At 50.6% G+C, this 60,948-nt stretch overlaps 1 protein-coding gene across 2 annotated transcripts; it reads left to right on the top strand.

The window, feature by feature from the left end:
* The first annotated feature begins 7,388 nt into the window (after positions 1–7,388).
* On the top strand, positions 7,389–50,162 carry CACNG5 (calcium voltage-gated channel auxiliary subunit gamma 5). Of its 2 annotated transcripts, none has more exons than XM_045888016.2 (7): positions 7,389–7,542; positions 34,042–34,127; positions 37,924–38,163; positions 39,647–39,733; positions 41,475–41,615; positions 44,749–44,894; positions 45,131–50,162. In XM_045888016.2, the coding sequence occupies exons 3-7, from the start codon at positions 37,968–37,970 to the stop codon at positions 45,386–45,388; spliced, it is 828 nt and encodes a 275-aa protein (XP_045743972.1). In that variant the 5' UTR covers positions 7,389–7,542; positions 34,042–34,127; positions 37,924–37,967; the 3' UTR covers positions 45,389–50,162. The 2 variants fall into 2 exon arrangements, with proteins under 2 accessions (XP_045743972.1, XP_064439927.1); XM_064583857.1 differs by having other exon boundaries at positions 33,991–34,127.
* The last annotated feature ends 10,786 nt before the right edge of the window (positions 50,163–60,948 follow it).

The following is a 60,948-nucleotide window of genomic DNA, read 5'->3' as shown; positions in this document are numbered from 1 at the left end:
TGCTCAGCTGCCATGGAAAACTGTCAGTTCCTTAAAAAGTTAAATATAGAATTACCATATGATCTAGCAATTCCACTCCGAGATATGTACCCAATAGAACTGAAAATGAGTGTTCAAAAAAATACAAGTACACACATGTTCATAATAAGCACTATTCCCAGTAACTAAAAGGTGGAACAACTCAAATGTCCATCAGTGGATGAATGAATAAATAAATTGCAGGATATACATACAATGGAATATTAATCATAAAAAGTAATGAAGTACTGATGTGTGCTACTATGTAGATGAGCCTTGAAAACATCATGCTAAGTGTAAGAAGCCAGACACAAAAGGCTATATATTGGATGGTTCCACTGGTATGAAATATATAGAATAAGTAACTCCTTTGACACAGAAAGCAAATTGGTATTAGCCAGGGGTCGGAGAGAGAGCGAATGGGAAGCAGTTGCTTATGGGTACAGGGTTTTCTTTTAGGGAAATGAAAGTATTTTGGAACCAGATAGAGGTGGTAGTTGTACAATATTGTGAATGTACTAAATGCTACTTTAAAATGCTTAATTTCATCTTGTGTGAATTTCACTTCAATAAAAAGAATTCTTAATTAAAAAAAACTAGTGTCATAGTTATACCAGCCTGGGCAGGGAACCAGGCTGACGCATTATAAGAGTATTCTTCCTTAACCTCTTTGTGGCGAGGCGTCTGATGATTTGGCAAACGATATCCGTCCCTTCTTCCAGTATCTGTGCTAGTTTTAACTCTGAGCACCTGTTTCTACCACACTCTCTTCCACCACCGGATGCTAGTTACGTGAGTCAATTAATTCCCTCTCCTGGTTTTCTCTCATTTGTAACCAAAACAATCCTGAATGATACAGTCAGTTTCAAGGTTTCTGTGGATCTGCTCCAAACTGTACTCCTGCCCGCCCCGCCCCCACACTGGCTGCCTGGCTCCTCGGTGACATATACTGCTTCCTTCCCAGATGCTGCCCGCTTAGAAAACCACCCTCACTCATATCTTTCAAAGCTTTTTCTGTTGTTGTTGACTTCAAAGCTAGGAAGTGGTTACTAAAGATGCTATTCTCTGTCCTCTCAGGAGCCAGGTAATTGAGGAGGTGGCTGGAGCCTGGCCCTGTTTTCTTTGTTCTGAAATACAGTGTTCTCACTTCCTGGCCTCCCTTTCTCCTCTCCCGCACCCCACCCTCCAGGGGTTTGGGCCCTTTGTTCCGGGTGCCCACCCCTACCAGGCCACCGCTTTCTACCCAGCCGTTTGTTTGCCCCAGGGAGGCGGCCAGTCACCTGAGCTGAGCTGCTTCCCTCCCACACACACACATACACACCACTTTGTCAACAAGCTTGCTGGGATTACAACCACCGCAGTCTCTCTTCTTCTCAGGGACCCAGCCTCTGGAGGTTCTCCAACTGTGCATATGTCACCTAAGTAACACCTTAGCCCATGAGAATGCATGCTGTCGGAGACATGGATTAGCTTATCAGATGAAATTAGTGTCTCCCTGAGGCCTGACGGCATGAGTCAGGGCAGAGAGCTTTTATAGAGCTCAGCAGAGAACCAGAAAAAGTCTAGGACTCTAGGACTGTGAGGCTGCAAACCAGCTTGTTTCTCAGCCCTGCTGGGAGCTGTCCAGGTGCTGACCTGTTTGAGCGCCATCTTCGGCCGCCACCTACAGACCTCCCCTGCCCTCCTGGGTCTTTCTCTTCCCTGCCCTGCTGCATTCAGCCCCATCTATGGTCTCCATTCCAGTGTCACTTCCTTTAACACCCTGCAACTTTCTCAGTGGTCAAAATGGAGAGGAGTCTTCGTTCTGCTGATGGGCTCCCCTTCCCTTGGAACTGTTTTATAAGCAACAATCTAGTTGCCAAGGGGACAAGTTATGAGAGCAGAGGCTGAACAACTGGTCTTAGGGGACAGGGAGAACAGCTTGGAGGAGGGCCAGAGGGAATACGAGCGAGCGGCTGCTCGGTCACCCGGCAGAGACATGAACGGCTGTGTGAACACTCCCAGGCTTCACACTCTGCTGCCTCAAGAGGGGGAGAGAGCACATTCTAATGGAAGAAAAGAGATCCGTTTTCAGCAGGCCACATTTGGAGGCCTGACCAGGCACTTTAGTGGGCTATGGAGAGGAGAAGGGGCGTTCGCTGGGGGCATGGAAAACGGCTCAGGCAGAACTCAGAGACAACAGAAGAAGGAGGGGTGTGGTGAGGTTTGACTGGGGGAAGTGTGGGGTAGAGGCAATGTCCCCGTAGACACCTCTTTTGCCAGCAAAGTCAAGTCCAGGAGGAAAAGAGGGAAACTTAAGAATGAATCTATGAACAAGGAAGAGACTGTGAGGAAGGAATCTCACCTGGAGGTTTAGCACAGACCTGCCTTCTAGGTTCCCCACCCAACCAGCTAGACAGAAAGCATCATTTCCTGACCCAGCTTCCCCCTTGAGGAAGAACAGGGAACCAGTCTTTTTTTTTTTTTTTTTAAAGATTTTATTTATTTATTTGACAGAGAGAGACACAGTGAGAGTGAACACAAGCAGGGGGAGTGGGAGAGGGAGAAGCAGGCTTCCCACGGAGCAGGGAGCCCGATGTGGGGCTCGATCCCAGGACCCTGGGATCATGACCTGAGCCGAAGGCAGATGCTTAACATCTGAGCCACCCAGGCGCCCCTGGGAACCAGTCTTTTGCTTCTTGAAGTCTAGTGTTCCTTGGGCCCTGAAAATTCTCAGGGCCAGTGGTCCTGTCATCCCAGCCTTCCCCGTTTGCCCAGGCATCCAGAATGTGTGGCCCCCAAACAGCTCCCGGGTTCCCCTACTGAGACCAGATCCTGCATGCCTGGGCCCTGACAGCTGTTCTCAAGATTATGGCCGCCGTGCCCACTCACGGCATGGGTGATGCTGACATGGACAGAGCCTGAACATGCCATTCTCCCTTGGCACTATAATTTGGCCATTTCCAGGGCAAATTACTTCTTTAAACCTCTACTTCTTCATCTGGAAATAAGGGATAGTAATGTCCTAGCTCATCGGATTGTTCTAAGAACCAAATGTGTTAACACATAGAAAGCACTTAGCAGAGTGTGGCATGTAATTGATATTAGTTGTAATCGGTACTAATATTATTAGCCAGCCCTCCATAGGGGCAACTCTACATCAGCCTCGGTTCTTGCCCTGGCTTTACCCAGTTCTGCCCCCTGCAACCCTGACTTCTTCACTGGGCCCTTTTCCCCCACTTCCAACTCCCTTGACAAACACAAATACACTTCCCACGTGTCTTGAGGTCATGCCCATTTTAAACTCCATCTGGCTCTGCTGAGAAACTCAGATCTCCTCCCTCCCAACCCTATTGAAAGTGCCTTCATCTCTCTTACTGCTCAGCCCCCATCCTTACTGATGAGCACTTAGACCTGGAGTTTAGGGCTCCCCAGCGCATCTCCCCACTATACCAATTGTATAGCCCATATGCTTCTGCATGAATGAGTCAGGTGTAGGTACTAGAAGGTGTAAGAAAGGGAAGGAGGGAAGGAGAGATGAATCAGGTTAGGTTACATTCTGCAGTAGTAATAAATAACTCTCCAAATCCAGTGTCTTCAAACAACAACTCTTTTTTCCCCTTGCTTATGCGGTGTCTATCCGAGGTCAGCAAGGAAGTTCTACTCCTTGTAATCACTTCAGAGTGACATTCAGAGTGACAGAAGCTTCATCTTGACTAGTGTCTCCACAATCCCAAAGGCAGGGAAAATAGGATGGCAAAACACTCAGGGGCCCCTAAAGCTTCCACCTGAAATGACACATGTCATTTCTGCTCATATTTCATTGGCCAAAGCAGGTCCTCCATCCAAGCATAAATTAAAAAGGGCAACGAAGGAAACTCTTTCCATGGGGAGGGACAGGGGGATAGAGCACTGAGCACAAAAATATATAGCCCCCTACTGGGGAGTGCACACCATGTGGGCCTCTTCCCAACCAGTCCATCCCTCCCAGAGCACCCAGCTCCCACCTCTACCTCCAAGGGACCTGGCTGGACCTTTTCTCTTCTGAGACATAATTGGGCATTTTCCCTGACATGAATACAAGGCACATTTTACAAAACTGAATGTGCTCATGTGTATGTATATTTCTAATTAAGACCTAATGCATGAAGCCATCAGATTTGCTCAGATTGACCCAGGATTCAGAAAAAGCTGAGGTTTTATGAAACTCCTCAACCAATGGAGAATGCATGAATTATTGAAAGGATGGAAAAAGAGACCCAAGGAGGAAGGGCTGCTCCATTATTCATCAGGCCCAGAGTCCCCAGGTCCCCGAGCACTGCTGCTGGCTTTGACACCTACAGCATTTTCCCATTATGTCAACAGTGAGTGTTTCAAACACGCCGAATTGGCAGCCTCCGAGCAGGGCTCCCACCCACGCCATCCACTGCCTACCTCATGATCTGAACCAGTCCGCAGCTGAACTGTGGGCTAAGAATGTTGATATGTAGAACCCACCTACCCTCCCTTCCCAGGGCTTTCTGCTCACAGGTCTCCAGGCCTGAGATCTAAAATCCTTAAAAGAAGCAGGTCTTTCACTTGGACCCCAACATGTCTCTCCAGTTTTCTCTCCCTCCATTTGCTCCCCCTACCCAACCATTCGCCTTGCCCTGAATGTAATTTCATATTCTCATACCTTTGCCTATGCTGACCCCGCTGCCTGAAACTGCCTTCCGGTGCCTTTGCCTCCCCAGTGAACTCCTATCCATCTTTAAGACAAATCAGAGAAAGGGCAACTAAATTCTGTTGGGAGCCCATGTGTTAGACCTTGGTGCCAACACTATCTCAGTGAGGTGTCACAACAACCCAGGAAGGTGGGTGTTAACACCAGCGCCAGCTCCGTAATTTGTGGGGTCCAGTACAAAATGGAAATGCTGCCCCTTGTTCCCAACTGAATTCTGAGGTGATAAAAGCAGATCACGAAACCAGGCACAGAGCATTTCAAAGAGTGAGCAGGTCTTTGTGACTGCATACATTACAAGCCCATGAAGTCAACCCTGGTTACTGAGGAGTAAACCAAAACTCAGAGTAGTCAAGTAACACGTACAAGGTCACACAGCTAGCTAGGGGCAGGAGGCTGAAGACCTCGTTCCATCTAATGCAAATCCCTTTTCGCTCAACCACCCACCTCCCAAGGTATCCTCACTTGCCTCAGGCAGAATGGTGAGGGAGGAGACTGGGAGCACCCCGGAAATTGATTTTCGTTTTAAAGGGTGCCTTCTGCAAACAATGGGTCTGTTCCTTCATCATGGGCATTGCAAGATGACCTAGAGAACAGCATTGCACAGATTAAAGAGGGAACTGATCTAGGAAGCAGGTGGCATTCCAGCATCCCTCAACTGACCCACAGGGGAGTCCATTCCCCCTGCCATACCCACCGTCACACTCTCATACCTTCCCTCTTCGGTTGCCTGATGACTTGGCTGCTGCCCAGCTGAGGTGACCCTATAAAACACAGATGCCAGGGCAGCGTCTCTGGCCTTTGCTGGGAATATTAAGTGCAGACCTTAAGAAAGGCATATCTTCTGGCTGCTATGTCCATTTTTCACCTTTTCACAGCACTGATCCAGCTCCACCAGTGTTTTTGTTTGGTGACTTTCCTCTTAACAGCTTGAGCCCTGGGGAAATGCATCTTACCGATATTCATTCATTCAGCGAATATTAACTATGCACCTACTGTATGCCGGGCCTTCTGCCTTCAAGGAGCTCACAAGCACAGCTGTGGAGACTGTCAGTAAACTCACCATTGCTAAAGTGGTGAGAGCTAGACGAGAGGCTCCCGGACCCACGTAGGGGAGAGAGAAATTAATTATTGGGTCAGAAAGAGCAAGCTGAGTAAGGTCTTAGAGGATTTATAGGAGTTTTCCAAGTGGAGGAGAGGGCAAGTCAGGCAGAAGGGACTAGCACATCTGAAAGAGTTTGGGGCTGATGGGTATTGAGGGTTTGAGAGACGTGAGCACTTGTCCAAGGGGTGAGAGGCCTCTCCTCCTTAGGGAATTCTAGAGGGTGGGAAGGAGCACTCTTGGGGAAGTAGGAGAAGAGAGAAAAAGCTGGGCATTTTTTAGGCCAAAAATGCCTCAAATAGAAACTTGGGGCATCCTTCCCCAAAACTTCCAGTTGTCCCAATTCCACAGGGCCCCACTCACATGTGACAATGTTCTCCCATGATGCCCAGGTCAGATCTCAGCAGCAAAAGGGCTCCCGTTGGGGCTCCTGCCTTATAGTCTTCCACAAATATGTTCATTGCCGATGTCTTGTTATTGGCAACCTACTTTTGCCCCCAAACATATATATACTCCATGCCTTCTGCCATTTCATGGTCTATAGGGATTTTACTGACCCTCTGGCAGAACCTCCCTATGGCCTGGCTGGCCAACCTTACATCCTGGAGACCCCTTCTTGCAGGGAGGCGCCTCCTGCTTAGAGCAGAGGGCAGAAGCCGTTGCTCTGTGACCAAGCCACACACGTTGGACAAGGCTATTGGTCAGGCCGGGTTGCCATTACAGAGAAATGGGCAAGCATTCAGGCCAGAAAGGGTAACCCTTGGGTGCCAACATCCAATCTGACTGAACAGGGCCACCCTGGCTCCAGCTGCAGCTTTCAAATTAGTCATCGATGAACAAATATTTTTTGAGCACCTACTGAGCGTCCAGGCCCCAGAGGATAAAGGAGACATATAGACTGAAGAAAGAAGAAATTTAAAAATGCTGGTTGCTACCATTTATTGTACATATATTTCCACTGAGTAGTTCGAAGAGGCAAACAATTTGCTTACTGCTACAGAAAGCAAGCATAGCGAAGCTTTAAAAGCACAGATCCTGGAGCCAGACTGAGCCGGGCTGCAATCCTGGCTCTGTCAAATTCCAGCTGTGCGTCCTGTCTCTGTGCCTCAGTTTTCTCCGCGGTAGAATGGGATTGTTGGGAAGGCTTTAAATGACTTCATACAGACAAAGCGCTCCGAACAGTCTACCGCGCACAGGAAGCGATCAATACACACTCTGGCCTTGTTGCCGTGGTTGTTATTGTTAGTAACTGCCAAGCGGGCGCCTCTGGAATTTGAAAGGAAGTCTGACCAAAGTCAGGGGGTCTCAGGCAACCCCTAGCGGCCCCGAAAGCCTCTCCTCCCCTACCCCAGGCCCCTACTTTCCACCTGCAGACCTCACGAAGGTGCTTCCCGCCGACGTGCTCCCCTGCCGCGGTGGAGCCCAGCGTCCGCAGCCCGCCGCACCCGGGGGAGCGGGAGGGGGGGAACAGGGGGCGGGGGCGGGGGCGGGGCGGGGAGGCCCCGCCCCCGGCCCCGCCCCCGGCCTGCCCCTCCCTCTCCGAGTTCGCGGCTCCCGCGGCGGCGGCGGCGGCGGCGGCGGCTGCTCGGTCTCCGGCGCGGAGCGGTTCGGCCGGACGCGACGGGGCGGGCGCCCGGGAACCTGGCGCCGAACCTCCCGCCCGGCGCGCCGAGCAGGCGAGGGACCTCCGACCAGGGTCAGGGGCCGCGGCGGCTCGGGTGAGGTAGGAGCCGGGAAGCCGGCGGGGAGACGCGCTCTCCCATGCCGGGGGGTGGGGGGTGGGGTGGAGGGGGGTGGGGGGGGCGGGAGGACCATCTCCCGCCGGCGCCTCGGCCGCGGGGCGGGGCCGCCCCCCGTTACCTCGTCGCCAGGGGCAGGGGCCACCTTGTACCCCCGCGGGCGCGCGTCCGGGTCCGGCGCTGAGAAGGAAGGGGCAGCGTGGCGGCGAGTGCGCGTGTACACGCCCGTGTGTGCGCGTGTGTCCGTGTGTGTGCGCGCGTGTGCGTGTCGGGAATGTGCGGGGGAGGAGATGCCGCCCCCTCTTGGCCGGCGCTGCTGGGCAGTCTGGTTGCCCACTCCAAAGCTGAGGGCACGCTCCCACGACGGGCTTGAGTGGGGCTGGCAGAAATTATCCGGATAATGCGGGAGCGAAAGCCCACCACCACCTGTTGAGCGGGGCTGTCCATCCATGCCTCGAATTCCCCGCTTCTCCCTCCTGACCACGGGGGCAGCGAGGATGCCCAGGTCCGGCTGGGTGCAGGAAGGGTCGCGGCCAGATGCCGGGGAGCGGAGATGGACAGGCAGGGGAGAAGAAGCTGGCGGGGAGGGCCCCCCCCCGCGGTGGGCTGAGGCTGAGGGTGAGATTCCTACCCACCAGGCACACACCAGCACATTTCCCCCATCACTCCAAAGCCTCCCTCCTCCCCATTTTAATTACTTGAGCTGTCTCTGCCCTCATCCTAATCTGGCAACCCGTGAAGATGCAGTTCGTTAAAATTTTCAAAGTGAAGTCAAATTATCACTTCTTGGGACTGAAAGGGCTTTAAGAGGTAATTCCTGGAACCTGGCTGGGGAGGAAAGAGGATCCTATTCTGAGCCCCTCCAGGGCTGGCCTGGGTGTCGGTTCCCCAGGGCCCTGATGCAGCCTTGGGCTCTCATCTGCCCCCCCCCCCAGAACTTGCCAGCCACCTCCATGCCCCTTTTAGGGTTGAGGAAGCTCTTGTTCGGGGATGGGAACGGATTCACCTGATTTGTGGGATTATCAGTGACTGGACAAGAGCAGGACCCAGAACTGGGTCCCCAAGTGGGAGACAGACGTCAACCTCCAGCTGTCACGTGTGCTGGCTCCTACTCCGCACCATCCTAGGGAACAAAAGATGGGACTTCCTTCCTGGCCACCTCATGCCACTCCCTCATCTCTCTAAACCCCAAGGCTTGATGAATTCACAGCCCAGGTTGGGCAGGGAGGGTGCGGAGATTTTGGCTTCGATCTGATGTTCTGACTTCAGGACATCTCAGGACCACAGGCATCTTGGTGACATCTGCTGACTCCCCAGCCAGCCCCCCTCCCAGAGTCTCCTGCTTGCCTGAGAAGCCCTCGCTCTGCCCCAATTCTCTGCTAACTTAGCAGCTGAGATGGCTGGGGCATCCCGTCACGGGGCCAGGTCCCCAGGGCAGCTAGAAAAGATGCAGTTTGTCACCGTGTCTCAGATGTCCCTGTCCCAGACTTCTGCCTCCATCTTACATGTGGAAGGCCGTGGACACCCTGAGGGGTGGGGTGGAGCCAGGACTGCCCTGTCCACACACATCCAGTTGGTGAGACGCCTGGCGTCCTGGCAGCAAGCCTGTGAGAGCTCAGCCATTCTCAGGCTGTGGGGTTCCAGGACTTGGGGCGGAGGAGGGGAATGCAGGGGGGAGGTTGACTGAATGGTTCCCACTTGGCTGGAGGAGGCAGGCCCTATGTCGTCGTCATGGAAAACATGGGCTCCGGTCCCAGCTGGGTCACTGACTGTGTGACCTTGGCCGAGTGACAGAACCATCTGGACTCAGTTTTCTCGTCTGTGGAATGGGGCCAGGGCTGTTGTGTAAAGCAAGGACATAGATATCAGCGTCAGGCTCAGTGGAGGTGTTCAGGGCTGCTTGTCTCTGCTTCCTCCAGCCCCCATATGACTCTCAGCCCTCGGCTTTGAGTTGCTAGGGTCCCTCATACCATCCTCGGCACTGGGGCGAGTTGTGTGTTTTTCTATCAGGGTAGCTCAGAGATTGAACTCGGAGTCCCAGAAAGTGAGGATGCAAGGGTTGGAAGCCAGTCTCCACCAAGCCCTGCCTCTGGGGGAAGTCAGTGCTTTTGCCTCAGGCTTCCAGCCGTGGGTGTCCTGGGCCTGCCCCATGTAGCCTGCTGGCTCATTCCTAGGTGGTCACTGGGCATGTGCCTCTCTTTCATTCCATTCTGCATTGGTGTCAGCCTTCCTCCCTGGCAGAATTGGGGCCAGCTACATGTGACTTCAGCGGCACCAGGAAAACCCCTGCCTGCCAAATACCCTGTTTCCCCAGACCTAGCTGCCTGCCGTCTAATATTTCACCATTAGAGACTAGTTCCTTTGACTCCTGCCTTGTACCCATTTGTCAGCTATGAAACTTTATGACTCATTTAAAAGCGTTCATGGGGCACCTGGGTGGCTCCGTCATTAAGGGTCTGCCTTCAGCTCAGATCATGAACCCCAGGTCCTGGGATTGAGCCCCACGTCAGGCTCCCTGCTCCCTCCCCCTGCTTGTGCTCTCGAGCACTCACACGCGTGCTCTCTCTCAAATAAATAAATACAATCTTTAAAAAAAGAAAAAAGCTTTCAGGACCTTTGTGCAAGGGGAGAGGGAGAGAGCAGAGGAAGAGAGAGAAGAAAAGAGAAGGTGGGGAGAGCAGGGGAGGGAAAAAGGTACTAACTTTAACTGGCCCCAAAGTCTGCAGAGAAAGGGCCAGTTGTGAGCCCAAGGAGGCCCCAGAGAGAGAGGAAAACTAGGGGATATGGGGCAGGGCAGGCAGCGGGCAGGGGAAGTTGTGAACCTCCAGTGGGAATTCTCAGTGGGAAGGGGGGAGGGTGGCCCACCGAGGGAGCTGGCACAGGGTCTTGGCAGCCTGTTCCCGGGGTGAACTAGGCCCAAGGCAAAAGCATCCTTCCTTTTCTGCTGCTCCACCTTCCCGTTAACGCATGGCCACGTGGCAGTTAATGTATTCTAGGGTGGTGTTCTCTGCGTTTGGAGAGCCTGGGCTCATCATGCTGGCTGTTTAAAGCTGTCAGTGGTGATTTGTTAGGTGAGCAAAAGGCCTGGGCTGAGCAGGGCCAGGGGAGCTTTCTACTCCTGTGATTCCCTGAACATCCCACGTCCTTCCTCAGAAGGAGCAAAAAGCACCTAATTCACTCAGACCCGCAAGTCTCCTGGGCTGTGAGAAGCCTGGGGGCGCAGGCTCATCTGGGATCACCCTACAAGGCTTGTGGAGGTGGTTCCTTGCCCAGGTGGACATGTGGTCCTGAGTGTGGGGGCAGGGCTGAGAACTGAGTGTTCTGCTGAGGGGGGCCCATGAGCAGGCTGGATTCGGGGAGAGGCCGGCCAGCATCACTCAGGCCCTCACAGAGCCTGAAATATGTTCTGGTCTTGGCTCATGACGGTGTGGCAGCGAGCCGTTGGCAGCCCATCTGGGCGCTGCTGAGAGCAGGGCTCAGACTAGAGAGAAGTTACTGGTCACCAGTATGAGCTTCTGGCCATGAACTCCCAAATAACAACCATTTTTTAAAAACTGAGATGTAGTTGACATTTAACATTATATTAGGGCGATGAGCATTCTTGAAGATTATTTACAATGATACCTGTTCTTAGATAATGATGATGATACAGCAGTTCTTCGTTCTTCTACATAATCGTTTATTGAGCACCTACTGTGTACGTGCTGGCGACTGTTCTGCGATGGGAATACAGCTGTGGTACTGTGGATGTTTGGGGCCAGATTATTCTTCTTGGGCCATCCTGTGTGTTGCCTGATGTTTAGCAGCATCCCTGGCCTCTACCCACTAAGCGCCAGGAGCTCCCCTCCTCCCACCGTGACCACCACAAATGTCTCCAGACATTGCCAGATGTCCCCTGCGGGGCAGGCTCGCCCACTGTTGAGAACCACTGGGGATGCAGCTATGAACAGAACAGACAAAATTCAATCCCGTTCCCTTAGGGGCAAGCATTCTACAGAGGGAGACGAACAACAAATATGCTCACGAGGGAAAACAGAGAGTAGGCTGTCTGTGAAAATGCTCGAGAGAAAGACAAGGCAAGGGCTGGAGGTTTGGGGGGTGTGTGTGGGGGTGCCATTTTCAAAGGGGGCACCCACCACGTGACCAGGGGCCAGAAGGAGGGGAGGGAGCGAGTGAAGCAGAGATCTGGGCAAAGAGCCTTCCAAGCGGCAGGAAGAGCAAGTCAGGGAGCAAGGACACGGGTGGCTGGGCGGGCAGCAGTGGGCCAGCTTCCGATGGGCCCTGATCCCGTTAGGGTCATGAGGGGGCTGTGAGGCTTTCTGCTTTCTCCCCAGAGTAAAGGAGAGCCGCGTGCTCGCTACCCGCTGGGTGCAAACACCATCCCAGGTGTTCTCCCACACCTATTCATACTGGTCCCACAAGGTGCCTATGATTTCCTTGCCTCATGTTGCAAGGCCCAGAAGGGCCAAGTGACGTGGGTGGTACAGTTTGGGACACGAACTTGGGCTGTCCGTGCTCTACTGTCTGACACTGACTTTGGAGCCAAGCAGGGGTGAGTTCAGATCCCACCCAGCTCAGTCGCTTAGTAGCTGTGTGTGGCCTTGGACGAGTCCCAGAAGCTCTGTCAGCCTCGGCTTTTTCAGGGACTGGTGCATTGTCCCACGTCCCCGGTGGTGCGGCCCGTGCCAGCTCCCAGGGTCCCCCACTCTCCGTGCGCGCGCGCCGGCGGGAAGCCAGAGGGCAGGCAGCACCCTCCCCTGTCTCCCGGCTCCGGCTCCGGGCCCTTGTTCCGGACACGTGCATCTATTCACTGAGCTGCAGCGAGGCCATCTGGTGAGGTCAAGGCCGGTATCTCCCGAGGTCAAGGGAAATTAAACCCTCCCGCTCCCTGTCCCCCTCCCTCTCCGAGGGCTGAGGAGGAGGAACCAGAGATGTAGTCACTGGCTGCTAAGTGGCAAAGCCCCGATGGGACATAGGTCTCTCGGGTGCTCGGGGGGCAAGCGTTCACGGTGCCGCACGCTCAGCCAGCGGCCACGGAGGTGCAGGCGTGACCAGGGGGGAGAGAAGCCTCGGAAGGGAAGGACGGACAGGACTTTTCAAGAACTGCATTTTGGGAGGAGGTCTTGAAGTTTGGATGACCCTCCTTTATTTTTTTTCCTGTTATGGCAGAACAATTGGGAAATGAGACTCATTGTGTGTAATTCCAGACAATAGAATCTGAATCTGCGAGAAAAAGAAGTTACTAGGAGTCTCCCTGGTGAAGCCTCGGGCAAACTTCTGTGCACTTGGCGTTGCTGCCCAGCGTGGGGTTCCCCACCTCCCCAGAGTTCAAGGCCAGGCTGCCTGGATCACTGCCCAGCAAGGAGGCTGCAGGAAGCGTTCCTGCTCCAGGAGTCTGGATGTGCATGAGCCCTTCATGGAGGGAGACAGCGTGCATCGACTCAGACACCTGCCCAAGGGCAGAAACTGAGGCAGCTGACATGGGTTGGGGGTGGGGTTGGGTAGAGGGGGCTGATCTTGCCTGGAAGCCTGGAAAGAAGCCAGCTGGCCCTGGGTGAGGGAGGCAAGAACCCCTGGAATAAGCCAGTATTCCAGGTGCCCTCCCAGTGGGGATCCTTGAGCAAAAGGCGGCAGCTGCACTAGCAGCTCGGCATGGGGGGCGTGCCTGGGCGGGAAGGAAGATCCTGGCTCGAGCACGAGAGCCTGGGTCGGGGAGGAGGACATCCACACACTCTGGGGACCTGAGATGATGAGCCTCAGCAGATCTGTGCTGTCCGTCCCTTGGGAGCATGGGTCCCTGGGGAGTTCTCCCATTAAGAGGAGACAGCAGGGATGACAGAGTAATAGAAACTAGCATCTCCTGGGGGCTTACCATGTGCGAAGTCTTGTGTAAGCTTCTTGCTGTCCAGTCCTTACGAGATACACCTTCCTGTCATGGCCGTTTTGCAGACCAGGAATCAGGCCTGGCTGGTAAGCATTGGCATGGGGACGGAAAGCTAGGCTCCCAGTCAGGAGTATACTGGGCAGTGGGTGGATGGAGCTCCACCGCTCTGTGTGACCTTGGGCAAGTTCTTGTCTCTTTGAGCTTGAGTTTTCCTGAGTTGTAAAGTGCAGGGGAGAGGAGTTACACCCAGGGTTGGTGTGACGATCAAATCAAAAGGGAGACAACAGACATCATACATCAAACAACAAAATATGCTGGATATGTGGGGGCCGCTTGCTTTGTCTTCCTGGCTCCGTGGACATGGACCCTGTCCCCCTCTCCGTGATGTCCGAAAGAGGTTCTACTGAATTCTGAGGCCAGTGGATCTTATAGGCACCTTGTCAGTGACCCTGGCCCCAAAGCCATGGTCAAGTGCAAAGGCAGTGGGTATAATGACGATTGCTCCCATACATATCCCCTACTCTGGGTCTCCCCAGCTTATCTAACTGTCAGGCAACTCTTTGAGGTCATTATCATTAACCATATGTTATAGGTGAAGAAACTAAAGGACAGAGAGGTCAGTTAACTTGCCCAAAGTCAGCCGGATCATAAGTGGTAGAGCCAGGATTTAAACTCAGGGAGCCCAATGGCCTTTCTGAGACCCTTGGAATTTGTAAAAAGGAAAATGTAACCAAGTCGCCAGGCACAGGGTCTGACTCTTCCAGAATTCTCTTCTCCTTCCCTCATTTAAAGCATAAACTCCTCACCAGACAGGAACAAAGGACTCAGCTTAGATATCACCTCTTCCAGGAAGCCTTCCCAGATGTTCCTTAGGGGCTCTTGTTTGTGCTTCTGCAGCATCCCCGGCACACCTCCATCAGCCAGCTTGCCCCCAGCACTGCCAGCATCCGTTCTTCTCCTCCCTCCCCACCAGGCCAGGGGCTTGCCCAGGGTGCCTGCCACCTGCTTGCTTAATAATGACATTTGCTCTCGCTGGTTACAGAAATCAGTCCCCAGTGTTTCCTTTGCACTTTACAGATCTGCCTTCCCCCATGAAGCTCGTGTTCACCAGTAGCAATCATGATACCTCCCAGAGGTCAGTTACTTCTGTCCCTAGACTCCAGGGCATGAGGTCTCTGCCTGCTCCTGGAGCCAGTGGAGCTCCTGGTTCTTGATGTGCAGCAACAAGATCTTAAAAACATGTCAGGTGGCCCAGTGGATTGGGTGTCTGCCTTCGGCTCAGGTCATGATCTCGGGGTCCTGGGATCGAGCCCTTCGTCGGGTTCCCTGCTCAACAGGGAGTCTCCTTCTCCCTCTACCTTTCCTCCTACCCTGGCTTGTGCCCTCTCTCTCTCTTGCTCACGCTCTTGCTCTCCCTCTCTCTCAATAAATAAAATCTTAAAAAAACAAACAAAAACATGTCCCATCTGCCCCTCAGGTGCAGGGCCATGTGGTATGTGAAAGGTGTGGCCCACAGAGGCGGAGTTCTCTGACATGGGAGGGAAAACTGGGAGGGAGGCTGGGGTTTCCTGAGCCATTACGTCATGCCGGCTCCGTGCCCAGTGTTTTGTGTCTAGTCCTCCTCTAACCACTTGGCAATCCCCCTACCCCCCCCCCAAAAAATTGCTTGAATAGACACGTTTCAGTATGCACTCCTTCAATTCTGATGAATCGTGTGCTTTGATATAAATAGATTCAATCTTTAGGGGGTTTGATTGTGGTAAAATACACATAACATAAAATCTACCCTTTTAACCATCTTCAAATGTACAATTTGGTGGCCCTTAGCATATTCAAGCATTGTGTAACCATCACCACCTTCTAATTCCAGAACATTTCCGTCACCTTCAAGGGAAACCCACCCACTAAACAGTCACTCCCCGTTCCTGCCTCTGCCAAGTCCCTGGCAACCACTCATCTGCTTTCTGTCCCCATGCATTTACCTATTTTGGACATTTCATATAAATGGAATCATACAACATGTGGCCTTTTGTGTCTGGCTTCTTTCACTTACTACCATGTTTCCCAGGTTCATCCATGCTGTATCAACGCTTCATTCCTTTTTATGACTGAATAATATTCCATTGTGTGGATATACTACATTTTGTGCATCCTTTCATTCACTGATGGGCATTTGTCTACCCTTTGGCTCTTATGAATAATGCTGCTATGAATATTCATGTACAAATATTTGTTTGAACACCTGTTTTCAACTCTTTTACATATATCCCTAGGAATGTAATTGCTGGGCCGGATGGTAAGTCTATGTTCAACTTTTTGAGGCCCCACCAAACTCTTTTCCATGTGATTGCACCATTTTATGTTTCTTTTCCTTTTTTCTTTTTTCTTTTCTTTTTTTGTTTGTTTGTTTAAGAGAGGGAACATGCATGTGGCCAGGGGGAGGGGCAGAAGGAGAGGGAGAGAATCTTAAGCAGACTCCACACCCAGCGCAGAGCCCAATGTGGGGCTCCATCTCATGACCCTGAGATCATGACCTCAGCCAAAATCAAGAGTGGGACGCTTAACCAACTGAGCCACCCAGGTGCCCCTCACCATTTTATGTTTCCACCAACAAGTGTATGAGGGTTCCAGTTCCCCCACATCCTCACTGAAACTTGTCATTTTCCTGAAAATCTTTTTTAAGTATGGTTACCCATATTTTATAAGCATGTGGGAGCTCAGAACAGTTAAGTAAGTTGTCCAAGGCCACACAGCTGTTTGCTGGCCGAGCCAGAGCTTGAGCTTGAGCTCAGGTACTCTGCACTCTTGACGGTCAACCTCTTCTCTTCCAGTGCTCATATGAGGCCGGGGTCCTAGGTTTAAGGTCCATAGGAATTTCACTCTGTTCCTGGCTCCGGCCTCTGCAGCTGGCATTCCCCCGCCTAGCACAGCTTGCCCTCCAGATAGAGGTCCCCCTGAGTACGGTGCTGGGAGCACGGTGCTGCCAGCCAAGAGAAGGAAGCGTTGGCATGCAGGAAGCAGTGCCTACCCCCACGGGATAATACATTCAGACACCACCCACCCCCAGCCATTGCCTTAGGAGGCTGGCGACTCCTTGCATAAATCTCACTTGGGCTCAAAATAGGTGACTGTTCCCTGGCGGGTGACCTTGGCTTGCACCTCTTCATCCTGGAGACCCAAGATACCTTGGTCAGCCTCTCCTTGCTCTTCCGAAGGAGCTCGGGGGCTGGCAAATGCATAGCGCCAAGACCACCCTTCCAGGGCACGAGGCACCCCTGTGATGGGGCGCAGGGGGTGGGATGTGAGTGATATGGTCAGGAGGGCCCCCACTATTTCCTGGAGAGGATGTTGTTTTCTGGAGAAGGTAGGCAGGATTCGCTCTGTGCATAGAAAATGCTTTTATTTTTTTTTTATCTCGGCATCAGGATAGTCTGATCACTCTCCGCACCCACCTTCAACTCCAGCCCTACTGTGAGACCACCTCTGGCCTTGCCCCTGCCCCATAGCAGTCATCTGGACCTTACTCCTAGATCTTAACCCTGATAACCTGGGCCCCGCAGCCTGACCCTCCGGAATACGACTCCTGTTTGGTACTGTGGAGCCACTGGGGCTTTATGGTCTCAGAAGCCAGGCGCAGAGCCCACACCTATGTCTCAGTGTCTGGGTGACCTCAGGCCAGTGGAGTGTCATCTCTGAGCCTCGGTTCCCACATGAATGCGCAGCGTCCGCGTGGCACTCCCAGAGTCATCACGAGGACTGAGTTCTGAGATCGTTGCATAGAGAAATAGCTGGAATGCTGCCCGATCGAGGCAAGAATTCACAAACGCTAGCCTCCTGAGGCCCTAGTTCCCAGGAGAGCCCTGGTCAGCTGTAGAAGGGATGGGTGGGGTGGCCAGAGCCCTTTTGGACTTCAACAGTCCAGAGCATTTGTAGCCGGAATCCCTATGCACCTTCAGACGCAGACGTTGGCACAGGGAGCACTGCTCCCCGCCCTAGCCATGGTAATGGTGCACGTCGGGAGAACCGCGATGTAATTATCACCGGAGCAAACCCGAATGGAGGGACTCCTGTGTGCCAGGCACGATGCTGGCTGAGTGACCACACGTGACTCAGTCCTCATGCAGCTGCACGAAGGGGGTTCTGTTTTCATCCTCCCTATGTAGATGCAGAAGCAGAGGCACAGAGCGGTGAGGCCACCTGCCCAAGGTCACAGAGCTGCTAAGTGACGTAGCAGGGATTTGAACCCAGAGCAAATTTGAATGAAGGACCCTTGACTTTTGTAACTTCTTGGGATACAGCCCCAGGTATGAACTTGCAGTGGGTATGTCCTTCCATGTCTCATGCTTCCTTTGCTCTGGGGGGTGTTGATTGCCCCCTGAGGACACAACGAAAAGGGCCCCAAGGTGGGGGCCCCCACTCAGCCATCATGTGCTGCCCCTTTCTGGAACCTTCTGTGGGACGTTGCTCCAGATTTCAAGGCAGCCCCCCCCCCGTGCCTTTCCCTCATCCCACTCCCACAGGAAACTTCCAGAAGCTTGAGGGGGGGAGCAGCGGCCAAGTGCTAGGAGCTATGCCCAGCCCCACATACCCTCTGTATTTCATCCCCTTAGCACTTGTGTGAGGACGTATTATCTTACCTTCCTAGTTAAGAAGATGGAGGGCCTAAGAGGTTAACCGAAATGTCCAGATGAGAGCGCACAGTATGCCACACAAGTTGGGGGGCTGGAGGCTCACGGCCGGAGCTTGGCTGATGACTGCCAGGTGTGGGCTGGGCCCTGGGTGTGAGTCACTTCATGCACTCCTTGCTCTGTCCCTAAGATAGGTGCTGTGACTGCCTCCATTAAGAACAAGGCTCTGCAAATTCAGACTAAAGGATTACTGGCTGAAAATGCTATTTGCACAGTTGGATTTCAGCTCAGCTTTGAAGGTATTTGAGCCCAAGGCAGGTAGGAATTTTTCTCTGCAAGAGAGATGGGTTTGGGACTGTGGTAGAGGCCCCGCTTCCCTCCTTTAGCCTTCTCTCTCACCACCCCACCCAGCTGGTGACCAATTTCAGTCCCTGCTGACAGTCCCCAGTGCTGGGAGCAGAGAAGAGCCAGGACATCCAAATCAGATAAGTAGGTGGCCCTTGTGCATTGATTGAGAACGGGTTGTCAACCGAAGTGCCAGCAGGCGACGGCTGCCATTAAGGGAGCACGGCTGGGTTCACCCGGCTTCGAGATCAATTCATATCAAAACCACAGCCAACATTTGTTTTCCGTTGTGCTTCTGTGGAGGGAAATAAAAAATGGGAGGCACAATATAGAGACATCATTCTGCACTATTGATTTCTTCCACTCCCTCCTCCTTCCCTCTGGATCGGAACATCTGTCTCCCTCCTGATGAATGTGTTGTTGTGGGAAGGATGAGGAACACTCATCATGTGAGGGGCCCCGGAGTCACCACACTGGGCAGGAGGGGCTGTGGAGGGGAGAGAAGTCAGCCAAGGGAGGGAGGCAGAAACAGCCCGCTGTGTCTGGTTACTACCCCAGGGAGGGGCAGATCCAGCACGGGTCAGCTCGGGGGCGGGGAGGGGGGCCTGATGCCAGAGTCCTGGAGGTTGCACTTCCTGGGGTCTACCTGGGAAAGCACCCTGCCCCTTTGGGGGGAGAATGGGATGAACACAGGCAGAGGACTGTACCCCAGAGGATGCAACTTCACATCCTCCCTGGGCAGGACACCTGTCTCAACCTTGGTCTTCTTGCCTGCAGAATGAATCATGCCGTTCATAACTCCGTGTTCCTAGACTTGATAAGAGGATCCAGGGAGGTCACAAACCCGTATGAAAGTATTTCATAATATATCATTGATGCCGAGGGTCAAGGTCAATGCAGCAGATCAACAAACCCTTCTGTGCCGTGTTGTTTCTCCCTGTTTGCCTGATGACTGACCCCAGGTCCCTGAGTGTATAATCTTTGTGGGATCAGAGAGTCAGATGACAAGGTTTAGAGCACTGTGAAGGTGTAGAATTCAATAACCGAGAAAGAAGATGAGGTAGAGGAATTAAAACCCCTTCTTCCTCTAGGAGGCAGGTCCCAGGATAGCTCCCTGCTGGTCTGGCCAGGAGCTGAGCTCAGTCGATCATCAACAAGCCAGTGGAGGTGAGAAAGCAAGTCAGTAGTCATCCTGCCTCCGGCCCCGTGAGCTGCTCAGCTCCTGAGAGCAGGCTGCAAGGGAACACCATCCACAGGTCTGCGCGACTCCCCAGTACTCCCTTGCTGGTGTGGGCTGCTTGCTTCATTCCCTCCTTGTATGCCCCCCTCCTCCTCCGTGGTAGCCCCATTCCTGCGCTCTCAGCCATGGACTGAAATTGACAAGGGGAGGGGGCCTGAGGACCCCCATTAACGGCTTGCAGAGTTCCACGTGACTTGGGCATTGCAGACGGAGGTCAGCTATCCATTAAGCTATGGAACTGAGCACTCCACTTAGCGGTGTATATGGGACACAGTTAAATAATGAAAATAAAAATAGAACATTGCAAGAGCCTGGGGCAGGCTGGCTTATGCCCCAGGAAGAAGCAGAGAAGGCCATTCCAGGGAGAAGGGAGGGAATTCGCTGTCAGCCGCCCCCTGCCATGATGCTGCTCTGGTTTAAAATACGTGTTTTTCTTTATATATAGGTCATCTTTTGTTAATTTTTAACTTAAAGTTCATATATACGTATACACGCATGCGCCCCAAGTGGAGAAAATCTGTGCTTCTTCGATAGCACGTTGGGAAATTCAGAAAAGTAGAGAGAGGCAGTCTTCCCTCCTCTCCCCCACTCCACATTTCTGGGTGAGGGTGTTCGAGATCTCTGGTACCACGCCAGGAACGAAAGGGAATGAAAAGGGCACCCGTGAGCTCCAGGCTGCACCACCACAATCAGCCAGCAGGGGGCAAGTCAGCCGCCTGCCTTCTTACCCAGTCTGGCATTGCCCCTTAGTTTCAGGAAGACAACTAATTAAAAAAAGGGAAAAAAAGATCATTATGTCACTTTAAAAACGTGCTGCATATTTGTTAAACAAAATTGGGGAAAATAAATAGTAAAGTAGGAAGAATAAACAAATTTATCCATCCTCCTACTATCAGAGCTGCACTCTTAATATTTTTCTATTCGTCATCCCAGATTCTTGATTTACAAATTAGCAAACAAATTATTGATATTTTGCATCCCACTTTTTTTCATTTAACACTGTCTTACCAGCATTTCCTTCAATGACAACATTGTCACTGAGGACAGGAACTGTCCAGGATTTGTCCATTGGGTGGATAAAGCCCTAGTTCATATAACCCTTCCCTTTCAGAAAGGCATTTTGGTGGTTCCGAGCATTTTGCTACTACAAGCAAGAGTGAATAAACACCTTTGTGTATTCTTGTACTTATATCTATTTCCGTACCAGCAATTCCCAGGAGCTGAATTTTTGGGACCAAGAGTAAGGAACATACATAAGGCTGGATGCGTGTTGCCAAGTGACTTTCCAAAAGGGAAACCCCACTTTACTCAGTCACCAGCAGAGTGTGAGTGTTACTCTTTCAGAGGTGAAGTTGTTGTTTCTAATTGAGCTTTTTCTTTGGAGATCATTGTAGATTCACAGGCAGTTGTAAGAAATCACACAGATCCCATGTACCCTTTACCCAGTTTCCCCCAATGGTAACATCTACAACATTACATCACAAAGCAGCACAACCAGAGTTTTGACTTGAATGCAGTCGAGATGCAGCACATTTCCACACCACGGGGACCCCTCCTGTTGACACTGGCCTCCCCGCGTCACCGCCCCCCACCCCTCCTCACTCTGGTCTCCGATCCCAGCAACCACTATTCTGTTCTTCCATTTCTTCATTTTTGTCATGTCAGGAATCTTACATAAATGGAATCCTGAGGCAAACTTTTAAAGAAAGTTATTGTCAAAAAACAGATGAAACAAGATTACAAGCAGAAGAACTAGAGAAAACACATTTTTGAATTGGTTAGTCTCCAGGCTAGCACTGTCCAACAGAAATAGAACACGAGCCATGTGATGTCATTTAAACTTTCCTACACCTGCATTAAAAGAGTGTAAAGATATAGTAAAATTGGGCGCCTGGGTGGCTCAGTTGGTTAAGCGACTGCCTTCGGCTCAGGTCATGATCCTGGAGTCCTGGGATCGAGTCCCGCATCGGGCTCCCTGCTCGGCAGGGAGTCTGCTTCTCCCTCTCCCACTCCCCATTTGTATTCCCTCTCTCGTTGTGTCTTTCTCTGTCAAATAAATAAATAAAATCTTTAAAAAAAAAAAAAAAGATATAGTAAAATGAATATATTGTATGTAGCTCAATATGCCATTTCAACATGTAATCGATGTTCTAAAAACCACCAATGAGATTTTTTTTACATTCTTTCTCTGTAGTAAGTCTTAGAAACCTCGTGTGTGTTTTGTGCTTACAGCACGTCTCAATTTGGACTGGCCACACGTCAAAGCATTCTAGAGCTTCATGTGGCCAGTGGCTGCCATATTGAATAGCTCTGCTTTAGTCCAAACTGAACTGAAGACAAACCATGGGGTCTGTACATCTCCAGGCTTGTGAGCGTCCCCATGTTGGCTCTTGGCTCTCAACCTTGGCTGCACCTTGGAATCATCTGGAATTTTTTTAATCTTGATGCCTTACCCCACCCCCACCCAAGCAGAGAGCCAGATATAATTGGTCTTGGGAACAACCCAGCATGGGGATTTCTTTTAAACTCCTCAAGTGACACTAACAGGCAGCAGGGATTGAGGGCGACTGGTATAAGGGTTTGAGGTTGTGTCCTGTCCGATCCTGTCTGGCCATGGGATTCTGAGAGAGGCCCTGGAGATGACTTCTCTTTTCTCGTCTCAGTTCCTGACCTGGCTTCTTAGAGAGCAGGCCCTTTCCTCAGAAGCAGTTCCTGAAGGTTTCTGCGCAATCTCTGTCTTATTCACTGGAGACAGTTATCAAGGCTAGTTTTCAAGGGGGATGCACACAAGCTTCCTCACCCATTGCTCCCACCCCACTGGCGCCATCTTGTTACCCTGAGTATTTTTCCCACTGGGATCAGCCTCCTTGGTGGCCAGTCTTGCTTCCTTTCTGGATCAAGGAATGAAGATGGACACCGGCAGAGAGCCCACGACCTACTTTATGTCATGGAATCCTCGCAGCCGCTCTTTAAAGAAACGATCATCCCTGTATTATTGATGACACTCGGAGAGGCTCAGTGAGTTGCCTGAGGCCCCATGGCCCCCACTGCACTTCTGGGCTGGCCTTGACCAAATGGGCCACTGGCAGTATGAACCGAGTAGCCAGAACAAGGCTGAGGTTCATGCTCATTCTGCCTTGTACCTCTTTTTCCAGACCAGGGCCTCCACATCTGATGGCTCCCGGGCCTATGAGGTATGTCACTGACTGAGAGGAAGGGAGGGCAGCCCTTGCCTCCCCCACCTTGTCGCCGACCATCCCAGGCCCGGTGAAAGGTGACATCCCCCCACCCCTTCTTGGCCCTCTATTCCCTCCCCAGGCTTTTACTTTGTCATCCAGTCAGGAAATAAGAAAATCTGTCTAAAAACTCTGTAAGCACTCTGACTTCATCTCTTGAAGGTCGTGAGGCATCTGTTGGGGCACTAGACCTCCAGGGACCCTCCAGGAACCACTGGCCCCCCCCTCCTGGGACTGAGGGAGCCCATGGACTTCCATTCCACACCCCACACAGCCATGGGCCTCCTGACTCACAGAGAGGGCCATGCTCCCAACCAGGCCATCAGGGGACCTCAGGTTGGCCTAGACATCATTTCATCTCAGGTCACGGGGGCGGGGAGCAGAAAGCAACATGCTGAGAACAAACTGCTCAGAGAAACACGTCATCCCCTTTTATGCTTCTCTCTCCTTGCCCATCTTGTTCCAGACTATCAGCCTGAGGTGGGTGACACGTCATCTTCCTTTTTGCACTAACGTTCAGGAGTGCTGGAAATCCGGGCTTGGGGCTGTCGTTCCTGGGCCCACAGCAACCTGGCTGGCTCTCTGTCTGACCTAGGGCTTGGCACTCAGTGGGCCAGGGCTGGGCCGCGTGGACAGGAGCAGGGGATGGGATGGTGGAGCGAGGGGAGGCACGACTATGCGGGCCACATGCCATTAGAATCTTGAGTTACAGTAAAATATGCCAGAGGCTGGGAAGCGGTGCTTGGTGGGAGGTATTGAGGGCAGAGCGTGCACGGGGTGCTTTGTAACCTGGCCAGGCCACATGGATTATCTTGCGAGAGTCCTCAAGCAGCAGCGTGCCCCTCGGGGGGAGGCCTGCCCTTTGCCAGGCTCCCAGCTCGCCTCTGGGCCCCAGGGCGGTCCAGGCAGCTTCTCCAAAGCCAGACTTGTTTTCCTCCCCAGGCTGCCCCAACCCCTCCTTTCTGCCTTCTCCCAGAAGAAGGAATCAGCAGCGGAAGAAATATCTCTCCTGAAACCTAAACATGCTAAGCATGGAGGGGGGCTGGCCGTGGCCAAGAATAGCTCTGAGTGTCCAGCAGGAAACACTCAGTTGCTTTTTTCTGCTTTCCTCCTCTCTTCCTCCTCCTCCTCCGTGATCACTATTTATATCACTACTTTTTATAAGGAAAATCTCTGGCTTGTCCATCCACCTGAGTGATGCAAAGACCAAGGACCAAAGGACTTGAAACCTTCAGCCCTTTTATCTTCGGCAAGAGGCTGATTGTGTTGAGAAAAAAATCAGAACAAAGTTTGCACTTGACAGTCAGGAGTCTCCACTTTTTGGAAGCGGGTTTCCAAGGTGGTGAGCTAAGCACTCTGGAAACCTAAGCAGGGCACCCCTACGAGAACCCGTCCTAGGGATGAACAAGAGGCAGTCCAGCATAGCAGAGGGTAAGGCCAGGTACCTCGGTTCAAGTTCCAGCTCCCCCACTTTCTGGCTGGGTGACCCCGACCCAAATGGAAACCCAAATCTTCTTTAGAAAAGACAGGGTTGCATCCTTCACCAACCCCCCCAAATGGCTTAACCACCAACCCCCCACCTATAAAGTGGGGATAATGACCAGGGTTAAGATGAGCTGTGTGCACTTCCTATGCACCAGGTTACTGTTCTTATTTTAAACTAGGTGCATTTAAACTAGCTCATTTAATCCTCATTACCCTATGAAGATGTTTCTACTAGTATTATCCTTATTTTATTTTATTTTTATTTTTTTCATTTTTAAAGATTTTATTTATTCATTTGAGACACAGAGATAGAGCATGAGCAGTGGGGGAGGCAGAGGGAGAGGGAGAGGGAGAAGCAGGCTCCCCACTGAGCCAGGAGCCCAACGTGGGGCTCAATCCCAGGACCCTGGAATCATGACCTGAGCCAAAGGCAGACGCTTAACCATCTGAGCCACCCAGGCGCCCTTATCCTTATTTTAATAACCGTGCCTACCGGGGCGCCTGGGTGGCTCAGTCGGTTAAGCTGCTGCCTTCGGCTCAGGTCATGATCCCAGCGTCCTGGGATCGAGCCCCACGTCTGGCTCCCTGCTCAGGGGAGAGCCTGCTTCTCCCTCTCTCTCTGCCTGCCGCTCTGCCTACTTGTGCTCTCCCTCTGTCTGTCAAATAAATAAAATCTTTAAAAAAAAAAAAATAACCGTGCCTACCGCAAGGGGTTGTTGCAAGGATGAAGTGAATTAATCCATGTAAATTGCTTAGAGCTGTGTCTGGGTCAGCCTGCAGGAATCGGGGAGCAGAAGTGTGCACAGGTGAGAGAAGCAAGCAGACCCCAAATCAGGGAAGCTGAGGACAGGAGAAAACTCTGGGCCCAGCTCCCTCTGCAAGCTCTTGCAGACTGGATCTGATAGATGGCCAGTGTCCCCAAAATTAGATCAGGCCTGAACATTTTTCCTGTCTACACATATTAAGACACGGGGCACGAAGTTGTTCTGGCTGGCTTGTTATTGCGCCCAATAGCTGTGGGGGCAGTGATGTTACAGCTCAGCCCGCGCTGCCAGCCGTGTGAGTGGGAGGAGGTGGCCACACGAGTGGGCTTCTGTCAACAATTAAGACTTTGTGCCACTGAATGATGTAGTTTGCAGCTCTTGTCACTGCTCTATTTAAGTGGAATCTAAAAGAAGGAGGGACGCCTGGGTGGCTCGGTTGGTTAAGCGTCTGCCTTCGGCTCAGGTCATGATCCCAGGGTCCTGGGATCGAGCCCCGTGTCGGGCTCCGTGCTCTGCAGGGAGCCTGCTTCTCCCTCTGCCTCTGCTGCGCCCCTGGCTTGTGCTCTCTCTCTCTGACAAATAAATAAATAAAACCTTTAAAAAAATAAAAGAAGGAAGTATGCAACCCTGTCTTTCCTAAAGGGGATTTGGGTTTCCTGCAAAATAAGAATCCATGTCTGTTGGGGTGGAAGTTAGGGGGGCGGCTCCTTTCACGTGGGGCTGGCGGGAGGGCTGGCCAGGACTTCTGCGGGCGGGATCCCTGATGTGCCACACAGTGAGGGTGAGGCTGGGCGGGGCGGAGGGGAGGGTGTGCCTATGGCTCATGGCGACTGGCAGGGCTGGGAGCTCCAAGGTGCCCACATATTTACAAGAACCCACCTCTGTGTTGTTGAAGAGAGTAGAATTCTTTACATTCGTGGGTCAAATGGAAAAGAGGACTGGTCTCCATCACTGCATGGGGGAGAAATGCCCAGAGCCTGGGTTTGGGGGCCAGACACCCCTAAGTTTGAATCTAATCTCTGTCACTTAATGAGCTGAGTGACCACTGTGTCTTCAACCTCGGGTTCCTCTAGGTAAAGAAAGAATAATAATGCGACTTGGCAAGGTAGATCTCAGGACGAGATTATGGATGCTCAGTAGATAAATGGGCCCCACAAGTGGCAAACCACCATCACCCTCTTCATCATCGTGGTCATTGTTTGTCCTGTTCTGATGCTCACATTCCATGGTCTTCAGTGCATGTTTGCGCCTGGCATGCATTCATAATATGGGCATGTGAACTAAAAATAACCGTCTCCATTACCTGCAAAGCTCTTAAATCAGCCATGGTGGTGAGTGCCCTACACACCCCTCCCTTTATTAAGAGCTTCCATTCTGAGCTCCTTAATATGTATCAATTCACTAGTCCCCCAAGCCCCCCTGTGAGGAAACATCGCTATAATCCCATTCTACAGGTGAGGAAGCCATCCGAGTAGGTCTTTATGGGAATCATTCAGTGAAATCCTCAGACAGCCCACCAAAGCGGGTATCTCTCCAGCCAGGAACTGAATCTGAAACTTTGATTCATTGAGCCACAGAAGGGATGGATGGCTAGAGAAAGGGGATAGAGGAAATGGAGCTCTTGTCCCACCCAAGTCCCTGTGGGGGGAGGGGGGCTCAGCAAATGGGCAGAGGTGGGGATCCACCAAGAGGGAGTGGCGACACCCTGACTTACTGGAGAGTCACAACCCACCCATGTGCCCCCTGCACCTCTGCTGGACCCCTTGCTGATGCAGGCACGGCATCCCCTCCCAACTGCTCAGTCTGGCTTCTCTTCTCTTCAGGCTGCACCGAAGATGGGACCTCAACCTCCATACAACTCACACAGGGAGGCCATTGTCATGTTCTCATTTTTGCCCCATCAGGTGGTGAATCAACATGGGGGGACCTGCCCACAACGAGGGAGAGGAAAGGGCACTGATCTCGTTCTCCTCCTCAAAACATTGCCTTAAGTGGGAGTTGCTGGTTTTTAACCTAAAGCCCCTGCACACATACCTGTGGGATGTAATCACAAGGCAGCCCTCCTCCCCTTTTTTTACATTGATTTAGGGGGACTGATTCTTCTCTTGGCTCCAGATGAACACTGAGGCAACCTGCATGGCTCTTCTGGTCTCTCAGGAGTGCAAAGTTCCCCAGCCAGGAACTCGACTGTCCAGTCCCAAATGACAGCCAAACCTTCCAACTTTAGGCAAAATGACAGCAATTGTCCACCCTCAGCTCAGCTGTGTTGTGGTGGGAAGCCTTTCAAAGCCCTGCAGAGGGGTACAGCTGGCCTCTTTTCTTCTTTGCTGCGCCCCTCCCTCATGCTGCAGGCGTGGAGGGGGGACAGGAAGAGGAGGCAGGAGAGGTAGAATTCTTACCTGGTGGGTATAGTCATGACATGGCATAGACTCTCTGGACTTGGGAGTGTTCAAGGCTGGGTCTTTTTACCACTGTCCTTTCCTTGGGTCCTTCAGAAACACCCAAACACCCTCCCATCCCCAGTGCCTTCTAATTTGTAGTTCCCTTCATGTGGGTTTTGCATGCTCTCATGGTTCCTTCCTCAAACTCTTGGGAATCCAGTGGTTCCCCCCCCACCCCAGCTTCTCTCTGTGAAGCTCCTTCCCCCTTCCTGGCAGCCGTCTTGGATGGCAACCATCTTGGGGGGGACCCTAGTCACTTCCATGCTAGTGCTGCGCTCTCAGGCTTGGCCCACTGGTCTATGGAAATGCTCCTACATCCCTTGCCCCCACAAACTCGGGCAGTGCAACCAACAACAGAGCAGCAGTGAACTCTCCCTCCCTCCTACCACCACAGCAAGTAGCCAACATCTCTCTCGTTTTAGATCCTCTAGGTCAGAGTCACCCACCAGGTCACTGGACTCCCAGCATACATTGAATCCTCTCACTAAACTTGAGGTTTGGGTCAGGAATTTCCCATCCTCCTGCTCTCTGTGGGATAAGGTATGTTTAACAACAAGGGGCACTGCTGTAACCCTTTCAAACATTCTTCACAAATCTCTCACTGTCTTCAGTTCAGTTAACTGTTTCACCATCAGTGTGGATGAGAACTTTAAGAGTCACGAATCCAGTTCCTAAGTCTTCTAGGGTGCTCTGCTCACAATTTTGGAATATAGTACCTACTATCTTAGGGATTTCATGCACTCTCTCTTTTTTGGACTCCTTTTCTATATCTATATACATGTAATTTAGAGATAGGTATACAGAAATATACATATATACTATATAAATATGTGTATATAAATACAGTAAAAGATAAAAAAATATTTTGATATAAATAAAATACTTACATAGTATATATGATTTTTTTTTACCCCAAGAGTATCATACTTACATGATTTCCTGGATTTTTTGCATTTAACACTTAATAATTAATCTTGGAGAGCTCTCCATGTTGAACATACAGAACTTTCTCATACTTAATAGCTACAGAGTATTCATTCTCTTATATGGCTGAATCCCAGTTTATTTAACCAGCTCCCCCATTGGTCATTTAAGTTGCTTGCTGTGCATGTAGTGCTGTGGAGATATCCTTCCATATACATCTTTGTAGAGTGTTGTGAATATATCCGTAGAGTACATTCCTGGCAGAATTAGTAAGTCATGCAGTAATTGCATTTTTAGTTTTCATGGGTTTCCTCAAATAGATCTGCATATTCACTTTCACCAAGTGTATATGAGAGTGTCTGTGTCTCACAACCTTGCTAGCCCTGGATATTCATTCATTCATTCATTCATTCATTCTTCCTTTCTCTTTGTCTCTATCTCTGTCTTGCTGGGGGTTTGCCAATTACACTAGAGGAGTTTTTTTATTAGACACTTGTTTTCATTAATTTCTGCTTATTGTTTTCTTCCTCCTATTTGGAGAGGGGTTTTTTTTTTTGGCATTTTTTTCTATCTTCTTGAGATAGATAATTGAATCATTTACTTTTTTCTCTTTTTTTCTAATACATGCTCTTAAGGCTGTAATTTTCCTTCTAGCCTAACTTTGCTTTATGCCACAAGTTTTGATAAGTCATGTTTTCATCATCATTCAGTTCAACAAAGAGAAAATCTTAAAATTAGAAGAAAAAGGCACATTAGCTTCAGAGTAATTCTACATATATTTTAAACCCACAAGATAGTATTATTTTTCCTTTTTACACTCACTATTTTATTTAGCTTTACCCACATAATTACCCTTTTCATTCTTCTTCTTTCCTGTATTTCTGTGCTTTAGTACCAGATCATTCTGCTTGAAGAATCTCTTGAGTATTTTTAAAAATATTTATTTATTTGAGAGAGGGAGGGAGAGAGAGAGAGAGAGCATGGGCAGAGGGAGAGGGAAAGAGGAAGCAGACTCCCCGCTGAGCAACCCGACATGGGGCTCAGTCCCAGGACCCTGAGATCACAGCCCAAGCCAAAACCAAGGGTCAGATGCTTAACCAACTGAGCCACCCAGGTGCCCCAGTATTTATTCTGATGCAACTTTGCTGATGACAGATTTCCTCAGTTTTCATTTTTCTGAAATTATTTTTTTATTTTGCCTTCGATGTTGAAGGATATTTTTGCTGGGTATGAAATTCTAGGTTGATGATTGCTTTCTTAAAGCACTTTTAAAGTGTCATCATGTTATGTCATGACTTGCATCATTCCTGTTTCCGATGTCTCTCTTGTTTTGTCATAGTCTTGCCTCTTGATGTGTCTTGTAATTTTTTACTGAATGCTACACATTTTAATGGAAAATTGTAGAAGTTCTTAATGGTGTTATCTTCCCCCAAATAGGATTTACTTTTATTTTTGGCAGTCTGTTAGATTAGAGAAGATTGCCTACGTCCAATCATGAATTTGAGCTGATTTGAAATAGGCTTCAGTCTTGTAGAAGCTGATCTCTTGTTCACCTGCAGTGTAAGACTTCCCAGGTCCTCTGTTTGAAAGATTGGGCTGTTTATCAGACCTGCCCTTCTTGGTGAGGCATGAACACTGATTATTGACTTTGTAGCATCATGAGTCTGCTGTAAGAGCCTCATAGCATTTTTCTCAGCTTCTCAGACCCACACTCTGTATGAACTGGCACATGCTTCAAGTGGAAAAGTTGTGCAACATGTTGGGCTTATTTGTGTCAATGCCTTTCCTTTATCTTCAGATCTTGACCTCTAAAATCTTGGTTTCTTTGATTCCTCTACAATGTGTTCAAACAGATATTTTTCATTTTATAAAGCTGTTCTAGCTATGTTCACAGGAAGGTTAGTCTAATACAAGCTAGTTCATCATAGCCAGAAATGGAAGTCTAAAATCTTTTTAATTTCATTTAATGATTTGTTTTATTTTTTCATCAACATGAATCTGTTTTAATTGTTGTAGCTAACAGTAAGCATAAATATCTGGTAGGTCCCACTCATCTATCTTTACATTTAAAAGGAATTTTCAGGGGTGCCTGTGTGGCTCAGTCAGTTAAGCGTCTGACTCTTGATTTTGGCTCAGGTCATGATCTCAGGGTTTTGAGATCAAGCCCTGTGTCAGGCTCTGCACGGGGGGCATGGAGCCTCTTAAGATTCTCTCGCTCTCTCTCTTTCTCTCTCTCTCCCCACTCCCTCCCTCTCTCCTTCTCTAAACAAACAAACAAAAAGAACAAAAACCTTAAAAGGATTTTTCAGGCTCCTTTCAAATGCTTTTTATTATTCTAACCCCAGATTCATATGTCATTTTTCTAAAGAGAACTCATTGCATTGAATTCATCTATTAATTTAGAGAGCATTGACATTTTTATGACATTGTCTCCCTACCTAAAAACATGATATATTATTTTATTTATGAGTCTTCTTTTATGTTTATTGATAGTTTGAAGGGTTTCTTTATATAGCACTAGCACATAACTTGTTAAGTTTATTACCCAATAGTTTACCATTTTGTTGCTACATAAACAGCATTATATTTTCCAACTGTATTATAGCTGTAGGTTTTTATATGTTTTTATATGTTATTATGTGTCCACCCATTTATTTCAATGCCAAAAGGTTTCAAGTCTTGAGGTGACACACTTCCTTCTGATGCTGAGCCTCTAATGTACTTGACACTTAAATATTCAATACACATTTGCTAATGTTATATTTATTATCTGTGTCTACAGAAACACCACTGTGCCCACCATAAAGACACCTTTTACATGACCATTCAGAGTACTTTAGCTCCTTGAATGTGAAGAACCTAAAATCTCTCCAATCCAAATCCCTTAGATGATAGGGAGGTAAGAGAGGGTAGGAATTTGGCAGAGATAGAAATGAAGGCAATTCTGCAGGCAGCAGTTGCCATGCTAAGAGGGAAATTGGAGAACTGGATGGAGATGAGAAAGTCTGGGACATTTTGCCCCTTTTCAGGGACAGATGCACCCTATTCATTCTTCCTTGTTCACTGCTCTTTGGGTGTCAGGCGGTGGCACTTTCTGACTGCAGCATTGTACAGAGATGGCCTGAGGTGGCCCAGCCTTATTTGATTACGCTTGTATAAATCCTCACAACAATTCTTCTGAAGCTTTCCCTGTTTTACAGATGAAGATACTGAGGTTCAGAGTGGTCATGTGACTTGCCCAGGATGTGACATGGGAGAACTGGCATTCCAGCTCGGATTTGCCTGGTCCCAAAGCCCATGTGCCATTCACTCCCCAACATAGCTGTAAAGTCTAGGATTAAACTATGAACCTCAGGCCACTTGGGATTTATGTCATACTTAGGCAGTGAGAAAGAGATGCTAATTAAGTGAATTATAGTTATTTGGTAACTTCTGCCTTAGAACAAATTACCTCAGAACGCAATGGTATAAAACAACAATACCAGGGGTGCCTGGGTGGCTCCGTCGGTTAAGCGTCCCACTCTTGATCTCAGCTCAGATCTTGGTCTCAGGGTCGTTAGTTCAGGCCCCTGAAAAACAAAACAAAACAAAACAAAAAACTACCATATTCTGCTCCTGATTTTGTTGGGCAGGAATCTGGGAAGTGCTCAGCTGGGCTGTTCTTGTTTGGAATTTGTCCGGCAGATGTAGTCAGACCATTGGCTGGGGCTGCTGTGATCAGAAAGTTCCACCAGGCTGGGTGTGTCCAGGGTGGCCCAGTCCCATGGCTGGGAGCTCAGCTGAGGCTGCCGACCAGAACACCTACTTGTAGTCTCCAAAGCAATTGTTCTCCACCAGGGGTGATTTTGCCACCCAGGGGCATTTGTGTCTATTCGCAGCAGGGTGCATGCACTAGCATCTGGTGGATGGAGGCCAGGGATGCTGCTGACCATCCTGCCGTGCACATCCCAGCTCCCCACCACAAGGATGTGTCCAGCCCAAAACGTCAATAGGGCCAAGGTTGAGAAACCCTGCTCAAAAGCTTGGTGATCTCAGGCGAGTCGGACTTCTTGCCTGGGCACTGGCTTCCCCCTGCAGGGGCTCCCCAGAGAACCAGGCAGAAACTACATCTCCTCCTGTGACGCAGCCTCAGAAGTCACATGGCATCACTTCCATGGACTCTGTTGGTCAAAGTCATCACAAACCTGCCTTGACTCAAGGGGAGGAGAGGGGTATGGATCCCACCTCTCAATGGGAGGAGTGTCAAAGAATCTGTGGTCACTTATTAACCACCATAGAATGTACTGGGGAGCAGCACGAGGGGAAGCAGGCAGAGCCACAGGCCCACTGAGGGCTGTCCTCTGGTCACCAGCTCATTCTGCTGGGTGTTGGCCAAGCTGACGCCAAGTCACTTAGACCCGCTTACAGAAGCAGCTGCTGTAACTGGCTTGGAAGCCCTGTCAAGAACCCCCAAACCCCAAACCCTTCATCAAGCACTACAGGGTTTTCTCTGGGTTTATGGGAAACTGAGATCAGGATGTCTGCATTGGATTCTCCTTCCACTTCTTTTCTCCTCCCCAGTTGAACCCTGTCCACCCCACCACACACACTCCCAGTTCTCCAACTGGGCACTCACTCATGCCTGTAAGCTCACCTATCTCTGAGCACCTAAGCACTTCATTATTGGCTTGGGCAGAGAAATGTGCCATTAGTAATTTAATCTCCACAAGACATTTCTCCCTAATTGCTAGTCACAGATGATAATTAGCGACTGTTAATTCCTGATAATTAACAGGCTAATTCTTAGAGGTAATGGCCCCAGGGCGATCATCTTAAAAGGCTCAAAGCTGCCGTGCTTCTGGGCCCCAAGCTCCAAGGGATGGCACTGCCTTTTGGCATCTCTAGCCCAGAAATTAACTGGGGCCCTTCCATTTCTGTTTACAAGGGCAGCAATTGGACAATTGATGACTCTAATCTTTAGTTTTCCTCTCTGGATATATGGGTTTGTTTTTTTTTAAGAAGCTTTGTCGAGCACAGAACACTATAAAGAAAATCAAATACACGTAACCTTAAGACCTGGGAGTATCCACCATCAACATTTTGGTTTATTTCTTCCTAGTCTATGAATTTGTTTCATAGTTGAGGTCCTGGCAAACATGGGGTTTTACCTCCAGCTTTATTCGCTTAATATTATAGAGTAAACATCTTGTCTGGTGGTAGCAACTTATAAAAAAAAAAAAAGGTCTGCCTCCCCCCCTGAGAAGAATCAACTGGGTGCTATAGCCGAGGGAGAGGATTCGTGAGAAGGAGAAACAAGGAAGAGAGGGAAAAGCCAAGATCTGATTATGTGGGAACTGGGAATTCATTCCCGACCAGAGTGTCTTCAGGGGACCGCTGTCCCTGCCCCACCCACTGAAGATATTGGCTGGAAGAATCTGTGTGCAAGCACATAGTCACACAGGAGAAAGGCTGGGAACTAAAATGTGAACGGTGGTGTTGCTTTCAGAGTGGGCAAGTGCATGAATGTTCCTCCTCTGCCTTACGATTTTCTGTACAGCACAGAGGAAAAAGCACTGGATCAGCATTCAGAAGTTTTCCAGTTCACACTCTTGTCCCTCCACAGAACTGGCCGTACGATCTCAGGTAAATCTCTCCTCTGGACCCTGGTTTTCTTAAATGTGCTTTGAGGGAAACGTTAGTCTTCCTGCCCTGAAAGGTGGTTTTGGGAATCACAGAAATGCTGGGTTAGAGTTTGCCTCTCAATATGAGAGGATATGCTGGCTGACTCCCCCAAAGGAAACCCAGGAGGGTCAGGAGACCACCTTTATGTAGCACTAGGCTATTTCCAAAGACAATCTTCCGAAATACTGTGTCCCATGCATTTCTAGATTCCCCAGTGACCTGCTCTGGATGTGCCTCTTCACCCCAAGTTTCTTGAACCTGTTTATTCCTTCAGCAGGGAGATGATGTAGCCATAGCATAAACTTGGGAATTAGACCTAAATTCAGATCAATCACAGGTCACGGGTGTCAGCCACCTGTGACGTCCTGTAGGCTGTGGAACATGTCTGAGCCTCAGTTTCCCCATCCATGAAATGGGGGCATATACAACCTACTACTTACGGGGTTGTTGTCAGGTCCCAATGAGGTACTCTACACAAAGGGCTTTTCCGTACTCAGCTCATAATATTTATTTGTACGTAAATACGATTTCAGAACAGAAGCACAAATACAACTATGTAATGGGTAAGAGGGACCATTTCTCACTCTGCGTGGCATCCCCTGGATTTGTTACGCACTCTGGAAGGGGACTTTTCCCTTTGCCCAAGCTCACCCCAGGCTTCGCGGGCAGCTCCTGCAGTGTGGTTGGTGGGTCCACTTCAGCCTCTTCCTTTCTCTCCTGCATGTATAGCTTCAGATCCAATCTCCTCTCCCCCCTCACCTCCCGAGATCTCTCAGATCTGAGTCTTTTTTTGTCCCTCTGCCAAGCTTACTGTTAAAATTGGCCGTTCAGCCCTGATCTGTGCGCCCTGCAAGGCAGGTGGGGTGGGGGGGCTGGTTACCCCATTGCTGTGTGATGCTAATTCCTTACAAAACACGCTGCATCCATGCTGCGTTTAATCCCCCAGCAAGTTTGCGGAGTGGCCTGGTGAGAGCTTGGTATTCTTCACGCGGGGAGGGGGTGGGGGGGTGGCAGCAGCATTCGCAAAGTGGGTACCACGGAAACAGACACCATTTTGTGGACACAGAAGTTCGGAAAACACCGCAATGAGCGAAACTGCACACGCTTTTCAGGCCTGTAACATATTAATGTGCAACATGATTCTTCGAGACCTAGATGCAGTGCTTCCCATGCTTTTTTCCCATCAGAGTCCTTTTTACTAGAATAGTGCTCCATGGAACCTGCTTTGGAAAACACTCGTAAAGGTGGCTCGGGAATGGGGCAGGGTGAAGTTCAAAGGCAGGCACCACCACTTGCTAGCTGAGTGTTCTCGGGCAAGTTTCTTAACCTCTCTGATCCTCAGTTTGTTCACCTATAAAGTGGGGACGGTAACAGGGCTATAAGGATTAAAATAGAGAGTCAAGTGCTTAGCAGAATGCCTAACAGTTGAGAACATTCAATATACTTTGGCTTTTATTGTTATTCTCTTCGAGAAAAAAATGGCCCTCCGAAAGGTTACTGTTTCAACACGACACGGCTAGTTAGTGACCGGGTTGTGTCCTGTCGTCCCACCTCTCCCTTCAAGGCTCTTCGCAGCGTACAGAGCTATTGTTCTCATTGGGGATCGAATCCCTTTTTCTCCTCTCCTTCCCTTCTCCCTGCCAACCACCTGTGGGCTTCTAATTCCCTTCCCTCTGGCAGATTCAGGGTTTTGCAAGCCTCAGAAGTGAGGGAAAGTACTGCAAACTGCTATAAAAGTCTTAGTTATCATTCCCTCGTCACTACCCATCCCAGCAGTCCAGGCGGCCACTTCCCTGGGGCTCCTGCAGGCAGCCTACCCCACCCCTCTCCCCTCCCCGGGGGCCCCGGGTTTCTGCCCATGATGATGGAGTCACAGAGCAGAGTAGGTGCTTTATTAGATGTGCGTAACCCAGTCGGGAGCCAGGCCGTCCCACCCCTCCTCCCACCCCACTGCATGCAGAACGACTTGGCTTGTTGGTGGGGCTGGCTGGGGATTTTCTTTTTCCCTCCTTTGTCAAAGCCGGTACGGGAAGGATGGTGCTCTGCGGCCTGGTGGACAGGAGGCCTTTGCCCCCAAGCTCTCACGCACACCCCCAGGAAGCCAGCATGGGGCTCGCTCCGTAGCTGAGTCAACTCTGCTGCGGTTAGCTGATAGGGCAGGGCTGATGCTATGGAACTGGGGTCAGTTCATCCCCCCTTGTTGCACAGAGCACCCACTGTTCCTCCCCTTCTCCCACAGCAAGCTCAGATTTCACAGACGAATCAAGCCTCCTGACCTGAGCGTGGCTTCTGTCCCTTCTCCGAGGACTCAGCCGAGTCGGCTGGGATAGGGCCCTGCGGCGGGTGATCCCCACCTCCCCATCACAGGCGCTGGGGCACTTGACTCTTTCCTGACCATTAACATTTCAGAATTCCTGACTTTGTAGGACTGACGGCAAAAGGGCCCGTGAGAGATGCTGACGGCCTGGCAACTTTGCAGGCATATGACTTGCTCTGCCGGCCCCCTCCCCTTCTAGAAATGGCTCTGCCTGCCCCCTACAGCCCCCTAGGTGACCCTCTTCTGGGCTCTCATCATATCCTGGCTTTCCCCATCAGAACACTTACTGCTTTGTAGCGTGGTTTCTTGTTTGCTGGCTCAGAGCCCCTCAGACTTCAGCAGATCCGCAGCTCACCTAGATCTTGTTAAAATACAGATTCTGGTTTAGAAAGTTGGAAGGTCCTGGGATTCTGCCTTTCCAACAAGCTCTGGGGTGAGGCCGATGCTGCTGGTCCATGGATCACACTCTGAGGAGCAAAGATCAATCGTTCTCCACTTGGGCCGCACGTTGGAATCGCTGAGAGCACCTGCAGGATACCCCTGCCCCCGTAGGAGGCCAGCTGCCCCAGAATCCCTCAGAGGGACACCCAGGCTGGAGGGATTTTTAGATGCTCCCCGGATGTTTCTAGATTGCGACCAGTGAGCGGAAGCCCTGAGCTGGGCTGTGGGCTCTGTAGAGGCTGGCCTCTGTCTGCCCTACTGTCGGTCTTTCCCTGCGCGAGCCCACACCTGGCCGTGGCAGGTATCGGTAGGGGGCTCACAGCGCCCCTTGCATAGACTCTCGGCCTTGAGCTGGTTCAGAGCTGGCTCCCGCCAATACCACCTGCTGAGCCCGCAAGGTCAGATGGTTTTAGAGGCCCATTGGGTTTGGACTGTGGTGTGGCTTTTTGACTTGGGCTGACCCAGAACTACAACTCATTAGAGTCCGTGAGGAAGACACCTTCCCAAGAGGCCTTCTCTGCCCCTCTGCCTTTTCTTAAGGCCGTGGCTGCTTCCCCCTCTGCATCCTGCTCAGAGTCCTTCTTAACACAGAGAAGTCCACCCCGCAGAGTTCATGCCTCCATGGGAGATCTCAAGCTGCATTTTAATTGTGTTGGTGGTACCTTTGTTCTTCTAACGGGAACTCTTCGAGGGCAAGGAGAGTGTGCTGTTCATCTTGTCTTCCATGTGGGCACCGTGGGTTGCTGCAGATGAATGAATGAATGGTGGTATCCAGCAAGGGGGGCTCCCAGAGAGGAAAGGGGGACCCTTGTAGTAGCCTGTCCAGAAGGCTGTGAATTCCTCAGGGGGAGAGGAAGCACCCCCATAGTGGCCTGGCATCCAGGAGCTGGCCTGTGGGTCTTTCTGCATCTGGTTAGCCAAGCGGGGTTGACTTGAGTTACCTCCTCCGGGCCCTGCATCTTGGCCTCCTCAGGGGCTTACCCTCTCTCCTGCCTCCAGAGCCCACTTCCTTGGCCGCAGGCCGCCCATCGACCTCTGGGAAGATGAGTGGCTGCGGGAGGAAGGCCCTGACCCTGCTGAGCAGCGTCTTTGCTGTCTGTGGCCTGGGTCTCCTGGGCATCGCAGTCAGCACCGACTACTGGCTCTACCTGGAGGAGGGTGTGGTCCTGCCCCAGAACCAGAGCATGGAAATCAAGATGTCCCTGCACTCGGGCCTGTGGCGTGTCTGCTTCCTCGCAGGTAAGGGCACCCCAGGTTGGGACAGCCCTCTCTCAGAGACAGGAGCAGCCCTTGCCCCGCCCCCCCCCCGGAAAACCTGCCCGATAGCCCCCGTTGGGAAGAGATGCCCCCACTGGGAGGGGGCAGTTCACCAGAGATGGCCCTTGTGAATTCTGGGTGGGGCTCCCTGCAGCAACCAGGGCCCATTCCAAACGTAAGCCCTGAGTCAGAGTGTCCAGGAGCAGGTCCTGTCATCCCTGGGACCTGTGTCCCTCCAACCTGAGAGATAAATGTAGCCACACCTTCCCCACACTTCCCCATACTCTGCCTCCCAGGCTGAATGAGGCTGGCCTCCCACGGGTCTGGAACCGCCCTTGTGTGCCTTAGCCCGTGGAATTATTGATCTCAGTGCCTCCCCACAACACTCCAAAGCAGGACTTATTATTTCCACTTTACAAATAAGCAAATGAAGACCCAGGGAGGCAAAGTAAGTCTCCTTGACTCAACATTACAGGTCCACTCGTTTACAGAATGGGAAAGACTTGGCAGTTTCTCTGTTCCAATTCCGTGAAATGGGAAAGAGAAAACCCAGGTGTACGTCCTTCCAAATTTGCAAGATGGTGCAGGCTTTGATCCCACCTATCTGGGCCTCCCTCCAGTTCTCGAGGACTTCTCTGGAACCCTTGAGTTGCTATTCCAAGCACTCTGTCTTTATCCCTTTATCATAGCCCAGAACCAACCTGCACAAGAAGAGCATCTCCATGCTCTGTGAGACTGACTGGTCGCAAGCCTGAGCTGGCTGGAATCCCCACAGGGTGATCACTGAGCCTTTCTAGAAGGGCCCCTGGCACTTTACATGTACACAGGACAGAGGGAGCATGTGGTCCTCCCAGCTTTATAGTAGGGCTTTGGAAAATGAGGGTGGTGATTGGCGCCCAGCAGCATCCAGCATGGAGGACACCTCAAGGCCTGGCCTCCTGGTGACTTTGGAAATGGCATCTGACACTGACCTCACCTCCCACTTTCTGAAACTATGTAGCATCAGTCTCTACTTAAATCTGAAGGAGAATTTGAAGTCACTAGGGTCTGGCTTCCAAAATGATTGAGAAGGCTTTGGGGGTTCTGTTCCGTGACATCCCTGCTGGGGAATCTAAGCCAGCCATGTGCCATCATCAGCTGAGTCTGCCCCAAAGCAACAAGATGGCCACCGGATGTGTCTCTCAACCTCAAGTTTGTAGTGCAGACTTCTTTTCATGTGACTCTTGGTGCCTGGGTCCACATTCACAGTGCTGCTTCTCCAGGAAAGATGTGATGTCAGGAGACACCCCCACCCCTACTGTGGGTCACTAGCCAGGGATGGGACCCCCGAGATTTAGATCCAGCCCAGGCGCAAACACAGTGGGCCAAAGATCCCAGAAGCATTTGGGGATATCATTTGAATGTATGAACTTCACATCCATGTTCAAGAATAACCTGGAAATGCAAATGATTCTTGTCTTCACAGGTGAGGAGCGGGGACGCTGCTTCACCATAGAGTATGTGATGCCCATGAACACTCAGTTGACATCAGAGTCCACAGTCAATGTTCTAAGTAGGTGCCTCAGACTTTCTGACCTGGGTCACTGGCTAGACAGAGCAGAGCAGGGCAGGGGGAAGAGGCAGGGTGACCAGCTTGCTTCTCAAGCACTAATGCCCTTCGAATCAGCTGGTGGGGTTGGCCTCAGCTCACCAGAGCTTTCTCTGCCAATTATTCTTCCAGTGGTGATGACAGCTTGCTGGAGTCTCCCAAGTCTTGTGGCCCAGGCAAGGGAGAGGGCATTCTGCCTCGTGTCTTAGTCTGTGTGGGCTGCCGTAGCAAAATACCACAGACCAGGTAGTTTCTGACCCACAGAAATTTATTTCTCTCAGTCATGGAGGCTGGAAGTCCAAGATCAAGGGGCCGGCAGGATCATGTTGTGGTGAGGGCCCTCTCCTGGCTCATAGCTGGTGCCTTACTGCTGTGTTCTCACACAGAGGAAGGGGCAAGGGAGCTCCGTGGGGTCTCTTTTATAAAGGCATCGATCCCACTCATGAGGGCTCCACCCTACGCATCCAAACCACAGCACTCAGGGAACTGATGCAAACTCTCTGGCGCCCAAGAAGATTAACTTCATGGCCTTTGCCTTACCAGGGTCTATTCTGACCCCAGTGTGGGCTTGCAATACAGTTCTGATACAATCACCCCTTAGCCTTAGGCTAAGGACTCAGTACCCCAACCAGACTTCCCTCATTTCCCACACCAGCTGGAAGTTCAGAAGACCCCCAAGGCCACTGGCATTTTTGACCAGCTGGCTACAAGTCAGAGGTTCCTGTGACTCCCTCAGGTTCAAAACATTGCTAGAGCAAGTCCTAGAACTCAGGAAAGCACTATACTTCCTATCACAGTTTTATTATAAAGGGTTCAGATCAAGACCAGCCAGATGAGGAGGCACATAGGGCCAGATCTGGGAGGGCATTGAATGCCGAGCCTCCATGTCTTCTCCCCGTGGAATCAGGATGCCTCACCATCCTGACACATGGATGTGTTCACTAACCAGGAAACCCAACCAGGCTTTGGTGCCGAGTATTTATTGGGTTTCATTATGGAGGTGTGTTTGAGTGAGCTGTCCACCACGTGACTGAACACAGTCTCCAGACCCCTCCCCCCTTCCCAGAGTCAGGCCTGGATCACGTGGCTCAAAACCCCAACCATCTAATCACATGGTTGGTCTTTCCAGCCCTGTCCTGAGTCAGCTGATTGGAAGAATCTCAGGGGTAGTCGAGGGGCCCACCATGAATATCAAGGACACTCTTCTCACTTGGGAAATTCCAGGGATTTGGAGGTTCTTGCTTGGGAACCAAGGGCAAAGACAAGATACATTCATTAGGCAGACCATCCCCCAAGTAATTATAAGTTGAAGACAACAGAGGCCAGGAACTGTCTACAGCACCCCTCAGAGATAGATGCCTGTGTCCCTGGAGAGGGTGCATGACCCCAGGAGAGGAAGTGAGGTGAGTGACAAGGCCCTTCCATGGCTGCCATACTGGCTGCCCAGGAGGGAGCAGTTTGTGCTGGAAGAAAAGACAGAAGCATGTTGGCAGCGTCGGCCCTCCCAACCCTGCCTCAGAGACGCAAGCCCTGCCAGCACTGGGAGATCCCTGGGCCGCCCAAGGAGGGGATGGAGCCCAGAGAGCTCATGCCGGCCAGGGGGCTTGGGGCACCAGTTGGCAGACACTGCCAGGAACACCTGGGAAGGGAGGTAAGTAGGTGAGGCCACGGGAGGCTGACGGTGTCCTCTTGTCCCCTCAATTAGAAATGATTCGCTCAGCCACACCGTTCCCCCTGGTCAGCCTCTTCTTCATGTTCATTGGGTTTATCCTGAGCAACATCGGACACATCCGTCCCCACAGGACAATACTGGCCTTTGTCTCTGGCATCTTTTTTATTCTCTCAGGTAAGTTGTACTGTTTTCTTTCACACACTCTCGACTCTCGACATTTGACTCCTCCACGGCTCTGCTCTGGGAAGTGTGGTCACAGCTGTGGGTCAGCCCCTGGCATGGGAGCAGCTGAGTCTGTGCCCCAGGTAGAACCGAGTTGGAGTGAGGGAGGCCTCTGATGACCTCGAGCCCATCCATGACCCCCAGAGGAGGAAAGACCTGATAGGCTCACCTGGGGTAGAGCTGGGATTAGAACCCGGGGCTCTCTCCTCCCTCCCCATTGTCACCACCTCTGACTTCTTGATTCTACCAATAATGAGCATTCTTATTTTTGAAGGGGCTATTTCTTCCTGATTTTGCATGAAAGGTAAGTACAATCTACCTTTGGAATCATGGCCCCTTCACTCCTAGCCCTCAGCTATCGTCAGGAGACTCCTACTGTCCCCTTGACTTTCCAGTCACACCCATACCCAGGTCCCTTAAACATGAATCTGTCTTCCTGGAGAGACACCAGGTTGAGTTTCACTCATTCATTCATTCATTCATTCATGAATTATATCTACCAGGCCTTATTCTGGGTGCTGGCATCACTGCCCACAAAAACGTCAGCAGAATGGGAGATATAAACAAATAGATTTACTAATATGAACATAGCAGGACAAGCAAGGACTCCTATGGGGGCCAAGAGCAGTGACTGAAATTCAGACCAACGGTTGGTCAGATAAGACTACCAGAAGGGGAGCTGAAGGATGAATTAGGTAAAGGAGTAAGGTTGAGAGTGGGGATGGAAAGGGAGCCTGGAGGAAAGAGAGAGGATAAAGCATTGGGGAGTTCATGGTGCTTTATGGCAGGAGTGTAAAGTGGAATGTGGCGGGAGGGGAGACGGGAAGGCATCTGAGGATTTGGGACATTGTGAGAAACCTCAGAAGGATTTTGAGCTAAGGGATGACGATATGATCATATTTGGGGATCTTAAAATGACCACTCCGGGGAATGGAGGGAAGGATGGAAGCAACACAGGGGCAGGGAGAGCAGGTGAGGGGCTATTTCAGTAGCACAGGAGAGAGGTGATGGTGGCCCACATGAAGGGGATGATAGCAGAGAAGAGAGAAATGAGAGGATTCAGGTGACATTGGGAGATAAACTCAATAGGACAAGGACTAGGCTTTAAGGAAAGAGTCAAGGATGGTGCCAAATTCTTGTTTAGGCAGTGGGTGAATGACGCATCCATGGTTGAGCTAGAGACCACAGGAGAAGAAGCAAATTTGGGCCAAGTTCATGAGTTTAGTGTGGGAAATGCTGAGTTTGAGGTGTCCATGTAACATCTGGGAGGAGGTGTCCCAAAGACTGCTAAAGGTCAGAGGCTTGTGGAAGGGGCCTGGACCCAAAATAGAGATTAAGAGCTAACCTCTTAGGGAGTAGGAGAGGGAACCATGGGTAGAGATGAGGTTACTCACGGGGAGTGCACAGAGTGAGAAGGCAAGAGAATGTGGGAAATAAAGATAGGTTCTTTCTCCCCTTTAAGGTGACCTATACATTTTCAGGAGGACCTTTGCTTTTAGAGATAATACTTCAGACAGAAGAGTGACCCTCAGAGCATGTATTTTAGGTGCCCTGGAGCCCTGGACACATTGACAAGGGAGGGCCTAGGGAGGAGATGCTCAGATGGAAGATGGGTAGGTGGATGGCTTGGATAATGGATGGAAGGAAGGAAGGGACAAAGGGGAGGGGAGGGGAGGGCAGTAAGAATAGCTCTTGGGCACCAGGTATTCTGATTGCCACCTGATTCCCAAGCCAGTTTAGATTCCTTTTCTCAACATTTTCTTATCAGTATAGCTCTCTTCCTCCCTCCCTCCCTCCCGCCTTCCTTCTTTCCTTCTTTCTTCCCTCCCTTCCTTCCTTCCTCTCTTCCTTCCTTCCCTCCTTCCCTTCCTTCTTTCTTCTTTCCTTCCTTCTTTCCTTCTTTCTCCTTCCATCCTTTCTTCCATTCATCTGTCCATCTTTTTTTCAACTGACACACCACTCTTCCATCCACCCTTCCATCCATCAATCCAACAAATATTTATTGGGCACCTGCGATGTCCTTGGCCTGCCTTCTGCATGGTGATATTTCCACCTAGTCTAAGAGGTACAGACTCAGGGGTTAAACTTTTCCTTTATCTTTCTAACTTGACAAGAGTCAAGGCCATAGAGTAGCTTCGAGGCACCTGAGGTTTTTCCAGCAGCAGGCAACAGGATCAGAAATCTCAGAATGAACGGGGCCATGCGAAGTTGTTTTAATGATAACAACAGAGAAGATTCCCTTGGGCCAGCAATGATGGCAGCATGAATTAAGTGCCAAGGAAGGCTCGAATCACACCTCTTTTCCTCTAATGTTCCTCCTTCAAGATGCCCTAGTTTAATCATGTGAGTGGAATTAAGCCTGAACAGCTCAAAACAGAGTAATTAATTATGTCCTAATTCAGTGACAGTAACTAACCAAGGGACCGGTGCCTGAGGCAGTCACTTGCACAAGAGAGCAGGAGTTTGGGCCCCAATGGCCTCTTGAGTTATCGCTTTCCAGAATCTGGACAAACTCACTTTACCCCTCCTACCATAGGATTTCAGTATGCCTCCCCCATGGTCAGTGGCGCTGTGAAGACCGTGGGCCACTTAGTCTCCACAAGGATGTTAAGGAGATAGGGATCGGAGGTCCTGGCTGCCTCTGCCAAGGGAGCCTGTCTTATTCTTCAGTTTACCAAAGGCCACTTGCTAGCTCAGTGGTTCACACCCTTAGTTGACCTTAGCATCAGCTGGGGAGCTTTTAAGACAACCCAGTGCCAGGGCCCCTGCCCAGGCCAAGTGACCCAGAAAGTCTGGGGACAGGGCTTAGGCAAGTATGTCTGACAGGTGATCCCCATGGGTGGGCAGGTGGGGTGACAGCCATGGGGCTTCCGTGGCTCAGAAGGTGGCTGGACAGGGAGCTTTCTTCCCTGCAACTATCTGCTTTCTAGAAGGTAATGGTCTAAACAAGGTCTTTAGGAGGAAAGCTCCTGCTCTCCCTCAAGCCCCAAATGAGGCTTTCTTCCTGAACCCCAAGGGGAGGTGGGTGCTCCATCAGCAAAGGCCCTGGGGCCTCTTCACTAAGCAGCCCCTTGCCTTGATACAGGCCTCTCTCTGGTGGTGGGCCTCGTGCTCTACATCTCCGGCATCAACGATGAGATGCTCAACAGGACCAAGGACACAGAGACCTATTTCAACTATAAGTACGGGTGGTCCTTCGCCTTCGCTGCCATCTCGTTCCTTTTGACGGAGGTAAACCTCCCCCGACAGGCAGGGGGCCCCGGCCCCACCCTCTCTGCTGCCCTTCTTCCTCCCCAGAACGTGTCACTCTCCCACCTTCCCCAGGCCCGCTTGTCCAGGACATCCCCGCTCTGTCCCAGGGCTTCAGCTGCTCCAGTGGCCGCATCCTGTGCAGACCCCAGCCCCCAGCTGGGGAGCCAGACCAGGGCCCCAGCAGTGAGCGCCCCTCTGCTTTCTCCTCCCTGTAGAGCGCGGGGGTGATGTCCGTGTACCTGTTCATGAAGCGGTACACCGCCGAGGACTTGTACAGGCCCCACCCCGGCTTCTACCGGCCTCGCCTGAGCAACTGCTCGGATTACTCAGGCCAGTTCCTACACCCGGACGCCTGGGTCCGGGGCCGCAGCCCCTCCGACATCTCCAGTGACGCCTCCCTGCAGATGAACAGCAACTACCCAGCGTTGCTCAAGTGCCCCGACTATGACCAGATGTCATCTTCCCCCTGCTGAGCCTCACCACCTTCCTCCCTGGACTGTGGACAGCCAGATAGCCCTTCCCGTGCTCCCCTGATGGCCTGTGAGCCCCAGGCCCTTGGTTGCCAGGCCCAGGCTGTCCTCGCGCTTCGCTGTTGTCACTTGACCCACGTTGTCTCCACAGCTTCCCCCAGAGTAGCTCTAACTGCCCCAGGGTGGGTGTCGGGGAGTCTGGAGCCAGCGGGCAAGCTGATTGGCTGAGAGCATGGGTGTGGCCCCGCCTCTTGAGTGCCAATCACTGGCTGTTCCTGCTGCGTATTTGTCCCTACACACCCAACTTCATGGCCCTAGGCCGAGTTCCTTACACAGACCCAACTGGGGGCCTACCAACTAGCCTGGCCCTCCTGCTCATGATCTGGGCCATCAGGCCAAAAAGGTGACTCTCCTATGGAGGTCTGGCTGGTTCAGCATTGCCAAGCAGTGTTCCTTGTGAAATCCTTTATCCTTGTTGGTTACCCACACCAGTCCCTACAGCACACCTTCCTGGGCTCTCCCCTCCCTCCCCTCTGCCCCATAAGCTGTGAATCTTCCCTCCTCTCTTCCCACCAGGACTCAGCTGCCCGGGCCTTGGTCCCTAAGGGGTCCAGAGTGGGTCTGAGACCACACTGATGAAGTCACAAAGAGGTGTTAATGGCTGATGATGTCTTAATATGTATGGCCCCTATAACATATTCAACAGGGGTCTTTAATGCCTTAACCCAAGAAGTGACTCTCACAAGGAGAATTTCAGATTTTGGCTGGTCCGAGTTAGTATTATCAGGCACTGTTTCAGGCCCGGGGGATACTATCCCTGCTCACATGGGCAGTATTTCCTGTCCAAGGCCCTAAAATCTAACCATGTAGATACACGTCTATGCCACCTAAGTAGAAGGCAGCTTTCAAAGAGGCTGCCTGGGTGTGGAGCTGGATTTGCCAACACTTGGTGCATTTTGAGTCAAAACAAGCCAGCCTTAGAATAATCTGGATGCCCGTGAATATATGGGGGTTGTCATTTAATCCTAATACAGGGCAGTATCTGCTTCCTGGACTGGGGACATATGCAGGCAGCCAGATGCTTCCAGAAGATGAGGCAGGGTGATGCCCATTTTCCTAGTAGCAAACCTGAGCTGGGAGGTACCAAGCACCTTCCATGAAGTCCACAGGATCGGTGGAAGGGCCACTGCTGGACGTGACCCCCCCAGTTCTCCAGGCAAGCTCTCAGTGTATGCATTTCCGGTTATGAGATTGTGAGTAGCAAAACAAGGCCGGGCTCTCCGCTGTGTGTTTCTGCCATGCCAGCTTTTCTCTCTTGTTCTCGCTCTCTAAGATAGCGTTAGGTTCCAGGGTCACAGAGCCACCGCGGGCAACACTTGGGCTCTGGAAAGCTCTACAGAAGACCACACATCCACGTGTACGGACTTGGACGAGACAGTCTCCTAGTTTGCTAGAGCTGCCATAACAAAATGCTCTAACAAGAGACATTTCTTTCCTCACGGTTCCGGAGACCAGAAGTCAGAGATCAAGATGGCCGCCGATTGGCTTTCTTCCAAGGCCTCTCCTTGGCTTGCAGATGGCGTGTCCTCACAGGGTCTTTTCCGTGCTTGTGTGCATGCCCTGGGGTCCACGTTCCCTCTCACCAGGAAACCAGTCAGAGCAGATTAGAGCCCATCCTCAGAGCCTCATTCATCCCTGTTTAAAGGCCCTGTCACATTCTGAGGTTCTGCAGGTGAGGGCCTCAACATAGGACTTTGGGAGGGAGGTGCACGCAGTTCAGCAGGTACAGGTGGGTCACTTCATAGCTGGGTTATTCCACGTGCTTCACAGCACAGTAGAGGGGAAGATGAGAGAAGCCGATTGTGGTCCCAGTTTAGCCATCACCTGAAAGCATGGATCCTTGGGCAACCCCATCTGCTCTGAGGGGCTTGGCCCAAATTATCCCCAAGCCACTCCCTCCCACACACCCGCCCCCAACTCTAGTGATTCAGCCTTGTGTACAAAGCTCCAGGTTGTCATCAAATGTGACTTTTCAATCCTTGCCTCGAAACTGATAGCGACCATAAACCCAACCCAACGTCCCAGGCCATTGGCACCTTAAAACGACTGCCGTACTCTGGTTACTCTTCACAGAATAAAACGGAAACCACGTTCTCCTCCATAGCAAAGGAATCGGTTAGTGTACGTGCAGACTCACTAGGCGGCATTTCCAAACTGGACGGTTGTTTAGATGTGCTTTTCTCCTGTTTTGGTCAATGTAATTACCCTCCCAAAATGCACTTTTCTGTCCCTTAAGCTCCCTTTCTCTGTCACTATGCCAGGCTTGTGTGTGTGTACAAGGAAAAAATAGAACCCACTCCTAAACATGAGCTGATTGTTGACTGTGACATCATTAGGATGAGCCTTTATTGGCCTGGAGGCTGGGCTGCTAAGTCAAGCACCTCGTGCCTTGGGAGGGTGCAGTTTATGCTTAAGTCATTATCTTCCCTCATGAGAGACAGGGGATAGATCAATCGTTGCACAACTGTTACAGTTCCCTTTCCGTCTATCCATTAATCTCAGAACTGGGGGCCTATTTGCAGCCTCTCTCCACAATCAAATGTTTTAATCAAATATTAAAGTGCATAAACTCAGAAAATATAATTAGGGTCCTTTCCCAATGCACTTGATGATCCTTCGTTTCTTCAAGCACTTGAAGAAAACACCTTGAGATTTTTTTTTCTCACCTTCAAAAACTTGGAGAGGGAGGGAGGGTAATAAACTGAAATCTGATAAATACTGGACTAGAAAAGCACTCAGGGTTACCAGTGGTTGGACAAGAATAATTCCGAAACTGCTGGTTCCCTCCCACGTGGAACTCACCAGCCTCCTCCTTACCCCAGGGGGGACTCAATGACACCCCCTGCCCCACCAGATGGCTTTCAAAGGTCTGTTTTCAGGGCTGTGGACTGAGTTGATGGGGGCATTGGGGACAAATCCATAAGAGCCACCAGCTTCTCAGTGATGGGTCAGGGGAGCCCCTCCTTAACATTTGGGTAATTCTCCTTTCTCCCTGAATAAAAGTGGTGTATTAGGGTTCTCCAGAGATATACAATGGGATGTACATAGGGACATTTATTTCAAAGAATTGGCTCCCATGGTGGTGGAGGCTTAGCAAATCCAAAATCAGATGGAGGAGACCAGCAGGCTGCAGACTCAAGGGAAAGTTGCAGTTTGAGTCTGAAGGCCCGCCTGCTGGTGTATTTCCTTCTTGCTCGGGGTAGGTCAGTCTTTGTTCTATTTAGGCCTTCAACCGATTGAACGAGGCTCAGCACGTTATAAAGAGTAATCTGCATTACTCAGAGTCCACTGATTTAAATGTCAATCTCATCCAAAGCACACCTTCACAGAAACTGCCAGAATAATATGTGGGCACCATGGCCCAGCCAAGCTGACACAGTAAATTAAACATCACAAGTGGATGAAGGGCAGAGGAGAGCGGGAGAAATGGCATTCCATCTTAAGAATTGCAGGATAGGTTGGGGGCGTGGGGGGAGTCAGCCCAGCCAGGCCCCGCCGTGCACAGCCAGGCCCCGGGCTCTGCTCCTTTGCAGACTGCCCCTCCAACTGAGCCCATCTTCCTGATGAGTGCATGGAGTTTGTTTGTGCTCTCCCCAGTCTTGACTGGTATCCCACACTCAGGCAGTACATGCTCACATGCGAATACAACCCATGAGAGGTTTATTAACCTCTGGAACACAAACGCTTCACTTGGTGAGTGGATACAGGTAAAAGACTGGATTCCACTGAATGTGCCAGACATGCCAGGACCCACCGTGCACTGCAAGTGTGAGCTCGGCCCTGACAGCAAGGCTCGGTGGCTGCCATGTGCAGAGCAGACACTTTCCACAGGGGTGGAGGGTGGTGAGCCAGAGCTGGGCCATAGCCCCTCAGGACCCAGGATGGACACTGGGGGCCTCGGGCCCTTCCTCTTGGCAGAACTATGGTCTCTGGATTCCCACCTACAACTGCACTGGGATCCTAGACCTCTGCTCTGTGACCTTGGACAGGTCACACTCTCCCAGGACCTGCCTTGGCTTTCTCGTGTGTACTAAAGCTTAATCTCCCCGTCCACTTCTGAGCCAAAGTTTTCTGCCTAGGGAGACTGTCCTTGAGTATTTGTACACAGTGAGCCCCTCTGCTCTGCTGGTCCCAGGGAGGCAGTGGGCCTGAGCTCCCTGCTGGGCACTGCTCCACCTTCTGTGGGTGGTCAGCAGCCTCGGGACCTACTTTTTTCATTCATATAACGAGGGGGTTGGAAAAAATCATCTTCAGGCTCTGTCTCCAGCTCAAAAGATTCTAAGTTTTATAGGCAAAACTCAGCCGAGCTCAAATGATGGACCCCCAGCTTCTGCCCCCTGCCAGGGGCACCCAGATGACACCCAAAGAATGCAGAATTTATATAAGAGAGCAGATGTTTGGGGGCCCCAAAGAAGAACAAGATTGTGTATAATGGAGCGCACATGGCAGGCCCCAGAGTAGCAGGAGGAGGAGGGGACGGAGGTCTCGAAGACAGAACTCAGCTGCCCCCTTCCTTTCTCTCAGCCAGAGGGAGAGAGATTGGATTCTCTCAATCCAACATCTGCTTCCCTGGACAGCACTGTGGCAGGTGAGGCCCTGTTGAGCCAACTCTAGAGGTTCAAGAGAAGGTTCAAGGTCAAGAGGCACCACTTTCATGCAAAAGGAAAGGCAAGAAAGACCATTCCCTGCTGAAAGGTGTCCGAAATGTGACTGTGTCTGTCAGGATATGAAAGTTTCCAGGTGGGAGTTGGGTGAGGGGAGGGAACTGACAGTTGCCTGGAAAAGCTCGTCCTAGAAATGGTGCCAGGAGCTCAGCCGTGGCCTTGATTGGCAGACGAGGTGGTGACTGGTTACCCCAGTGGGCTGAGGGTTCAGGGATAAGACATGTAGCTTCCTTTGCTGAGTCCCAAGCCAGCCTTCCAAGGGCCAGAGGAAGGATCTCAGTCCAGTGGCATATTTCAGGCCTCAGTTTCTCCACCCACAAGATGGACAGCCTCCTCAGCCTCTCTTCCCTGGGAAGGAGTGAGCCTGAGTGAGAACTTAGATGGGAATCCTGGTGGTGCCCAGCGAAGCAGATGTGCTGGCTCGGGGCTGAGCACTGGTTCAGAGTCACCATCTCTATGCCCCTGGCTGAGCTGACTTGCTGTGCCCCCCTCCAATCCCTCATCCTGTGCTTAGCCTAGAAAGGGCTTTCTTCCCACCCCTTTTGCTCTCTCCTCACCAGCAAGAAGCAGTTTTGGGAGCATATCTGATATTCCCCATTGCTCACTGACTTTGGCCTTGAGATCCCCCCTTTTCAAAGTTCGTGGAGATTGGATTCTGGCTTATGCAGCACCAACAAATAGGACATTCCAACAGCAAGTAACAATTTGATTCAAACTGCTCTAAACAATAGAAGTATTTTTTTATTTTCACATCAGGAAGGCCAAGAGTAGGTGTGGGTTCAAGGACTGGCTAATTCAGAGGCTCAATGATGCCATCAAGTACCCAAATTCTTTTCATCTCTTGGTTGTGCTGTCCTTGGAGTTGACTTTATCCTCAGGTTGGTATCAAGATGGTGGCAGCAATCCCAAGGGTCATATCAAGATGCAACAACATCAGAAGGAAGAGAAGGACTATCTCTTCTGTGGCTTTCTTAGGAACAAAGACCCCTAAGTCTCCACCTCTGGGGTCATGTGCCCATTCCTAAACCACCATCTGGCAAGGGGAAGGGGTGACCACATGCTCCAGTCATGACAAATCACCCCAAACCTCAGTAGCTTAATCACAATCACATCATTACTATTTCTGACAGTTGGGGGGTTGAGTGGGCTCAGCAAGATGGTTCTCACTCAGGATCTCCCAGCGGTCAGAGTCTGTGACTATCATCTCCAAGGCTTCTTTGCTCACTTGTCTGGCAATTATGTCCACTTGGGACCTCAGCCAGGGCTGAGTACAGTCTCTTCACAAGGACTGGTCTTCCTCAGAGCAGGATAGCTGGGTGCTAAGAGTGAACATCCCAAGACACAGGTAGTCTTGCCTTTCTTTGAAGTAGCCTCAGATGTCACCTGGTGTCCCTTCCATCATAATCAGCAGACCACCCTGATGTAAGGGCAAGGAACATAGATCTTGCCAATCTGAGATGTGAGGAGTGTCAAAGTCCCATTGTGAACAGAGGGACCTGTTGGGGCAACCATCTTTGGAAAACACAATCTGCTGTACCAGTTGTTCTCCCAGTACAGAGATTCTGATTTTGTTCTGAGCTGGGCACTGTTTCTCTAACAGTTTCCAGGTGATGTCAAGACTGTGCCATGCTCTAGGCTCTCAGGACTGACTTCCAGGCACATGAACTTGTTAAAACTCCCTAGGCAGTTCTAGTGTGAAAGCAGCGTTGATAAGCACTGGGTTGGATCTACCAGGATTTGCCCTTCTCCTGAGTCGGGTTGGGGAGAACTGCTTCCCAAACAAAATATAGGAAAAGAAGGGGAAATGGTCCTGGGTGGGCACCCAAGGATGCTAAGGGCCCAGGCATCCTCCTTGCTCCCTCCCAACCTGCAGAGGCCCTGCCTCTTTAGACAAGGCTGTGCCGTGGGCAAGATGTCAAGTCCGTGGGCTCATGTCCAGCCTCTCTGCCCCTGCGCCCTTTCTTTGTTGAGCTGGTATTCAGTGGGATGCAGGAAGGGCCTGCCCTTGAGAAAGAAGACAGCAGCACTCTGCATTCTGGAGCCAGTGTGCTCTCTGCCCCACTCTCAGGGCCAAAGGATGGACTTCTGGCCCTGAGTAGGCCTGATAGATGCTCAGAAACGGATGGATGCCCTTATGGTCTCAGGGCTCTGACGCTAAGTTTAAACCAATCTTCATCACTGGCCTTTGAATAATTCACTGAGAATTTTGCACTGAGAAATCATAAAAAGGACAAGGCCTGAGGGCTTTGGAGGTTTCTGATCAAGCAATGAAGAGACCATGTATCACAGTCTTCTCAGCAGAGTGGACATGGGTCCATTTTTATATTAAATCTGCCCACACCTGCACATCCACCTCCTACCCCATATCAAATACAATGGAATCCATGTGAAAATACCACAGAGTCTATTTTTTAAAAGACAACAACTATGTATTTAAAATGTAAAGTCCTCCTCAGATGATTTTTCTTAACAAAATGACAAAGAAACTAAACTAAACAAAGCCCACAAGAGGCTCCAGGTGGGTACCACATATTAAATCCAAAGCTGTTCTCGGTGCCCTAAATGATCCAGGCTGGATGGTGTCCCACAGGGTCCCTCACAGGTTTGGGGAAAGTGGATTCACCATCTTGAATTAAGACACAGTTTCTTGTGAATATCGGTCTAAGATACTATGACTTCAGCCAAGGGTCACCAGACATCATCATCAACAGTGAAGCATCTGGAGTGCCTGGCACATCATGGGTGTCTTTGAGAGCATTCATTTAGCCCTCTCGATCCTGTACGTAGAAGAACACCGGGACTTATAGAGGGTTAGGGGCTGGCTCACAACCACACAGATGGTAATATTTGCAATGCTCTGCAAGTCCTCTTTCAAATGGTTGGTGTCTGCAATTCTTAATGCCCAGGATGGCCGAAGCACCCACTTCCATAATCAGAGAAAAGTCCACCTTCCCAAAGATTGATGAGAAGGAAAGGTCTCAATAAGTGGGAAAGAATGGTGAGGTGTCATTCCCCTGAAAGCTCTCTGTTTGTTAATCCCATCTCTACTCATGATGCCCACCTGTGCAGGAAAAACTCAGTGCTTCTTCCTTTACCCTCACACCACTGACGACACCAGATGTGTGTGGGTTTCCCTACACCGGGCAATTTTTCCTCACACCAAGCTGGGTGTCCTACAATTCAGTTCAACTCTAACATTAACCAGAGTTAGCACAGACCCCACCGGTTAAGGGCTTAGTCCCATGAGACTGCCGCCCACTTCCGGTGCCAACCACAAGAAGATCCCCAGGTTACCCGCAGCTTCTGTCCAACTTGGCTACAAATCAGAGGTTCTTATGACTTCCCTCCTTGGATCCAATCACTTGCTAGAGCAGCTCCCAGAAGTCAGGGAAACACATTTACCAGTTTATTATTTAATAAAGGTTATGATAAGGATACAGATGAGCAGCCAGATGAAGAGGTACAGGGGGCGAGGTCTGAAAGTGTCCTGAATGCAGGAGCTTCTATTCCCGTGGAATTGGAGTATGACACCCTCTGGGCATGTGAGTGTGTTCACCAACCCTGATGCTCTCCAAATCTCTTACTTACTTAGAGATTTTTATGTGGTCTTCATCACGTAGGCATGATCAATCATCAGCCCAATTCCCAGCCTCTCTCCCCTTCCTATAGGATGGGGGGGTGAGGCTGAGAGTTCCAGGCTTCTAATCATGCCTTGGTCTTTCTGGTGACCAGCCCTCATCCCGAAACTATAAAGGAGCCCACCCAGAATTGCCTCATGAGCACAAAGGACTCTCTTACCACTGAAATTCCAAGGGATTTAGGAGCTCTGTGCCAAGAAGCAGAGCAGAGACCAACACGTGTATTTTCTATTATTTCACACAACTGATGTTGGAAATGGATGCACAGCTCCAAATTTTGCTGCGTGCTGGCCCCTCACTGCACTCTCCCTGCTTGCCAGCTCCTGGAGGAAGGCTCACAGCGCATGCTTGGTCTGACTCGTGAGAGCATGACCAGGGTCATCTGGCACACCCAACGACCTGATCCACACAGTGCTGGGGAGTCAGGCTCAGATCCTGGGCATGAGCTCTGGGCCTCCGGGTCCCATTTCCCGGGCTGAATCCCAGGATGCTGTGAAGTATATAGCCAGTGTAAGGGCATGGGAGGGGAGACCTCGACAGTCTGAAGCCCACCAGCTGGAGAGGAGGAGGGAATATTTCCATTTGCTCAACAAAATGTTTCCTGAAACACCATATGTGTGAGCTCCTATGCTGCTGGCTGTGTGAGGTGCAAAGAAAAAAGTGTGGCACAAATGAATTTTACCTCAACACACTTAAATGTGACAAATGTCGCCTTATTTTTCTCAATCAAATTAAGTCTGACTTTGATCCACCACTTAACTAGATGGCGAGAAATTCAATGTCCCCAAGGGTTGCCCAGGAATCCAATGGGGAGGCCATGACAGAGGCTATCAGGTGGCTGGAAACCCAAAGCCCAGCCCAGGGTAGGTGCTAGGGTCCTTCCAGAGGCAGGACATCCACACCTGGTGTCCAGTGTCCTCAGAAACACCACTCCACCACCCGTCTTGGGCCATCTGAGGGACTCTGGTCTCAATCACTCTAGGAGCCCACTTATTACACTTCCTAGCTCATTTCCTTCCCAGGATGGGGAACACCCTCAGGATTAGTGTTCTCCCTGACCTCTTCCAAGGACTTCCTTCCAACCTGTCCCCTTGGAAAGATACTCCATATTCTCCCTCAGTGGGTCCTTAGAAACAGTGGTGGATTCTCTTATCTGGACTGGGGGAGAAAAAAAGAGATGAGGAGATGATCAAAGCATTCTTAATAATTTACCCTGTTAGCCTATTAATAACTAAATTAGTGCTAATATGTTATTTCGGCTATTGTTACCATTTATTTAGTAACTACTATATGCCAGCTGCTATCCTAGGCAGTTTATCCTACATGATTTCATTTTATGTATTTATTCCAAACCCTAGAGCAGAGTTGAGTTAATCATACTCTCCGGTTCATGGTGCACGGCCATCACTGGCCCACAAAGGCTTGGCTCTTGGTTTTCCTCTCATGCATGCACATTTTCCTTTCTTTTCCCACCCCAGGAGCAACCACTCAAATGTGTTTCATATTGTATCTTTTTGTTTATATGTGCTCCTTAGATGTGTATTGTTGATTTTTGCGTGTAATTTTAACTTGAATAAATGGTTCTGCATTACTTATGTCATTCATTTCTCAATTTTTAATTAACACTGCTTTTATGATGCTTCTGTTATTCTCCACGAACATGTAGTCCATTGCTTCTCATCACTGCCTTTTGCCTAAATCCCAGTGACCATCCCGGTGACAGATACCAGGAAAATGGGATTAAGAGACCAGAGTCGAGAGCTCATCATCCAGATCTGACCCCAATTCCTCCAGTCTTCACTTGGGTCAGGTTGCCTCCAACTTCCCACCACTCAAACAGCATGCTAAAATACAGCCATCAGTCTCTACTTACAGACCCCTGTGACCACTTCCTTGGAAAACCAAGGAGTGGAATGTATGCATCACAGAATATGTGTGCCCTTAATTTGACCAAACACTGCCTACTTGCTTTTCAGAATGGAGGCTACAGTTTATAGTCCCACAACACGAATGCCCCTATATCCCCATCTCCCTAAAACAGCCCAGAATTCCTCAACCTCAGCACCATTGACATTTTGGCCTGGATAATATTTGTTGTGGGGGCTGTTCTGTGCATTTTAAGATATTTAACGCCATTCCTGGCCTCTACCCACTAGACACCAGCAGCACCCTCATCTTCCATTGAGGCAACCAAAAACATCTCCAGATATTGTTCTCTGCAAGGGTTCGGGAGGGTGTTCCTAGTTAAGAACCACTTAGGTTGATCTAGCTTTCTCTTTTTTGTCAGTCCAATGGGCTCCACGGACCACTCCATGAGGAGAACATTATAATACCTATCTTAGAGCAGAGGAAATTCAAAGAAGGTAAGTGATTTGCCTGCAGTCACACATCCAAGAAGGGGACTCTCCAAGCCTTCCAAGAGCTCACAGTTTAGCATGGAAGACACATAATCCAACCAGAAATCTTGTGTTGATGGATGGGCCAACCACATGATTTGGGAACCTGAAGGAAGGGGGGTTCATTCTGCCAAGGGTAGCAGGGAGGGGAGAGAAGAGACAGCAGGAAGTGGAGGTGTCCTCGAGCTGGTCCCCAAAGGATAAGAACTGGAGGCTGGATTTGTCTGACATCAAACCTGAGGTACCCACCACTTTGCGAAGAGGCCCCCTTCTGCAGGTGAGAATATATGTTCATCTTAGACAGTTCAAGGAAACACAGACAAATGAGAGCAGGCGCATATCCTCACCATCCAAACAAATCCACTATTTTAAAAACATTGCTGACTATGAAAACTGTCAACCTTATTCAAAAGTAGAAAACCTAGTACAGGGAGGTCTCCTGCACCCATGACCCAATTTCAACCAGGATGAACACATATGCAAGCCCTGATGGTTTAGAAGCAACCCCAAACATCCCATCATTTCTTCTGTAAATATTTCACCATTATCTGCAAAAACTAGGATTCTTTTAAAATCATAATGCTAATAATAACACCCTTCAAGAATTCCTTAAGTTTGTCATCTGAAATTAGGAGGCACAAAGTCAGTGGCCATTGAGAGTCATGGTCCAGATCCATTATTTCATTGGTGGTTGCAAAGTGTTGGTGTCCTAATGTCCCTCTTTCTTCACTGATGAGTTGGAATATAGCTCCAGAGAAATTCCCCCTCATCTGCTGTCTGGTTTCTGTACCCTGGTGATCACTCTGCTCTGTAGCTGCATGTGCCCTGTTCAATGGATGTGCCCAGTCTAGAATGGATGCACATTTGGGTTGATTCAGCCAAAAACATCCACTAGTGGTAGCATTTTGCCAGCCCTCACTCAGAGGCCACTCTTTGATGTCCTCTTCATGTTCAACACAAATCTCCAAGTTGTGAATATTAGTGCAATGATTTTTTTTCTGGCCCCTGGGCTTTTCTCCGCTCCAAGGCCATTAACCACCAAGAGTTCTCCTCTAAGAAGGCTGCCCTGGGGCGCCTGGGTGGCTCAATCAGGTAAGCATCTACCTTCGGCTCAGGTCATGATCTCGGGGTCCTGGGATCAAGTCCTACATGGGGTTCCCTGCTCAGCAGGGAGTCTGCTTCTCACTCTCCCTCTGACGCTCCCTCCTGCTCATGCTCTCTCTCTCAAATGAATACATTTTTAAAAAATTTTAAGAAGTCTGCCCTGATTAAAAGGCCACTTCCTTGTCAGCTTTCTGAGAGGCCCAGGGCAAGGCTGGAAGGCCATTCCCAGGGAGGCTGGGTGGTTCACCTGTCACAGGGGCACATTGCCAGGAGCTCCTGCCCCCACGTGGAGAGGGGACTTTCCTGGAGGCCTCTCCAGCTATGAGTCACCAGCTCCTAAGCCCTAAACCCAACGGGAAAAATGCAAATGGATTCTGGAGAATAGGGAGCTAAAGCCACCTCTGTGTGGGAGAGGATGTTATAATATTAGGCTGTCGCCAAATTAACGTAATTAAACAAATGCACAAAAATAGCAGCCATAATTATTCCTATACGGTAGCTCAATCTAGAGCTTTCCGTGCATTTCTGGGCCCCCCTAAACACAGGGCTGTCGCTATTCCTGCTCCTCTGGTTCTTCCTCCTTCCCTCTCTCCAAGATGTTGCAGAGGAAAGAGGCCCCCCACAAGCTTCCAGAACCTCTTTGTTTCCTTAGGAAAGAAGAAAGGGTGGGAATAAGATTTCCTCAGCACCTGTTCTGTGCCCTTTACACATGAAACTCCACTTAATCCTCAGAACAATCTAACGAAGGAATTCCCATCAGACAGATGTGCAAACTGAGTCCAAGAGAGGTCATGTCACTTACCTAACGGCCACTGGCTTGTAGATATGAAAGCCCGGGTTTGGCCAACCCCAGAATCTTTGTTCCACTGTTCCTCTGACCAATATCTCCCCAACCTCCTCCTCCACCTCTCTATGGACGCCTCTCATGAAAGCACTTGCCCATAGCACCATGGCTTTTCAAGTTGGCTCTGTCCCAAGTGAGTTGCATGTGGCCCTGCTCGTGGCCTGTCCACTGCACCAGGTCAGCCCCAAGGCAAGGCTTGGGCCGGGGCCCCTTGCAGGAGAGCAGAGCAGGAGGGCTGGGGCCCAAGCAGAGGCTGCCTTCCTGGCAAGTTGGCGTGAGGACACCGGGTCACGGCGGGGAGGCCAGAGGCTCAGAGAGTGGGGCCCAAGCCCAGCTCTGGTCACCAGGCCAACTTGTCTGGTGAGCGTGGATGCGGCATCAGGCAAGCAGGTGCATGACAGCACGCAGGGCCTGTCCTCACAGCAGCAGCCTGGTCCTCGGCAGACAGATTGCTTCACCTCTTCGAGCCTTCAGTGAAAGCTCTTACACCTGCCTCTACGTTACACGTTACAAACATCACACGTGATACGAAGGATATATAGAGAAGGTGGGCACATGGCCATTGAGCGCCTTCCCAAGAGCCACGCTCTGCATTGGAGCTGGGAATGAAGAAGCAGTGGTCAAAGGGATCTTGTCCCTTTGTTCTCAAGAAGCTCACAGGTGAGCAGATGATGATGATGATGACGATGACAACTATTAGGCTCAGGCCCACCTTCGGGGAAGGACTGCAAGCAGCAGGACTATGGGTAGACCCTCAGCTTGTGGCCTCAGCTGATGCCCTCCAAAACCGCTCCATTTGGGAATGGCTCTCCCAGACCAGCTCAGCTGGTCTGCCTCCAACACTTCCTGGGGACGGAGGCTGCGCTGCAGCTGGGCTTCTCCTCTGCCCAATCCTGCGCCAGATGAAGGACAACCACCATCTCACCAGCTCTTTCTCATGGTCTGCTTCCCGAGGAACCTGCAACAGGGTATCACTGATTATATAATTGCTGATAAAATCTCCCAGGGCTGCTTGCAGGTGAGCCTAGCTGACAGGATTCACAGGCAGCTGAAAGCACTCGCCGTGGAGGGCATCTTGTGCATTCCGCTGCCCAACGGACCCATTCTCCTTCTGGCCAAGGAGCAGGCAAGGGACTTGAGCTGGGCCAGTCATGGGCTTTCACGCTGGATGAGCTAAGGTGGGGAGCTCCCCTACCCACCCCACTTCAATGAAGGCAGCTCGCTTCTGCGCTGATTTCACTCCCCGGACAGATGCCTCCCCGTGCAGGCATCTCAGGCAGCCCGCTCTTGATGTCCCCAACATCATGTTGACTCTCCCCCACAGAACTGGCTCCCGGGCTGGACAACTCAAGTGGCTGATGCTCTTTCCCGCACACCAGCAATCTCTGCCTCAAGCCACTTTAATCTCCTGGTTGTGCTCTGCCGTGGGAACCACACCAAAGAACCTGAGCATTGCAGCTTCACCTTGGTCACCTCTTCTGCAGGCGAACTCTGTCCCAATCTGTAAGTGCTGGGATCCTGGGACATTCGGTCTTCCTGGTCACTGCCCTCGGTGGACCCTCTAAATGGCAATGTCTCTTTTAAATGTGATTTCAGGGGCGCCTGGGTGGCTCAGTTGGTTAAGCCACTGCCTTCGGCTCAGGTCATGATCCTGGAGTCCCGGGATCGAGTCCTGCATCGGGCTCCCTGCTCGGCAGGGCGTCTGCTTCTCCCTCTGACCCTCACCCCTCTCATGTGCTTTCTCTCTCTCATTCTCTCTCTCTCAAATAAATAAAATCTTTAAAAAAAAAAATTAAATAAATAAATAAATAAATAAATGTGATTTCAGGAATGGATTCAAAATTCCAGCACCACTTTCCTTGATGTCGGCATTGTATATTTGTCTCTTTGTGCATTGAGAATATGGCACAAACCTGTAACCTCAGGCACTTTTCCAGGCCAGTTGTCCTTAAGCCAGTCTTTACCAGGCTGTACCCTGGAAATTGGTTTTTGGAATCTAAAGTCAGTAACTTACACGTACCACCTCCCTTCACCGATTATGCACGTAGCCATTCAACATAGAATTTGCACACGCAAAGATGAGCTTTTTTTTTTTTTTCCAAATTTTGAATGCTTCTGCAGCTTTGTAAGGAGAAAAAAAAGAAAAGCTAACAACTCTGCCCTCTTCTGGCCAATTCATTGTTTTCCTCTTTAATAGATGTCCTTGGTATAGAACGGAACAAGCGGAGTCCCTTCATGGTTTTGACATTGCCTCTCATGCATTTTCTTCTGAATAATGCACATCTGCTTGCAGAAATGCAGAAGAACCTGTCACAATGTGGCTGGTGACTGCAGTTTCTGAGGCTTGTCAACCCCCATGTGCCACTGTCCTGGTTTTCTGCAGCTTTCTGCAAAGCCCAGCAGTGTGTTGCTTCCCTAGGAGGCAGGAGAGACCTCTGTCCACGGGAAGTCTCCACAAAGACTATGAGTCAACCTCAATGTTTCATATCTTATGTTGAAACAATCCGAGATTTACAGAAACTTGCAAATCCAGAACACAAAAAAAAATTTTCTAAACTAGAGATTCCCAAACTTTCATGTAACTGGCACCCTCAGTTAGCTAGTAGGTCCCTTTGTTAAGCTAGGTTTCTGTAATCCTGTTCGTCACCCTGTTCTGTAGCTGCGTGTGCCCTGCCCTTTGGAAGCGCCCAGTCTCCGGTGGGTAGACCTGTGGCTTGATGGGTAGTGGCTCTGTTAATAGCAGCCGTCACCATATTGCTGTGTTTCCCTCAAGAATGTAAAATGTCCTGTGGCACCTCTGAGGGTTCACTGCGGTGTCCTGGGACACCTTGGCACAGAGCTGGGGAACCGTGGTCCG

This window comes from Mirounga angustirostris, unplaced genomic scaffold (genome assembly GCF_029215605.1).
Source record: "Mirounga angustirostris isolate CCGP_5_RB_7025 unplaced genomic scaffold, mMirAng1.0.hap1 SCAF_42, whole genome shotgun sequence".
NCBI lineage: Eukaryota > Metazoa > Chordata > Mammalia > Carnivora > Phocidae > Mirounga > Mirounga angustirostris.
The sequence above is the reverse complement of the archived record's forward strand: the minus strand, read 5'-3'. Positions and strand labels throughout refer to the sequence as shown.

Excerpts from the sequence above, each read along its gene's own strand:
- CACNG5 (XM_064583857.1), top strand. The coding sequence starts at position 34,004 with ATGAATGTTCCTCCTCTGCCTTACGATTTTCTGTACAGCACAGAGGAA. Across the intron at positions 34,128-37,923 it reads AACTGGCCGTACGATCTCAG|AGCCCACTTCCTTGGCCGCA; the intron begins GTAAATCTCTCC and ends TCCTGCCTCCAG. Across the intron at positions 44,895-45,130 it reads TCTCGTTCCTTTTGACGGAG|AGCGCGGGGGTGATGTCCGT; the intron begins GTAAACCTCCCC and ends TCCTCCCTGTAG.